Here is a 72,089-nt window from a genome sequence, read left to right as displayed (position 1 = left end):
AATGAAGAACACAACATGGAATATTTTTGTTATAAGGAAGGCTGATTTGTTTAAGGGGAATGCATTTTAAGGGGAAAACTAATATTATTGGGATGTGTATTGGGGAAAAATTTACAGACATTGACTTTCCAAATTTTTTTTTGTATTGTTGGAATACCCACTGACCAAACTTGAGTCGATGACCATGCTCTTCACTGTAACAATGGACAAAATTAGCGTTTCACCGAAAGAGGGAAAACAATCATTATTTTGGATCTTCTTCCCTAAATTATGCTCATGCTTTTTTATGGCTTAAATTTTATTATATTTTATCACTGAATTGATCTTATGTTCTAGCTCATTTTATCTGTTTTATGGCAAGTGTTGCAACTATAACCCTGATCTAATCTACCAGGTGCTAAAATCAATTATGTTTCTTAATTTATTCTAACTTAATCAATCAAAATGTATTTTGAAATTTGATTTGAGTTTAAAGGAAAGGTTAGTTTTGCGAATTTTTATATGTGTGCACGGTGGATGTTCGGTAAAATGCCACACAGAGTGTCATGGGTGAATTTTTGCACGATGGATAAAGTTGATTTAATGAAATAGTAAATGCTTTCATAGACATACTAATAGACCAATTTGAATCATTTGGACACAATTAGATCATAGATTGTCCCTATGAGCGACCTAGTAAGCAACTCTTTTTGATTTTCCCTTAGAATGTCCGTGTATTGCATTTTCTCTGGATTTGGTTATCTAACATGGTAATATCTCATTACAATTTTCCATTTATAGTATATCTTGATTAAGTTTGTAGGTTAAAGGCTATTAACTGATTGGTCCACAAGATGTTTCTTTTACTCGTAGTGATTAGCATTCATTTTGGACGTATGGCACTGGAGTTTCTTTTTGTTCGCTTATCTTTTTCTTGTCTACTACTCTCTATTTATGATACCTTAACAATTTCCTTCTCTCATTGGCTCAATTATACGATTAAGTAAAGTGGAGGACAGAATGGTAAATGTCTGTTTTTTGTTAGGGGGAAAGGCATTTTTTCACTCCTCCCCTTAAATGAATCCAAGTCAAAAATAATATACCACGGTCAAATATTTTTAGCTTTTTCCCTAAACAGATCAGCTTTCCCTATAAAAAAAATCACATCGAAAAATCCACTGAACAAGATATGCTCCTTGAGAAAATAGTTGATGAGGCTGGTGAGGAATCAAGACAACCAAAAAGGATGAGAAACTCGGTCCTTAATAATAAACCATCCATAAACCCTCACAATCTCCATGTTCAGCCACCCAACACTAGTGAAATGACCAATACTACTAATATGGGCAATCAGACTAGGCTGATGATGGATAAAAATGGATTAGGAGCAACCAAAACTGAAACCGTAATTGTTGTTCAATGAGCAACTCAGCAGGTATTTTCTAACTTATCCTGCAAGTTTTCACTGTCTTAATATCTTCTTCTCATTTAATAATTTTCTTAACATTTTCATTAAAATGCGTATCATTTCATGCAATTGTAATGACTATTCTGCCAAGGATACAAAAAATTACTTGTCATATTTAAACAAGATGTTGCATCTTGACATTATATTTTTACAAAAAACCAAAATCAACTTTGATAAAATTATTCAGCATGTTAGGCCACTAGGTTTTCCCGATAATTTTTATATTCCTTCCACTGGTAGAACCAGAGGTATATGTCTTATATGGAATGATGGTTTTCAATTATATATCGTTCACCATGACAAAAATATGATACATTGCTTGGCAAAGAGTGACCCAGCTAAGCCACAATGGCTATTATCTTGCATGTATGGTTCTCCATATCCACAGGAAATGAAACTTCGGTGGAAATTCATTAAGTCAGTATGTGAAACTTTTAATACAAATGCACCATGGATTTTGTTAGGAGATTTAAATTTCACTATGCATATTGAGGAAAGATCTAATAGCTCTGGTACTTCTTCTAGATCATCAAAACTGGTGCAGCTAGAGCATGATTCTGGTTTGACTAATTTAGGGTTTCATGGTAGTCAATTTACTTGGACTAGTGGAGAGAATGGCAATAGTAGGATCAAGTCTAGACTAGACAGATCCCTCGTTAACCCAGATTGATTATTACATTTAATAGACTCTTGCTTAAAGCATTTACCTTTCCTAGGGTCGGATCATTGTCCAATATTTCTAGATTTTTACCCAAATGAACCTATTAGGTCTGGGAACTGGAAATTCTTTGAATGTTGGTTGTGAGAAGATTCTTGTAAGGAACAAATTATAAATTCTTGGTCACAGAATGTCCAAGGGTCTGCTGGTTTTAGGTTGAACACAAAACTAGCAATCACTAGGAGAGAGTTTTCAAAATGGAATAGAGACACATTTGGAAATATTCATGATAATATTAAAATGCTTGCAAGATAAAATAACTTTACTGCAGCAGTCTACTACTAATGAGCACAATACCACTCAAATACAATAAACCGCAAAAGAAATAAATGAATGTCGTGCACGTGAAGAGGATTTCTATAGACAACAGTCCATAGACATTATGTTTTATGAAGTGGATCAGAACACCAAGTACTTCCATCAACAAACTAATAGAAGGAAGACAAGAAATATAATCGAGTCTCTTTTAAAACCAAATGGCAGCTGGTTCACTGGTAGAAAGAATTTAGAAGAACTACTCACATCCCACTTCAAAGGTATCATGAGCACCACAAACCAGTGAATAATGATGAAATCTTCAAATTATTACCAAGATGCATTACAGGGTAAGAGAACGACATGTTGATTAACATCCCTACTAAAGCTGAAATTTTTACGGCACTGAAGAGTATGCAGCCATGAAAAGCACCAGGTACTAGATGGTTCTCCGCCTGTTTTTTTCCAAACACAGTGGGGGTCAACAAAAAATTAAATGATCCAGATGGTGTATTTTTTTTTTTACCAGTGGAAGGATTCTACAGAAAATGAACAACACCAATCTTTGTCTCATCCCAAAGGTCCAACTCCCACAAACTCCAAGTAACTACAAACCAATATCATTGTGCCACACTACACACAAGCTACTAACAAAAATATTACCTTTGAGACTCAAACCTCTAATAAAGAAGCTGATATATCCAATGCAAGCAACGTATGTACCTGAGAGGCAGATTAGTGATAACATCACTCTTGCACATGAGTTGATACACTGCATGAAGAAAAAGAAAACAAAAAAGTGTTTCATGGATTTGAAAATAGATATGTCAAAGGCATTTGATCGAGTTGAGTAGGTCATATTGGACAGGATAATGAAGAAATTTGGTTTTGCTGAGCATTTTTGTAATCTAATTCAAGAGTGTATTAGCACAACAGAGATTCAAGTAGCGCTAAATGAGACACCTTGTAATGCTTTTAAACCCTCAAGAGGGATCTGACAGGGTGATCCCATATTACCCTATCTATTTCTCTTAACAATGGAGCTATTCACAAGATCACTGGCAAGAGATGAATATGAAAAGAAGATTCAACGCATTAAGATAGCGAAGAATGCACCGATGGTCTCCCATCTTTTGTTCGCGGATGACTGCTTAGTTTTTTGTGAAAGCTGATCTACAGAATGTGAATTCTTTACTGCAAATTATCAATGACTTTAGTGTTGTTTCGGGTCAACTGATAGGTGTATAATACACCGTATTTACTATCTACAGTTTATGCTTTCTTTGCTATTTTTCTTATAAATTATGTATTTTACGCGTGTTTTTTAGTTATTAGGTACTCTGGAGTCATGCGGAGGAAAAGAAAAAGAAATCATCTTAAATGGAGTAATAAGGAAAAAAGGTCATTTCATAAGACAATAATATTGGGAGCCGAATCTATGTTAAGGGGTAGTCGATTCTGTTATAAAGGAACCTAAGCAGTTACTCAGGGCATCCATGTATCAGCAGTGGGGTGTACCCATCCAACCCCAAATCACCCTAACCCTAGAATCGAGAGTTTCTCTCATTTATTCCAATAATTCTATCTGTCTGAAATTGAGAAGAAGAAAAACAGCGGCTGCTGCTATTATTGCCGAGACAAGATCGAGACAGAGACAGAAAATTGAGAGAAGAGAAAAGGGGATCTGACGCTGAAGTTCATGAGTTACACTTTGAGTCAAGATTTTTGTGTGTCGATTGATAAAGAATGATTCAAGTAGATGGATTTGTAGTATCAGATAAGGGCTTGAAAATTGAACCTGCTGATTGTTGAATCGAAAATGGGTTAGCTTCTGAATAGGAATCGAGAAGAGACAATGATGTTAGTATTGAGAATGATTGAGTTGGTGATACTCTTTGAGTTCGAGTGGGAAGAAGACTGTTGATGGGTTGGTTTTAGATTCGATTTTGAGAACTAATTGAATAAGAAGAACAACAATTTCTCGAGAAATCTTAAGGGGACCTGAGGAAGATGGTGGTTGTTGTAATGGGTTCAACAACCGTGAATCAAAATAAAGAAGAAGAAGAAGAGGTTCAAATCGAGAATTGAAGATGGATTTGGTAGTTGTGACTGAAATGGTGGTGTTATTGAGGAACTGATGCTATAATTGGGAAGAGATCAAATGGGTTATGAATGAAATTGATGTTGTTGTGAGTTTGAACAGAGAATGGGTGGTAGCAGGTAAATGAAGCTGTTGTTGGTGGTGTGTGGTGCTGAGCTGAGAAGTCCTGCAACAGATGTAAGAGCTGAATGAATGGAACGTGAGAATGAATGAATTGAAATAGATGTATGCTAGCATTTGAGAAGGGGAAGATTGAAGAAAAATAGGTCGGAATATGGCCTGGAACTGCCCTGAAACAGAGGAGACTCTGTCTGAATCTCTCCTCTGATGAGTCGACTCGGCGATCCAGATAACCCGGCAACTCAGACCAGTCAGCCGATGAAGACAGCTAACTCAAGCTAACTGGGTGTGACTGACTCAGACTTTGACCCTTTGACTAGCAGATGACTGTTAGGTCGGCGGTTAACTTTAACGGCACGTAAAAGAATATTCCGTCAGCGGAGAAGCATATTCAGATGACCGGCAGTGAGCTTCCTTGCCAGATTCCGGTGATTCCAGTATTTCTCCGGTGACCCAAAGTTACAGATTTTTGTGTGAGTATTTCTCATGGGTATGAAGACATAGACTTGGAATTGGATGAAGAATTGAGCTTGAATTTGGAAAGAGAAGATGGAAGGATTTGAGAAAGATTTGGACTTGGAAGTTGAATTACCATGGGAAAGAGAGTCTATTCCTAAGAGGACTGCAAGCAAATTGAAGCCTATAAACACAGAAGTTATGTACTTTTCTCTTTACACCTCTACACATACAACACTTATGTTTTTGCTTGTTATTCATATCTTTTCTTCTTTTAATTATTTGTGTGAACTTCAAAATTCTTCTTTTAATTATTGGTATGAATTTAAAAAAACATGAGTAGCTAATTTTCGTATTAATAGGAGATGAATTCCTAGTTCTTAACATATGATTTGAGTTTTGTTTTAAACCTACTTTGAAGTTTTCACATGATTTTCGATTGTTTTTACTAATATTAATGTTTATGCTTGATTGATAGATCGTTTAGGTGGCCAACTAAATTGATTTTTTAATTAATCTATAGCTAGTGGTGGTTAGGAAATACATAATTGTTGAATAATTCACTACACAAGTAGAAAACACAATACCTTGTGGAGGGATTCCGTGGAACAATTGTGTGTGAAAATAACGCTAGAAAGCGGACCGAGCGAACCGAGTCTAACTAATGGTATCAAATTTAAATTCATAAATCTTAATGCGTTCATAAAATTACATTTTGTAAGCGAACCTCAAGGTGGTTCTTTTGAATAGAATCTGATAACCAAGCGAACATGTTATTCAGTGAAATGAGGAATTTTGGGGTTAGCTAAGCGAACCTGTTAGCCTACGGTTGATGAAAATCCGCGACTAATAAAAAGTAGATAAGAACATAACTTGAATTATTGCTTTGAACGAAGAAGGATTCCTTGACCTAACCTCCCTTATTGATTTCAACTTAAACTTTCGATTGCTTTGTTTACTTTCTTTTTGCAAACTTAAAACAAGAAAATCCCCCTTTTTTGTGATAATTTTACAACTAAAAATCTCGTTCTCCCCGTGGGAACGAACTTGACTACACTATATTACTTGTTAATTAGGTGGGAAAATATTAATTAATTTTTTGTGGTTACGACGGACATCATCAAATAAACTTCCAAAAATCAACAGTTTTCTTCTCTAAGCATATACATTCTAGACATTTCAGAATCCTGCTCCGTAGATTAAAGACAAAGAAGATGTCCTTGGACGAAAAGAATTTGGGCAATACTATTGTTCCTCGGTAGAAGAAAAACTACTTCATTCTCAAGTCCAGTGGATGGCATAAAGACCAGGTTGTTAAGATGAAATGGTAAGTTCTTAACACAGTCATGCAGATCAATTATGGTGAAGCATGTTTTGAATGCAATGCCATCACATCAAATGGGGGTTTTTTAAATCCCAAAATAAACAATCAAAGAAATGGACAAAGTACAAAGAAGATTCTGGTGGAAGAAACGTGATGGAAAATTAGTATATCTAGCATTCTGTACCAAGGTTAACAGTCACTTGGAGGAATAGGATTTCAGGATCTTGAGTGCTTCAATCAAGCACTATTGGAAAAAGAGGCATGGCGACTATGTAATAGCTCACAACAGCTGCGGCCAAAATCTTTAAAGTATAGGCATTTCCCATATGCATCACTTCTCCATGCACCAAATAAAAAGGATTCAACATGGGCATGGAAAAGCGTACAAAGTGAAGTTCATTTTATTAGGCAATATAGTTTCTGGCTGCCTGGAGATGGCAAAAAAAATTCTCACATAGAAGGATAACTGGATTACTGGTATGCAAGTACCACCAGTTTCAATTGCAGATTTCGTTGTGGCAGTGAACTACAACACAGTGGCTGATCTCATCGATCCAGTTACAAAAACAAAAAACATTCCTATCATCCAACATACCATTTTCACCTGAAGATGTCAACAAGATCCTTGCAATGACAATGCCAGAATCCTCTCAAGATAGACTGATTGGGATACTCACCATGAATGGACAATTTACATTGAAGTATGCTTATCACAAGTTGGTGTCTCTCAAAAATAACAGCTCCAACAATGTTAATATTGAAGAAGCAAAATTTTGGGAAAGATTGTTGAGTTTGAATACACTACCAAGGGTAAAAACTTTTTTATGGAAATGCATCAACGACAGTATTCCATCCAATGAATATGGCTAGAGTAACATACTATGGAGTAGAATATTATAGTGTGTGTTATCAGGTGATTGAAACTAATAAGCATATATTATGGGATTGTCCTTTTGCAAGGGATGTATGGACTTCTATCCCTGGTGCAAGGCATAGTATGGAGTCATATGATACCACGGTTGATAGTTAATTAAAGAGTTGGTTTAGAAATGATTTTTGTGATCCTGACGAGGATTGGATAGTGAAAATGGCGAATGCATGCTGGGAGATATGAAAAGCAAGGTGCACGACTGTTTTCCAAGGAATGAAGCCAAACCCAGTGACAGTCATCCACAGTATACAATATTTCAACAATGAAGAGAAGTCGGTATTCGAGTGACAACAACACTATGAATTATCCACCTCAAGCTGCATGGACACCTCCTAACCCTTATTCATAATCTATAAGTTGTGATGCGTCTTTTAAAATTGTTTTAACTTAAAATCACACAGGAATGAGACTAATTCTTTGTAACTATATAGGTGTATTTGAGCAAGGAAGATGCATCTACAAGCATGAACACCTATATGCGGAACAAGCAGAGGTAGTGGGATTGTTGCATGCTATACGATGGACGAAAGACTTGAATCTGCAACAAATATGTTTTGAGATAGATGCACAGAATGTAACAGCTGCATCGAATGGAGACTACCAAAAAATTTAAACGGAAATATCAACCACATATCCAAAATGCTATAAACTATTTGAGCAAGCATTCATTATGAACTTGCAAGTTCATTGATAGGAAAATAAATAAGCTAGCTGATAAAATGTCTAGGAACTCTCGTATTCATGAAGTTTGTAGAAGTTGGATTATTAATCCCCCAAACTTTATTGTATCACCAATTCAAGCTGAACTCCATTTCGGGTGACTAATAAAATTTTCTTAGTATAAAAAAACAAAAGAAACAGTAAATTTAAACACCACCCATTAGCATTAAAGAAGGTGGTCACTGAAGCGGATATCTGGTTTGGAGCTCTGAGGATCGGGCGAAAACTGAGCCGACCTGAAATCCTCCCGATTAAATTTTCTTACCAAGATCTCCTACATGTTCATAGATCTATCCTAAAAACGTTAATCAAACTCTTCTTTTTTCTTTAATCATGTTAGAGCATAGCTCGGTTGAACCCACCAAGCGTTAGTATGTCAAGTTTGGTTGTCATATTTTAGTGAACCAAAACTCATTTAAAAAGTCGCTTGATTATTTACTAGAGTCAACTTCGTATAGGTTAGCTAGAAAGTTACTACGATATGAGACTTACAAGTATTACATGAAGACTTGAAGAATGTGAAGAAGTAAAGAGCTACAACGATGACATCATCCTTCCACTTGAGGTTAGCAAACTTGAACAATTTCATTCTTAATGTATCTTTCAAGTCGTGCATATTGAAAACATAACTGCGAAGCTGTGAATGATTATACACTAGTTAGACATAGTATTAAGGAATTACAATACGAAGTATGACGTCTATCTTTTGAACTTCGTATATAAGACTTCGACATAATCGTATGAATGCTATTGTGATCTGTATGGGTATGGGTGAAGATCTCATCCTGGGAAACAATATTTTACATTCTTTTAAAGGAAGTACAATTCATAAACTTGTTTTATGAATCGAAAAGGAAATCGCTAGGCTTATTGGTATTGTTATTCATCGCAAATCTTTGGATTACCAATATGTGTGTTAAGTATAACCGCCCATAACTTGTTTATGTATCTTGGTAAAACTATTCACAATGCTTGAATTTTGTATTGGTATGACTTTTATTAGTGAAACCGATCCTAAGTAATCACGTGAGATGGTATGATTGATATTTGTAATTGGTGTGACCATTCCTAGTCATTGGGTAACCGATCCTAGAACTTGGTTGGGACTAATCACAATATGTGTAATCGATCCTTGTAGTAGGTTAATAAGTTTTAGTAATAGGTGTGACCGATCCTATAACTTTTGCAACCGATCACAATTAAGTACCATAAATAAGTGGTAATCGATCCTGGTACTTAGTTAACAATGTTTTGGAAACTAATGTGGCCGATCTTAGTAGACACTTGGAGGTAGAACCGAAACTTGTTTTGGTAGAACCGTTAAACCCATGAATGGTGATTGAATGTTTTTGATCAATCACATAGTTCTCGGAAATCAGATGAACCAATTCTAAACTCGTTTGGAAGTGTGGAAAATCGGTTCCAAGATTGTAAATATGAAAAAGGATCTACAAAGTAAAGATGTCGACATACTTTAAACATGTGCAATAACTTTTATCTTTTATTGTTCAAAGATATTCCTTAATAACTAAAGGAGAATCCCAGATCAAAATAAACTGAGAATCTTTTAATCAAGGTTTTTAGTTTTATATGATTTTAATTTCCAGCAATTAAAATGCATATCTTTAGAAAATAAAAATTGGTAATGTGCATTTACTAATTGGAGATTTTCTACTGAGATTTCGGTCAATATTTGGACAGAGCATTTCCAGGAATTATGAAAACCGAATTTGGAAATATGTTGCATATCTTGAGAATATTTTTGGTTTTGGAAATTCCTTGGTGTCCAAACGTCCTTGGTCTATAAATATTGAAGTTTTCATTCCAAGCAAACTAATCCTCAAAGCCAGCAAAACTACCTAGTTGTGTTGTTACTAGTGGAGCCATCTATTCGGAGAGGAAAGTACCCTGATTAGGCGAAATCTCTTACGACCGCTCGTTTTAAAGACTTCTCTGGGATTGGGAATCTCTACGAGTAATGTTGGTGGGAAACTAGATAATTGCAGTTTATTATTAGTTTTCTATTGATTTGATTGACTAACGGCCGTTGAAATTTGATTGCACCTAGTTTTTTTATGCTTGAGAATCTTCTCTTCTGATATAAGATTCACTCAAACTAGATCGAAGTTTCGAGGGGGATCTTTAGACTGTTTGTAGATCTAAAGACGTCTTGTGATAATCCATTGTTAACAAACGTCGTTATGTGTGTGATTGATCATAAGAGATTCAATTTGATTGTGTGCAGGTGTTTATTGAAGATCTAAGAAGATTTTAAGACAAAGAAGATTGCTTGTTTGAGTTCTTTGGTGTGCACAAAACTTGATCGGTTGGGGACCCAACTATAATCGTTTTATCTTTGTGATAATCTTGATTGATTAGTTGAGTAGATCGGCATCAATATATTGTCTTTGTGACTAAGAGTATTGATTGCAAAATCTAGACCCAACTACTTTGGTAGTTGTATTTTTAGATAGATCTAAGAACCCGAGAAAGAAGTTTATTGGGATAAACGGAAAAGCCTTTTGTCAAACTCATATCACTTGTTTGAAAAGAGTTGTTACCGAACAAATTTGTTGTTTCTTTACTGTTTGGAATACGAACCAAAGGAATTGTTCCAAGTGCGTGACTTATTGCAAGTTGGAGGCGCATGGATACAAACGGAACTAGGTAAACTATAGGTTTAGTTGTTTGGTCTCAACTATACGAAGTTGATTTATATTTTGTATAGCGGCTTAATCCTGAGAGTATTCAATTTTGGACAAGGTCCCGGGGTTAATCAGCATTTGCGGTTTCCTCGTTAACAAAATTTTGCTGTGTCTTTTACTTTTCTATTTCCGCAATTATAATTGTTTTTATTATAATTAGAAGGGACTGATATTTTCTTCCCTATCTGATAATGATTAGAAAGGTATTTAGTGGATCTCTTACAGTGGAGAAATTTTTGTGTAATCAATTCACCCCTATCTGACTCTGTTTGATAGACTCATCTCATTTTCTTTTGAGTTTGGCGGTTAATTGAGTCTGTCTTCTATCCATTTGGTTCCTTTGAAGGATTTATCCTAAACCCATGACTTGAAATTGGTTTTTTCTTCTTTAATCGTGATAATAGTTATTATTTTAGTTCCGTGGAATCTCTGTTGGATATCTTCTATATTTTGAATATCAATCATTAAGCTTTCTCCTTATAAACTCTGTGAATTTGACTTCAGTTTTTGTGTTGTGCATCTCTTTTTTCTCTGTAATTTTCTAGTACTTTTAAACCTCAAGAAAAACTATCCATATTTGCAGCTTTGCGGATGTGCTCTTATATCACCAGGTATGTTTTTAAGCACGGTGATGTTTATTGATTTTACTTTCAGATTCAAACTCCTTGAACTTGAGTATTGGTTTTAAGTTGGTTTCTAGATGAGATATTTCATATAGCTCACGAGGATAAATTTGTTTTTGTTGTCAGAAATGCTTTTCTTTTATTGAAAGTTCCAAGGGTTTTGTCTTATGTCCTTATCTTCCGTCATGAGGTTTCTGGTTTAAGTTTATGGTTAATTTTGAGATGCATAGGATCCAATCCTCTGGATTAGTAGAGTTTTTTGGAGTTAACTTCTTGTTAAGTGTGGGATTTTTTGATATTCTCTTACTCTGAATTCCATAATCGGAAAAGTTTTCTTTTCTCCTTTATCTTTTTTCTCCTGCCTAATTAAGTTTCCGGTAAGCAAATTTGTCTCATAACCAATTTTCAGTCATTAACATGTAGATTTCTTCTCAATCCCAAGCCAAACTCAGCTTTGGAAGCATTGCAGGTTTTTTTTATCTTTATTGGAAATGTTTTAGGTCATTTTATGGGGTGAATTCTGAATTGTATACCTTGCCTTGGTATTTTTGTGTTTTGTGGTTTGTTTGAGCATAAGATAGCAGGGTACATATACAGCTGAACAGAAGATCGTCGTTATTAATCCTGGTGATAACTCCAACTATTTTCAATTGACATCTCCAGCAGTGGATCAATGAAACTTTGTTGTAAAATGACACCATCAGAGACTATGAGGTTTAATTTTTGGTTTTCTTTCGTTATAGTGTAGTTGGAAGTGATCTTTGGTATTCAGTGACAATTATTGCGTGTTTTTTAACGGTAATAGTATCGTCTGGTAGATTTTAATCTTTTCTTAGCTTGTTCAGGCTCAGTTATTTCAGTTCATTCTATTCCAGCTAGTTACTTCTTAATTTTTCTTGTATCCCATCATCCTAAATAGAGACATATCTTTTCTTTACTTTTTCGCTTCTCTAGTGCTAAAATTCACACTGAATTTAGTAGAGTAGCTTCGTTTAACAAGATGAAACTTTTGTCCTGGAACGTACAAGGTATAGGTACTCCTCTCACTAAGGACCATTTACAATACCTCTACCAATTCTATAACCCTTATATAGTGTTCCTAGCCGATACAAAATCTCCACTGTCTCTGATGGATTTATTCTTTAAAATATCCAAGTTTCATGACTGGTTTATCATTTCGTCTGTGGGTATAGGAAAAGGGTTAGCAATCACCTGGAATAATAATATCGATATGAAATTAGTATCAACAAAATATAACGTGTGTCATTTTGAAGCAAGTCTACGTGACGAGAAGATCTTCATCACTTGTGTTTATGAATCTATTAGTACTAATGAAAAAATCAGGCAATGAAATTATATTTCATAAATGGCCCAGAAAGTGAATAAGCCTTGGGATCTAATTGGCGACTTAAACATCATTCTTGACCCAGAAGAAAAGCAAGGAGGAAATAAGGCTAGCTCTAGTATCAAGAATATCATCATCCAGATAATCGACTCCAGAGGACCACAAGACGCGGGATATGAAGGAGCTCCATTCACATGGTCAAACAACAGAAAAGGATAAGCGAACATTTGCAAAATAATTGACAGAGCATTGACCTCGTTTCTATGGTCTCAAAAATTCCCAGACACGATGGTAATTCTTCTACCTAGAGTTGGATCAGATCATACACCTATCTTATTAAATACAAACCATGAAAAGTTGAAACTTCAGAAACCTTTTAGATGTATTAGATCTTATCTATCACACTCCACTCTATACGAGATAATCAAAGCATCCTGGGAATTACACTCCAATAACACAACAAATGAAAACATCACCTTGAAACTCCAACTCCTATCCTCAGATCTTTCCCAATGGAACTCGGACATCTTTGGAAATATTCATAAAAATATAAGGAAATTAAATAATAAGATTGAGAGCATCCACAAATTCGGAAATATCTCTAGAGACATAGAAAAGCTAAAAAATCTCCAAGCAGAACTACGAAAGTGGTACGAAATTAAAAACGATTTCTACCATCAGCTGTCTAGAGATAAATTCTTCAAGGAATATGACCGAAATACAAAATATTTTCATGCCCCGCCTCCAATAGGAAAAGAATAAATTCCAACAATACCCTTAGAGAACCTTCTGGCCTTTGGCTCTCAGATAGAGATCAAATTTATTCTCTTCTGGTAAACCATTTTACCCACATTGGTACAACCCAAATAAACAATTGTAGATTTGACTTATCCAGCATCATAAAGCCTTGTATATCTGATGAGGAAAATGTATCTCTCCTAGAAATCCCAACCAAAAATGAAACCTGGCTCACATTATCCAATATGAATCAGTGGGGCGCTCCAGGACCCGATGGATTTCAACCGGGTTTTTTCAAGGATAATTGGGAAATATTCGGTCCGAATATTGTTGATGCAGTTCAGGAGTTCTTTAAAACTGGTATTCTTGACACTGATATAAACCACTCCTTCATTACTCTTATCCCAAAAATTTCAACTCCTCAAACTCCGGGTGATTTTAGACCAATAAGTCTAAGTAACACCATCTACAAACTAATCTCGAAAATTCTTGCCAATAGATTAAAGCCTATATTTTTAACAAAATCATTTCTCCCAACCAATCTGCGTTCCTTCCGGGAAGACAAATCAAAAGATAATATTATAATAGCACATGAGCTCATCCATTCTATGAAAACTTCAAAAGCGACAAAAGGGTATCTGAATCTTAAATTAGATCTCTCTAAAGCGTTTGATAGAGTGGGGTGGAATTTGATTGAAAGAGCCCTTCTTAGCTTTAGATTTGATAAAAAGTGGATAGATCTCATATTACAATGCATTTCTACTACTTCTTACTCAATCCTCCTCAACGGATCACTGGGGAAAAAATTTAAATCCTCGAGAGGTTTAAGACAAGGGGACCCCCTTTCTCCGTACCTTTTTCTAATCTGCATGGAAATTCTGTCTAGGCTTCTAGAAAATGAGATAATGGAGAAGAAAATTTCCGGCCTCCGAATCAATAAAAATGCTCCAAATATTTCCCACCTCCTTTTCACAGACGACTGTTTCCTTTTCACAAAAGCTGATCTGGGGGAAGTAAAAAAAATTCTAGACGTTCTATCCCTATTCGGGGATATAACGGGACAAATGATAAACCTACAAAAATCTAGTGTCTATTTCAGTCCAAAAATGCATCCTAAACATGGAAAGAAAATAGCCAGAATTCTTAAAGTCCCCTTAATGACAAAAAATGATAGATATCTCGGAACTCCTCTATTTTTTGATAAAAATAGGAAACCGAACTTCGAGCCGCATCTAAAAAATATTACTCCACTCTGCAAGGCTAGAAATCCAAACTCCTATCTCAAGAGGGGAGGACAGTTCTGATAAAATCTATCCTTCAAGCTTTCCCAACGTACCAAATGCAGGTGCTTGCTCTACCGAAAGAAACCTTGAATCAATTAGATCGTATCCAAAGAAATTTCTACTGGAATAAAGAAGGCCAAAAAAGACAAGGAGGATTCATCAGAGCCTGGAAGTACATATGCAAGCCTATTGCTCAAGGTGGTTTAGGTATTAAAAACCCTCATCAATTTAATATAGCGCTTCTCACTAAACTAGCCAGCAGATTAATTTTAGAAAAAGACCAACTATGGGCAAAAATTCTCAAAGCGAAATATTCCCCAAATTCTCATCCTCTGGAAGCTTCTAAAGTTTCTAAATTATCATGGATTTGGACAAGCATCCGAAAAGGTTTAGATTTAATTAAAGGAAACTTTGTCTGGCAAGTTAAAAATAAAAACTCGGTTAAAATATTGGAAAACAGATGGATTCCAAATTCAGAAATAATACCGCAACCACAAGACTCGCAGGACACAGCTCCAAAAAGAGTTCAAGAGCTCATAACTGTAGAGAATAAATGGGATCAAGGAAAACTAGACAGTTATTTTAGTCCGGAGGTTATACAGAAAATTCAAACCTTAACCCCGAGAAAGAAGAAGAAGACAAAATCCAATGGTTACACCATCATTCAGGACTCTTCTCGGCAAAAAACATTTATAATTTCTTGGCAAACCAAGCTCAATAAGATGGTTATTAGTTAATAGATTTCCCATGGAAAAGTATATGGAAAATTCAAGCAAATTCCAAGAATTAAACCTTTTGTGTGGAAGCTAGGTGGAAAAGCTTTGCCTACATCTTCGAGATTAGGGGCACATTACCCGAAAATTGACCCAAACTGCCAACTATGCAATTCTCAAGTTCAGGAGACCGACAATCACCTATTCGGATCTTGCCCTTTCGCCAGAGCTATTTGGTTCATATTTTCGCTTGGAAATTTAACTTCTTCAGCTAATACGGATCCGATTACATCATGGGTTAAAGGGTGGCTTTCAAACCCAGATTTGGATAATTTGGTAGGAAAAATCTCGACCGTATTATGGTTCATATGGAAATACAGATGCCCGGTGGTTTTTGAAAAGATAATCCCAAACCCGATGTAACTAATTGATCAGATCAAAAGATTTTTGCATTCCATCCCTTAAAAGAATAAAACAGGGACTGGATAACAACAAGTTATTGATGATGAATACCAAATGGTCAGATATAAATACAGACTGGATAATATTTATTGATGCTTCTTTCACGGAAGAAGACCTTTCAATGGGATACGCTCACATCGTTTATTCAGTAAATCACCAGACATTTATGCACATTTCAGCGGGTTCAGAGACAACTACTTCGGCTTTTCATGCGGAAGCGAAATCTTTACAAAAAGCGGTCATCTGACTAAGAGACAATGTCTTGTCTAGCGTTTCAATAGTAACTGATTGTAAAGTCTTGGCAGACAGCATCAATAAGGACAACACAAATCTCTCGTGGACAGCCGAAAACACCGTTCAAGAAGCCAAAACAATTTTAAAAGATCTTCCTCAAGCTCAGGTAAAGTTTACAAATAAAAAATACAATTCAGCAGCGGATCGAATTGCCAAGAAAGCAAGTATAAAGAGCCTTCAACATGTGTCTACGAAATTAGAACAAAAAATTAAACAATCAAGCATTATCTCTAATATATTTGATAGAAACGAAATTGTAAATCGTCCGTACTATATTTGTTAGTTAATATAATTGATTTTCCCATAAACAAAAAGAAAAAAAAAAGAAAAAAAGAAGAAAAAAAAAAACCATCAAATCTCACCCCGAAAAAATGAAAAACATCCCAGGAGAAGAGAAACATCGGCCCACCTGCATTAAAAAAGAGTAAGAAAATCAACGGTCAAGATCTTATCCATTTGTAGTTTAAGATCAGGAATCAGGATTCGGAACATGGTGTGCAAAAAAAATAATAATCCAAGCACTCCTCTCTCCGTCTCCCTCTTCTTTGCACAGATACTTCACCATGAACTCACTCTCCATATCCACACTCCTCACACCTCCTTCTTCTCTACTGCCCAACATCACATACTCTTCTACATCTCTTATATTACGAAACCCTAGTATTCAAAAATCTCTAATTTCTCCAATCAAATCTCATTTATCTTCTTCTTTATCTACAACCCCTCAAAATTTTAACTCGGAAACCCTAAAAACTGTTGAAAATTTTGTGTTGGGGTTTGATGAAATAGAATCATCCTACAATCCAATTTTTTCATCTTCATCTTCAATTACTATGTCTCAAGCTCCAGCTAGTCCTCCTAGAGGAGCAGAAGCAGACCCAATGGGTTTATTATTGAGAGAAAGAATTGTGTTTTTGGGTAATCAAATTGATGATTTCGTTGCTGATGCCATTATCAGTCAGTTGTTATTGTTGGATGCTCAAGATCCTACTAAAGATATCCGTCTTTTCATTAACTCGCCTGGTGGGTCTTTAAGGTATGTATAAGTGTTAGTAGGGTTTATTCATTGTAGATGTTGTACAATGAACCATCTAACAATTATAGTGAGGTTTACATCTGTGGCTGCATAAAGAAACTTGAATTGTCTGAGGATATACTACGGAACCAATTTGAGTTTCTTTTTCTTTCGTTTCATTAATAGAAACTTGGTAGCAATTGGTTTAGGAATTGGATTTGAAGGAATAAAATCAGTGTTTAATGTAAAAGAGTGTTTACTTTGTTAGTACATAGTATTTTGTTTCGTGCACGAATTGTATGTTGCCATCACTGATTGAATATAGCATCCATTTGTTTTGTCAATGGTATCAAAGAAAGAGTACTGGGTAATCGATGTGCTAAAACATTTGTTGCTTTGTGTCATATCAGTTTCTTTATTCGTTTTCCTCCGAAAATGTAAGCTAGTCTTTTGATTTCACTAGGCTTATACTAACAAAGTAGCAAGAAAGAACTGTGTGAATGTTCAGGAGTTGTGTTTTTAGTTGTATTCTCATGTTGAATCTCCCCTTTTAGCTCAACTAGGTCTTAGATAACACAATCATCTTTGCATTTGGGAACTATTGAGGACACTATATGGTTGAGACTTGAGAGGTAGATTAGACTCCTAGGTTTGAATGGTCAAACTGTACTCTTTGTATGACACCACATACTTGTGGAATTAACATGATCCTATGCTTTTGCTTCCACTCCTACGATACTTCATTCAAATGGTCAAGCTAATAAGCAACAGTCTCATCTTATCTTCTTTCCCCATAGTTGTGTAATGTTGATTACATGTCTGCTAAGTGGTGGATATGATTTGGCTGAAATTTGTGAGACCATGTGATGTTCTTATCATGTATTCATACATAATCTTGCGCTCTTAATCATACCCTACCCCACTGTAGGGGTATTTTGCAATGACATTTCCCTGTCATTCTTCAGAGTGGTTACTTTGCATATTCTCTTTAATGGTTCCCCAGAAAGGTCTTGTAAAGTGACATCTGAAATAAAAACAAAGTTGAGGTTACATTTAGAAAACGCCATTTATACACTAAGTATTTGGTGTTGACTGTTGTAGTGCTAGACAAACATCTTTGCTCACAGCAAAGCCGTAATTTTGGGCCTGAAGCTTGTATAAGAATTGGTTATGAATAGGGCATACAAGGGGCTCGATCGAAGAGAGACACTGGTGACTCGCCAAGAAAGATTTGAGAAGTGCTACCTGGCTATAGTCGGTTAATTTTAGAGAGTCCCCCATTATAGAATGGTTCTAAGCAGCACGCTATTAATGACTGTACGAAACCAAGAAATAACCCCTCACGTGCAAAATCAGGTTGTTGGTTTACACTTGTTTGCATTAAAAATATAAGGGAAAGATACATGCCTTTTGAACCTGAGATTTCTGCTACCCAGTTGACTTTTCATGTCCACTTCTTTGTTTTCTGATTTAGTTATTATAATAACCACGACTGTATTTGCAATCTCCAGTGCTACCATGGCCATATATGATGTGCTACAACTTGTACGGGCTGATGTCTCCACTGTTGCACTTGGAATTGCTGCATCAACAGCTGCAATCATTCTTGGTGGTGGCACCAAAGGGAAACGTTTTGCGATGCCTAACACACGGATAATGCTTCATCAACCTCTTGGTGGTGCTAGTGGACAAGCAATTGATGTGGAAATCCAGGCCAAAGAAATTATGCACAACAAAAATAACGTCACTAGAATCATCTCCGGTTTCACTGGTCGAACTTTTGAACAAGTTCAGAAAGATATTGATAGGGATCGCTACATGTCTCCAATGGAAGCAGTCGAATTTGGAATTATCGATGGGTGTATCGACAGTGAGAACATTCTCCCACTTATGCCAGTGCCCGATAAGGTGCAATCAAGGTTCAGCTATGCAGAAGTAATGAAAGATCCGAAGAAATTCTTGACACCAGAAATTCCCGATGATGAGATATACTAATAGGATTACATTGTCTTATGCAGGCAGCTATATCATCTCCAGTTGATCACTAATAGAAATGTGTTTTTAATGTTAACCATGTTGGAGAAAGAATTTCTTTTGTGTTTCAGAGCTTTAGCTGATTAATTATGAATGAATTGTTTCAGCATTATTACCTAGTTTTGGGGCCGAAGCTTTAGTGATCATAATCTGGTTGCTATTACATTATTATAGTCGGCTTTTAAACTTTCAGAGTTTTGGTACATTTTGACAAATATTGTTCCTGTATTGGACTGTAAATTCATCTTGATGTTTTAGCCGGTCGAAATTGACATACTTTTTTTTTTGATAGGAAAAATAAATTTATTAATAAATCAATTGATTCTACAGTAGTCCATCTTCAAATCCTGGTTAATGAAATGGGGAGGAGTCATAAGCCATTTATCTGATAAGTTTTTTTTTTTTTTTGAAGCATGAAATTTATTAGATTAGACTGAAATTACACGGGATACGTAATACCCATAGAGTCTGCTATTACAATAGAACTGATAGATTGCGGAATTGTATGTTCCCATATTGCTGTCGTGAATCTCCTATAGAGCAATCATCTGTTGCTCGGTTTGCTAAACCATCTGCCGCTTGATTTGCTTCTCTGTAGACGTGGCTAACAGTATATTGTTGGATTTGGGCGAGACTTTGTTTGATCTCTGCAACCAGGTCAGATATATACCAAGGGAGCTCTGTATCTGAGGTTATAAATCTCATTAAATTTTCCGAATCCGTTTCAAATTGTACTTTTGACCATCCTCGTCCCGTCGCCGTTTTAGAGGCTATGTGCATGGCCCAGGTCTCCGCCGCAAGTGTTGTGGTGATGCCTAGAGGTTGTGCTACTGCTAGGATAGTGTTGGTTTCCTCATTTCTACAAATAATACTTGCTTCCGCTATTCCGGGGTTTCCTCTTGTTGCGCCGTCCGTGTTGATTTTGATCCAATCTGATTGAGGCTTGAGCCATCTTACAAAGATGGTTGAAGTTGTTACTGTTCTTTGTGCTAGGTTTGGATATGGCTGCATCCCAGGGAGCACTGGTGGGAGGTGTGTCCGGGCGCAAGAATATTCCTGCTGGAGCTTGATGGTCATTTGCACTACATTTATCGGATTTTGTTGTTGTTGGCGATACATCACACCGTTCCTGGTTAACCATAAGGACCAAAAAAGGAAGCAGAAGGTTGTGGTTTCGCGTCCAATCGGCAATTACTCGTCGGGTCTTAACTTGTTAATGGGTCTAATTTAAGACCCGGAACCGATGGGTACCCGGGATTTTTAACTGGTCCGATTCTGGGTCCAAAAATTTAGGAACTGGACCTGGAACCGTTAAGAACCGAACCCGACTTTTATAAGTAGGGTCCGGGTCTAGTGGTACCCGGGAGGACCCGGACCCATTGACAGCCTTAGATCAAGGGAGAGAATTGTTAAATCGACAAGTGGAGAACCAAGTTTTCTGAAGAGAAAAGACTAACCCAGATCAAGAAGGAACTATATATACTACTTACAATTTCCTATAGTAATATTGTGGCGACATACATATTGCCAATCATAAAAGACAGCTCATTGGGCACCGATGGAGAACAACGAATTCCTGTGATTCTGAAGGATTATAATGTAATTTTTTCTTTTTAGGTAATTTTAATTTTGTCATATTTTTTGGACGGTTGTATTATTTTCTTGGTCATGGTTTTACCACAATGAGTTTTCCTTGTCAAGGTTTTAATGAGGCAACATGTGTAAGTCCAATTTTTTTCCGAAGTCTTTACATTTTCTGTTGTGCATTTGAAGTTGGTGATTTGGGAGCTTATCGGAGACCATCCCTGCCCGGTGCAAATTCGAATGAGCTTTTAGTCATCTAGCTGTTTTTTTATTAATACTAGTAAGGCCACATGTGCAATGCACATGTTTGAATTGGATTCTTTTAACAACACCAAATTTGATAATAATGAAGAAAAAAATTCTTAAAATAAAAATTTAATATCCTTGTTTGTACTCATTATGTAGAAAATTTAAAGACCTTTCCAAATATATTAATTTTGCAAAAATCCGATGTGTATTTTTAAAGATATCTAAGTTTTAGTTTTTCTGATCTATTTTAAAACAATGGCATTCCTGTAAATATACAAATTGATTAAAAGCTTAGTTAATGGGGGTATTATTGTCATGTGAAAAAACTTCACCAAACAATTACCTCTTTTCTTTATATTAGTATAAGATAATTTAAAGAGCTTTCCAAATATATTAATTTTACAAAAATACGATGTGTATTTTTAAAGATATCTAAGTTTTAGTTTTTCTGATCTATTTTAAAACAATGGTATTCCTATAAATATATAAATATTAATTACAATTTTAGTTAATGGAGGTATTATTGTCCTGTGAAAATGCTTCACCAAACAATTATTCAAGAAAAAGGGTAGGATTTTCTCTCTCTAGACATTATTTTCTTTATATAAGTAAGATAAATCAACCAATTCTCAGAAGAAAAAAAAATCCAACGAACTGGTCAATATTCCGTCCACGTCCAGCCCATAAAAACTACGGGTTTTAAAAATTCACCCGCATCCAAGACGGATCGGGTGTGCACATGCGAAAATACGGATTGGGTAAAGTTCATGGATTGGGTGTTTTGCTCACCCGACGTTCAGAGACTCCTGTAAACTGCGAAGGTTAAGAGAAGAAAAATCTAACTAAAAACGAGGCTAAAAGAGGCAATTAAAATAAAATAAAACCCTAGACTGAAAATCTTAACTCCTGAGCCTGTCCACCCCTATTATAAACCCTAGCTTTCTCTCTCTTCCGCGTTCTTCATCACTCGGACGTATCTCGATCAACCCAGAGGTAATCTCCATACTCCCAACCCTACATATTAGTATTTTTTTGTATTCATGTTTGCATCATTTTCCATGAAAAATGAATACTCTACAGTGATTGTTAAATGCTTCCTGAGACCTGCGAATCTGCGATATCAATCTATCTAATGTGTTTTTACAGGAGCCTTTACTCTTAATTTCGTTTATCTCTTCGCGAATCCTCTGCTGTCTAGATTTAATATATTGGTTAGGGCTTCTTGAGTTTTAGGGGTTTTGTTAGTTTGGACAGGTGATTTAGTGTAAAGAAAAAGGACTTGGTTAGGTTCTATAGTTAAGTTACATCTCAAATATGATTACAGAGGTAGATTTTGAGACGTTTCAGTCTTCAAATTTTACCAATTAGCTGGAGGTTAGGGCTTCTAGTTTCAATTGTTGTTAATTTTAGGCCATAATTTGTGTTTCTTTGTAAAATTTATTATTTGTTAAATACCTTTACAGTTACTTTAATTGTCAATCCTTGCCACACAAGAAACAGTATGCTACACTTATTTAGTGTTCAACAAGGGAATTTCACTTTTTCTGTTTTCAATTTATTGTTAATTTAGTTTTCCATCCGTTTGGTTGCTATGTTTCTTATGGCTGAACACTACGTGGGTTGTAGGTAAATCATGGTTAAGCACAACAATGTTATCCCTAATGGGCACTTTAAGAAGCACTGGCAGAATTATGTCAAGACATGGTTTAACCAGCCTGCCCGCAAGACCAGAAGACGTGTTGGTACGTAGTTTTCTTTCATTCATTTATCATAATAGCAAAGCTTAAGTTTACCATTGATGAACTGTTCTTCACATTAGCAAAGCTTAAGTTTACTGTTGATGAACTGTTTTTCACATTGTGCGTTATAATTTCCAGCAAGACAAAAGAAGGCGGTGAAGATCTTTCCACGACCTACATCTGGTCCACTTCGTCCCGTTGTTCATGGTCAAACCTTGAAATACAACATGAAGGTTAGGGCTGGCAGGGGATTCTCTCTTGTAGAGCTCAAGGTTTGTTAAGAATCTTTATTGCTTTTGACAGATCATTCAGCAGGCTAAAGTAAATTTACATAATTTTTATTTATTTATTTATCAGTATTGATTCTAAACCTGTACATACAGTCAGCTGGTATCCCAGAGAAGCTTGCCCCAACCATTGGTATCTCAGTTGATCATCGTCGCAGGAACAGTTCCTTGGAGGGTCTCCAAACTAACGTTCAAAGATTGAAGACATACAAGGCTAAGCTTGTAGTCTTCCCAAGACGTGCTGGTAAAATCAAGGTAAATGTCCACAACCTTTTTTGAATTCCATAGAATTTAACATTGCATGCTATTAAGTGAACCCTGTCAGCCTAAGCTGCGTTGATTAATGTTTTTGCTTGAAAAAACTTAACAGGCCGGTGATTCTACACCCGAGGAGCTAGCGACTGCAACCCAGGTCACAGGATCTTTCATGCCCATCGTTCGTGAGAGGCCAGCATTTGATCTTGTGAAGGTTACCGACGAGATGAAATCAGTAAAAGGTTATGCCAAACTTCGATTAGAGAGGATGAATGCCAAACATGTTGGTGTTAGAGCAAAGAGGGCTGCTGAGGCTGAGAAGGAAGAGAAGAAATAAGGTAATCAATCAAAGGTTCGGCATTTTGGACCATGTAAGGGTATAGTTTAACTTGTGAGGATGTGATTCTGAGGCTGCGTTTATATTTTCCAATAGAGAATGTTTTTTTAACTTTTGAGGCAAATTTTAGTCCCATCTTTTTTGTTGCGTATCCGAATTAACGTGGAACAAATGCCCATGAATGACACTTGTTTTTCCTTTGAGAGTTTCTCAGGCACATCATGTAGTGTACTTTTTGTTTACATCGTAGTCTCTTCTTTCCCTGTGTGCTTGTGCTGCATTTCATTCTTTTTCATGTGTTTTCCTTTCGTAGTGTACACTGGTTTTTTGCATTTTGGAATCTTAAGTCAGTCTGAATGTGCTTCTTTACCCCTTAGAAACTTTAAAGCATATTTGATGAATTGCCGTTGCCACATTTAATAAGAAACTTGATTTATTTGTTTTTTTGGGGATGGTATTTAGAGGAAATGGGGACACATGTTCACTGTTTAAAAGGCCTATCAGTTTGGTTGTCACGATAAGATGAAATGATGAATAAGACCCATGTGGACACATGTTCACTGTTTTCTCTATTTAATATATATATTGATTTCTATATTGTCCGTTCACCTGCACATCCATTCTGAAATTTATTGAGGACTAGTTGGTTAGCTAATTAAAGAAGCGTGGATAGCTAATTAAAGAAGCGTGGATACATTGTCCTTCAGTTTTCTTTTTTGTCATTCCACTGGATGGTGTCTGGACTGCCATGCAAATGTATAGGCTGTGTGCGTGTCTAGGCAGATTATTTTAAATCGGCTATTGTTCTTTTGGATTTCTAGCAGTGTTAGCGTTGCATTCACTTTGATATTTTTCTTTTAGGATGTGTTTGAGAGGGGTTAATTCCATATAATTAACCATCTTTCTATGCCATCTTTCTATGATAATATTTCCGTTGTTTGAATGCAGATTTATTTCCATGAAATCATTGGTCCATTACTCCTTTGTTTAATCAAAAAGTTTCTTTTCGCGCAACAGCTCGAAATAGAAATTTGATACCGAACCTAGAGGATTTACCACCTTGTCAAGATGCAAGAGTTATCTCATTATCTGATGGATTTTGTGAAATAAATAAATAGGAAATTGATGGATTTTGTGAAATAAATAAATAGGAAATATATGATGGATTTACCACCTTGTCAAGATGCAAGAGTTATCTCATTATCTGATGGATTTTGTGAAATAAATAAATAGGAAATACAATATAGTCCTGGGAATAATATATTAGAGAGAGTCTAGTCCAGTTGACTTAGTCATGTGTCTGTTTAGTCATGCATTATTTGACGCGATGAATCTTCATTTGGGCAGGGCCTCTGCAAGATTGCGGCCTCGGGAGTTGGTGAATGGTAATTACCTCCCTAATTCTAATTTGTAGAAATGCAAATAAGACATATATAAGGAAGGGACGTTGGTTGAGAACAAAATGCGAACATTCTTTGCATTTCAAAATATATTATAGTTTGGTCCTAGAAATTATGATTTGGTCCTAAGGTGATGTCATGGATGATGTAATTGTCATTGTGGGGTGACAGAAATATCCTTTTGGGACCACATATATAGAAAAAAGTTCTAGAAAATAAATTCATTTATCAGATTTACTTTCTCTCTCCTCTGTTTTTTCTTTTCTCTGCTACTGTAAAGAAGATGAAGAAGAAATAAACTGACGTTGTTGATTAAATGGTGAAGACGACGTTTTGATGTTGATGTTGCTGCGATTAGAGATGATGATGAAGACGGTGATCACACGAAGAAGATGATGAACGACGGAGCTTTGATGTTGATGATGATAATGAAGATGATGAAAATGAAGACGAACTCATCTTCTGCTACTATTGTTGCTGTGAAAGATAAATCTGTTGTTGTTGAAGATTTAATTAGGTTTTTGTTTTCTTGATGCCGCAATTGGAGATGATGATGAAGATGAATACGAACTCAAAGATAGATCTGTTGCTGTTGAAGATTTAATTAGGTTTTTGTTTTCTTGATGTTGCTGCCATTGGAGATGATGATGAAGATGAAGACGACCTCAAAGATAGATCTGCTTCTGTTGAAGATTTAGTTAGGTTTTGGTTTTCTTGAAGTTGCTGCGATTGGAGATGATGATGAAGATGAAGACGAACTCATCTTCATCTTGCTGTTGATGATTGATGTTGTTGTTGTTGCTGCTGCTGTTGAAGACGTCGAAGAAGATGGAGATGAAGATGTTGTTCATTTTTACAAATGAACTCTGTTTTTTATCAGGAGTTCATTTCTGGAATGAACTCTGGTTTATATGTTTTTATCAGGAGTTTATTTCTGGAATGAACTCTGGTTTATATAGGTTTTTATCAGGAGTTCATTTCTGGAATGAACTCTGGTTTCATATAGGTTTTCTGAAAAATTAAGTAGAAATTAACAGGAGTCCATTTTGACGAATGATATTACAAAAAATAAGTTGGAATTAACACGGAAGGGTACTTTGGACCATTTAATATTTTTAAATAATTATGGACCAAACAGTAAAAGCCTTTTTCTCAAAGGACTAAACATACATGTGACCACCTAAAAAAGGACCAAACGATTATTTTCCCATAAATAAAAGGTAAAACGTGATGTGCTGCGCCCCGCGTATAATTTTCATTAATCTCTTGATGATGATAATTTGACGCTCCTACCTTGTGCAGAAATTTCTAATTTATTGTCTTGCTGGTTATCAGAGCGCTGCTTAAAAAGTGACCGAAACAAAACATATAGCCGTGCGTCTTGCGACCCCTCTGGTCACTTGGATTACAGAGCAACAACGCTATTCGCTATTCTATAACAATACTGGCTATTCGATAACAACGCTGGCTGCGGGGATCATAAAGATAGTGGCAAAATACGTAATAACACTTCGATAGCAAGGGTAATTAATCAACATTGTTAATATAAATATCGAGGGGATGTTAGTGTTTTACGCAGGTGAGCATAGCATCGAATCTATCTAAAATTGCGTGAGAGTAAAGCTTTGAGAGAAAAACAAGGAGAAGTTGATCAATGGCTTTGAAGGTTTGCACCATCTCTTCTCTGTTTCGCTTTCTATAGATTTGATCATCCCTTAATCTTTTATATCATCATTCGTAATTTTTGATTATTTTTTTTTCTTAAAATACCCAATCACCCGTGTTTGATTACACCCTCTTTTGTTTAGATCTTGAAGAAAATTGTCTGTCAATAGCTTTAATTATTATAAATCTTTCTTCAGAATTCAAAATTGAGTAACTTATTCACATGCATTTGGCTTTGGTCTTTGGTTATCCTATATTAGATCCTATAATATGGATATATTAGGTTGTAATTGTAGTAGACAACATGAAACTAGGTTTAGTTATTTGATCACTGAGAAATAGTTGGTCTCCTTTTATACTAGGATCGAGTCATAGAAGATGAAAGAAAATACTAAGGGTAGAACATGTCTAACCTCTCAAAGAGGATAGGCAAAGCTCAGTTATGTTTTGCGGATTAGATTTCAATTAGTTACCGCGGATAAGTTAGATTGTTAAGGTTTTTGTTGTTTTTCGTGGCTATTGGATCCAGATTTTTGCTCCATCACTTTACAAGTTTGACAATTCGGTGCCTCGCTATTTGAAAGTTAGATGGAAAATAAAAGTCATAGAGCAGTCCAATCCCTGTTGTTACCATTTATGAAACTTGCATGGTCTATTTGGTTATCAAGTTTCCAGTCAGATTATGTTAAGGTTCTAATTCAAGCATACTCAAGCAGACCTCTTCACACTTAGATTATTAAATATACTATAAAGTCCAAGAGCATTTCGGTCAGATTATGTTAAGGGTTCTAATGCAAGCATGCTCGAGCAGACCTCTACACATACATAGATTATTAAATATACAATATACTATTGATCTATAATTTTTGCTAATGATGTAAATATCTGAAGATCTTGCTAAGCTAGACTTTTTTCGGTGAATCTTATCACTCACCACCAACCATCAGTGTATAACTGTTCCATACACTGGAGGGATGCAACAATCCAATCAGTAGTTTTTAATTATCTATGGTTGACCAGATTGAGGTGGTCGGATATAAATTAGATCGTAATTTTAATTGACCAAGGCAAACATAAAACAAGCTTTGAAGAAGAAGATGATGCATTACATGTTGATCTGTAGGGGTAAAGAGGTTATAATTGCTAATGAGTATATGCATTGTTTCCATTGCAGGAAGAGTTTGAAGAGTATGCTGCGAAGGCAAAGACTCTACCTGACTGCTCAAATGAAAATCTGCTTATTATTTACAGTCTTTACAAGCAAGCAACCATTGGAGATGTCAACACTGGTACGTAATACCATATTGCTAGAAACCATCAGTTACTAATTTATCAAATTGTTTATTGATAAGTAGATAATGGTCTCATATGTTTTGAATCGATTCTCGTGTTTAAATGAGTTTCTTATTTTCTTTTGCAGCCCGCCCTGGAATGTTCAGTCCCAAGGAAAGAGCCAAATGGGATGCATGGAAATCGGTTGAAGGTAAAAATCTCCAGTGACACTTGGTTACTATAGAATAGGTTTTTCTTGTTCTGTTGTGAAATTCATATTGTATGCCCCCCATTTTTGTAACCATGGTGATAGCTTCTGGCTGATCTAAGATGAATACACTTTTTTGTTATCTTACTCAGGAAAATCAACTGAAGAAGCAATGAACGATTACATCACTAAAGTGAAGCAGTTGTTGGAAGAAGCTGGTGTTTCTGCTTAATTTACTCCTAAATCTTATTATCTGCAACTGAAAAATGAAAAACATTTCGCTTTATTGTATGTGGTTAACTAAAAATTACTCGTGAGTACATCTGCATCTTATTGAATGCGTAAGATATTTAAAATGCCATTTCTAATTGCACTCTCAGTAGATTATTAAGTATTTTTGTGTTAGGCGTTGTTCAGTTAACAACCCAGTTTTTTTGATCCATCTAAAAAGAAGGTTCTAGGATGCCAACTGGGATCCCTTCTGCTTCGACAATATCACAATGATGGTATTCTTTGGAGAGATGCAAGACAGCACACGGTTCTGATAGACCAATTTATTGTTTTGTTGGTCGGTCGAAAACCCCAACCATACGTCTATATGAGGTCGTATGAAATTCAAACGGACCCCTGAAACTGCCATTCAAACTGAATTAACTTGATGCTGCTGGGACTCTATCTTCGTGATTGTACCGTATCACTAACCTAGAGGTCCTAGACATTCTCGACTCTATCTTCGTGATTGTACCGTACCACTAACCTAGAGGTCATAGACATTCTCTCCTGGACTATTGTTGAACTATTCTTGATTGTGCGCATTAGTTACCCTTCTAAATCGTTTATCTTGATGCTTCAAAAAAAAAAAAAAATCGTTTATCTTGATGCATTAGTTCAACAGTTCCCACATGATGCGTATGCTGATACACCCACTACTTTCCCATTTGAAAAAGTACTACTTCCCCAGTCATTTTTTTTAAACACACTTTGGCGAATAATGTGTGCCAGGGCTATCCAAATAGCTGTTTTCAGAAATCCTGGTAGCTGACCAAAAAGTAACAATTAAGAACCAAAATGGCTTACAGGATACATTTTTCCTTCGATTTACTTTCATTTTAGACATTTTTTTACCGCATATACAAAATAAACATCGACATTCTTACATATAGCTTTGATCTTTTTTGGGACACAAGATCAACAAAAGCAGAAGCTCTAAATTTCTGTTAAAAGTAGTTGCATCTGTTATGCAGAAATAGCCGATGCAATTACCGAACATATGATGGAAATTTAGACAAGAAATATTCCTTAGCGGCTGAAGCACCTTCTCTAGACAATACACCTTCTAGCTCACCCATAATTCTTGCCAACCATACCTCCAAATTCCTCTGTATTTCTTTAAAATTGTTTTTAATCAAGTCTAATGATTTTCTGATGCTAAGTTTTGCATGGGCATCAAGGTCTTCTCCCAGATGGGTGTTGGTGGTTTCACTTTGCAACGTTGTTAGCTTTTGTCTCGTCTGGATTGCTCGCTGCTGAAGACGATATGCTTCAAGCAAGAATTCTGTTTGCCGGCGAGTACCAAATTCTGCATTTAGGGCCTGCTCAGAAGGGTCATTTGCCTGCTGAAAAATCAAAACACTGATAAGTGACTACAACTTAACCAATAGTGGCAGAGAAATATAAATATATTTATCAAAAATGAAAATCATGCAACTGAAGTGACATGTCAATAGGTCAACTGGCAACATCACCCACAGCAGTGCATAATAGTTGGACCACAATGGAGAACCTTTACGTACAGAAAACAATCTTAGAAACGTATGGTTTGCAATGAAAATTTGCAATCTTCACCATGATCTTTATAAAATATGAAAATAACAGTAACACAAAAGCAAGATTAAAGAATTCACTTTCTGACAGAAAGCATTTTGTCATAATACCAACCAGGGAAAAGTAATTGCATTCAAGTAGATTTGCAACCATGAAGAAAGATTCCCCATCAATAAGAAAATTTAATATTTGCCAGAAAGCCACAAATTTATTTCCATTCAGTACATAAAATTTGCTAATGAGAAACTTTCAAAGAAATTCTAAATAAATTGCATGTTAGCCAGGGACCAGAGGTCCAGAACTAAGATTCCTGAAGGACAATTATTTTAATATTTCCTCTAAAGGTACTAAATGTCTGAACCCCTTGTAGGTCCTAAACTTTGTCTAGCGTTGTGAAACTTTGATTTATAATACAACAGTTGATTGAGTGGTGTTTGTACATGTGCCACACTGCCACAAATTATCTAACATGTGACAGGATTTGACTGGTGTTGTCATACACTGCGATGAGGTAGCAAAAACTTTAGCACACACAGATAAGAAAGACTACCCTAACCTAAGTGAACTAAAGGCTTAGTAGTCAGAAAAGCTCATTCAATATAAATCTTGAGGTTCAAATGCAACCAATAATGAATGGTTGGTGGGTGGTAGTTGTGTGTTTGTAATGAAGCCATTGCAAATTTCCTTTAATAAAGACAAAGGGATTGGTTAGAATTATTGATATGATGGAAAACTACAAAGAACAACTATTTTTTTGCTTCAAATCAACTTGTTTCGTTTTCAAATAAATACTCCAAATTATTGTGTTCTTTAGTTTGGTTTTGATATCGCACTAAAATGTTAATAAGACAACCATAATTTGCATTTATTTGCCTGATACAGTTCTAATAGGGAGCAGAGTGGTATCGACACAGTATACAATGACCAAGTGCCATAATTCACATTTTACCAATGTGTACATGTCAAACTACTCAATACTCTAATCATCCTGTTCCTGAATTTGCCCAAAACACTTTTTTTTTCAAAATTCAAAAAACCTTAAATTATATTAATAATAACCCGAATTGAACAGGATCGGTTAAAAGTTAAAACACAATTAATCCAATGTCACAAATATGCTTGAAGTATGACCCCATGAAATTAAAGACATCATTAACTTCCATATTAAATTTGATCTGGTTTGGAAGACCATAACTGTTTACGGTTTAACAAAAAATATTAAAAAGGTATTGTATGTACAGTATTCTGTGGTGCTTAATTTAAGCAAAGAAAACTTAGGTTTTATCTAAAATCTTGTACACAGGGCTTTCACTGCTAGTAACCGAAATATCAGATACCCGCATCACATAATTATGAATATTGAGAAAGTAAAGCAGAATGACATGAAAAGCATATGAAAAAAATGGAGTTGTTGTAGCTTACCATTCTTCTGCATAGATCATCAATCTTTCCAGAGAGAGCATGATATCTCTTAGCTTGCTTCCTAATTGATGTGGAGACTTTCAGTGGCTCACACTTGTCAATTCTTTCCAAATTGGGCAGTTCCTGCTCAACCAATTTCAACTTGGCAGGAACTCCAGTGAATTCACCGTCTGCTTTCCAGGGAGACTCCCTTCTGGACAAGAAAAGGTTATTATTCTCAAAATAAATTGTAAAATTATGATAAAAGTTAACTCAATAACAGTAATGTACAGCTTACCTTGATACAACGTGCTTCATATGGTACAAAGGCTCAGGGGAATCATACTTCACATCCTGCAACAGAACATTAAAATGACTATAATCAGAACACAACCATTATTTTTTGATATTATGGTTATCATACGCTAATATGTCAGTCAAGAACTATTAAAAAGATATTTAGGAAAACTGAGAGGAGTTTGAGTATAATAAGCAGAAGAACTTGAGCAAAATATGATACTTCCAAACATGATCTTCCTGTTACAGCCAGTTGCAGGCTCCAAACAACATTGATTGGAATCTACATAGGAAAACATTATCCCCCAGAGATGACAACTTTTCCTATGAATCGTCATATATTACAAGGGTGGACCGTCACTTCAAATTTTCCATGTAGAAATTGTCAGGAAATAAAGAGTGAATAAATGTCACAAACTAGAACATCAACGAAATTCTATTACAGCTTCTGGATTATAATAAAATTCTGGGGCGTTTTAACATTTAAAGGGACTAACAAGGGTTTTCTTCCTGGGGTTTTAGCACTACTGTTGCCTGTTTCTCACATTCTTCATAATCACTCAACATAATGATCCTTTCATGTAAAACCACTGGTACTGGCCGAATTTTGGTGAATTATGCAATTCGTATTTCCGACCTTCATCTTTTCATGGCACTTAAACTAGGTGTAGACCAAAACAAATATAACCAAAAATCGGCACACAGACATCATGTTCAGAGAAGAAACAACCATCCAATATGCTTGGTCTCTTTTGCTATTGTAGACTATCTCTATTTTTCTTTCTCAAAATGTATAAACAACTAAAATTTTAAACATAAATTCTCCTAATAGACAGTGTTTTTGCAAATTCCAACTAATGAAAAGGACTTCTTTCTAAAGATTAATTCCAACTGAATTTATGGATAACACCAATGTTTCCAGAGAGTTGAGAAAACTGCCAAACCTGCCATCCACCATCTCTATCAGCACAAACTTTGCGAGGAGGGGCATTGATAAAACCATTTTGTTTCCCATAAACAAAACCCATTTCACCACGGCCATCATTATCTCTCTGATCAAAATGCTCTTCTGAGTTTGGATCTAAACCCTCAGAAGAAACCCTAATTTTACCAAACCTTGAGTAATTCAAACACTGTAATTCACTAAATTCTCCGTTAATTACTTCCTCCTCAAAGCTTCTACCATAAATTCCACTTCCACCAACTTCATCATCTTCCTTCTCATCATCCTCGTCATCAACATAAACATCTTCATCTTCATCATCATGAATAGTTTGTCTAGACATGAAATTAATCATTTCATCCCTTTCATAAATTTCCCTCTCTAATTTCTCTACAAAACTCTTCAACTCGGCTTCAGATTTTTCAAACTCATCAATTCTTTCTCTTAAACTTGATATTTCATCAGAAGAGTTTTCAATTTGTTGCAACAATTTTCTTTCTTCCTGTTGCCATCCATTTCTATGACTAGCAAAGATTTCAACAACTCTAGCATTTGCTTTTGAATCTTCTTTTCTTCTTGATTTCATCTGTTTAAGTTGTTCTTCAGCTTGATATAGTTTCAATGACAGGAATTTATTACGAGATTGTAAGGATAAGATTAATGAGATTGATGATTTTGGTAGTAAACCTAGAAATACACTGAAACTTAAACCTAAATATGTCGACAGAGAAAGTGCTTTCTTGGTGTTTTCATTCTTGACGAAGGAAAGATTAGTAATATCTTTTTTTAGGGTTTCTTCTTCTTCTTCTGGAACTACTTCTACTGTTTCTGCCGCCATTAATGGTGCGAAAAACTTGAGAAAGTGAGCTTGAAATTTAGGAAAGTTTGAGTTTGATTTTGTTTGCTGCACTTTTTTTACTCCAAAATTTTATATATGTATTCTTTTGATAAGTTAGAGTTACCGAATTATCCCTATTATCTGTATATTTGTCAGAGTTGGGTAGGTCTGGCGTAAGGGGTAAATACTAAATAATCTCCAAATTATCATATTATCCGTAAAGATCTACCGTATAACTAATTGGAAAGTAGCATATTTGATAAGCTAAGGGCAATTCCTATGGTAGTGTTCAAATGAAATTTTTTGTTGAGCCCGGTGGATGGCCAAACAGGTTTCCCCATTATAGGAATAGCACTGCGCGGTTGATCATCGAACGTCTAGGCTAGGGACACATGTTGGTGTGTAGCTTAAACGCGGCGTTGGAAGAAAACATACTGGCGCTCAAGACAAAAACGCTGGCGTTGGTCACATCAACGCGGGCATGTGAAACAAAAACGCCAACGGTCGATTTTCCAACATCCATATTCTCAACGTTATAGTTTTCTAAACTATAATTCCTTTAACTAAATTCATTTTCTGTCACACCACTACTGTTTTCTTCTTCTAAATCAAATTTTTTTGATACAATATGAGCAACATTTTAATAAAAACGGTCAATAGTGTAAAGAAGAGAAGAGATCGAAGAAATGAACCGGCATCGCAGCCTGCCATAAGTGTAGATTTTTCTCAAAATCGGGAAGTAGAGTTTGCTTCGTCGAGTGTCGTTGCTGCTTCATCATTAGTCCAAGGTCATGTGTCGGGGCATCAAGATCGGTCTGAGGGTTATTATAGAATGAGAGGTGATTTTCAAACTTAAAGGCTGTTTATGAAGTTCTACCCCCTCGAATCCGAGAAAGGGTTGACAGATATCCCTAACGTACGCTTTATAGTGTGAAGCCTAGAAGACACAACAACAAAATTACGACAACAGTGTTAGAAAGGTGATGGCCGACGACGCAGACATTCCATTTTATGGATTTTGAAATTGGTAAGCTTGTTTAACTTAACTTAAATTGTATTTTTTAAATAATTATCAAATAATCAAAAGAATTAATCATAGTTGATATTATACTTGTAATAGGAATCATGCCCATTGATTTGTATTTCATTTGTGGGATCCCAAGTGGAGTGGGAGAGCCAGCACCATTCAACCAAAACGAATGGATATCAAATAGTAAACGAGAAACGCTTTTTTCCTCGTTTATGGAATCAGAAATACGTGAAGATTATAAAGAATTGAAAAGAGGTGGGATTAAATGTTCAGTGTTGAAATCATTTCTTACCCAAAGCAGAAACCCAGAAGATGTAGATGACTATCCTGAACTCAAAAGAGCGTTCATCTTATGGGTACTGAGTCAGAAATTCTTTCCAAACTCAACTTCGGTTGCTCGTGTTGGTTAGCTTCAAGCGTTAGAAGGTCTTGACAAAGCACCATATTATGACTGGGGATCTGCAATTTTAGCAAAATTGTATTGTGGCCTGGATCAAGCGTCCATGGGTATGCCTAATTTCACTGGTTTCTGGGGCATCATAGAGGTAAATATCAAAATTATTATTTTCAAATTTAAATAATTTTTATGAACAAATGTATATTAAGTCAAAATATTAAAATTATGGAGTAATTTGCAGTATTGGTGGTATACCTACTTCCGTATTGGTAATTTTTTAACCAATCCTTAAAGACGATACCCTTAGATTTCCAATATTGGACGTGTACATCTCGACCAACTTAGCGAAGGACACTTGCAGCAACGTCTCAGGTTCCAGTTTTGTTCAGAGGTTTCATCGGATGACTCGGAGCCACAAAAACGCAGTTGTTCACCTTTACATTGATTTTTCTCATTATGGTGTTAATGATGGACAATGTATTCTTGATTATTCTCTATGTAGAGTTGTTTTTTACACTCCAGAAACAGAAAGCGGGATTTGGTACCTGGGAGAAAGACTGCAGTACCAAATACAAGGTATATATGCAATTGCAATTAACCTTCCACAACAAATGCAAACCTCTGAATCATATTTTGGTCGGCTGAGAAGAACCAATTGGGATAAGTATGAACTAAATACAAAGAGGGATATTGGTGAAGCGCAATATGTCAACTGGTACAAGTCGATTGCGAAGGTTGTAATTGGGACACACAACATGCACATCTATGGGTTTGATTTTCCAGGGTTATCACACTTGTCCCATGATGCAAATATCGTTCCTGGCCAGCCACCTCCAAAAGAGCCATGCTTTATGACTTACCCCACCATGGATGCAAGTTCTTCATCATCTTCGTCAAATATGCCCGAAATTCGTTGGGAGATGCCAAGTATTACTTCACAAGGTGAGCCAACCATGATCCCCATTGTTTCCTAATATATGGAACGTGATTATCCTTACTACAATGTGACTTCCAGTAACGAAGAGTTGCGGAGCCAACTGAACTATTTGTATTGGATGAATCGGAAAATGAAGGCTATACACTTGAATGTGTGTCGAAAATGGTACTAGGACACAATGTTTGCATTAAGCCTAACTGTAAATGATGATGGTCGTTCATCGTCTACCGATTCCACCAGGAACAACTGATTATTGCACGACAGTGATAATATAATGGTGGGAGAAATACAAGTACGACAGAGTTCTTCACCACATGTACGACACGGTACTTCACCACAAACTGTGCATGTATATCAACCTCAAGTATCTCGGCTAAATCCTAGGCGCATTTCATCATCGTTCTCTCCCTACAACCCAAATGATTTCTACAATGTTACACCACCACCACAACAACAACAAACATCTTATATGCTTGGAGGACCGAGTGCTTTCCAATTTCCTAGTGCTTTCCAATCGCCTAATGTTGTTCAACCAGCTTTATCCCCTTATGGAAATTTATTTAATATGTTAGAAAGTGGGGATATCCCAGGTCTATATCCATGTCTTGGAGAATTCTTGACTCCAGAAGATAACAATGGCAGAGCTAGCGATGAGCGACATTAGAGAGATTGTAATTTTTAATTCTGCTACATTTGTAATTTTAGTTTTCAAAATACGACGATCTGAATTAAATGAAATTACATATGTTTAAAATTAAGTATTTTACATTAGCTTGACTGAATTACGACGGACTACACTAGCTTCACTGGTGAGAAGTACTAGGTGGAACAACAACTACAAAGAAGGGGTTGAACTGTTCAACACCTTAAGAATTTTGAATCATTTTTCGAAAGGAAAAGCCTCATTTTTCCATCTTCGCCATTCAGCCAAAGATCTTGTTACCATCTCAGCATCAGTTTCACCTCTCAGTCTATATCGATTGGCATGCATCGTTAAAGATACAAACTCACTTACTTCTTTCTTAATTATACGAAGAAGATTTTATATTTCACTTATAGCACGACGACTTAAATTACGAGTGTCACTGCAGAAACCGTCGTGAATAACTGCCTAGAAATTCACCCATGGATAGTTTGCTGAAGCAAACTGAGTAAATAAAAAAACATAGTTTCCGCAAATAGATTCATATTATTCTTTAGTATACGGAGATCGCCGAATTAACAAGGGCCAAGACATTTTCAAGAATTGAAAAATTTGTTGAAGTTGAAGAATTTTTTTTAAGCTCAGAGAAGAAGAGTAAAGAAGACTAGATGTGTGAATTTGGAGTTGAAATGGAGAGTATTTATAGAACTTAAAATTCTAACCGTTGGATGACAATGATTTACAGCCCTCCAGATGTACCCGTTGGCGCTTTTGTGTCAAACGCTGGAGATTTTAATACAAACGCTGGCGTGTGAAATACCAACGGGTGGTTTTGCCACAAGGGCCAGCGTTTTTGGCTCATCCGCCAGCGTCTGTGCCAATCTCGCTCGGTCCTAAATCATGCGCGACTACGTGTTCCATCTAACTCAAGAAACCAACAAATTTGTTGATTTATACATCCATTTTTCATGTTTGTTGAGTCCATAATGAGATCAAAATCAACAAATTCTTGTTTTGTTGAGTCCATAGGAACTGCTCTTACAGATTAATTCGTTAATGGTTGAGACGATTTCCCATGTCCATGATCGACATGGTCGTCCATGGTTGGCATGGTCATCTCAGGTTTAGCCGATGCTCGGTTCAAGCTGAGTCGTTCATCGATTAAATTAAAGGCGATTGTCCTTGGATTGGTCGTTAACGGCTACATTTTTAATCGATGTACTCCTTATATCTTTATATAAATCTCCATTATTCACCAATTAACACAAAACTTCTATTTATTTTCTATTTTCACAAAAATTTATCCGATTTTTTCAATATATTCAGTCATTTCAAGGTCAGTATAAGGGCCACTGCTCAAAACCAGTTGATTGCATGTATTCGGTGTGGCATGGATGTCCTTATGCTTGGTAAGGTCAATAAAAGGCCCACTACTCAAAACCAAATGTTGTTCTGTAAGCGGAGGCTTCTTATGATTGTTGGTTATGGCAATTCCTTTTTTGACATCCGGTTTCATATAATGACATCGATATTTTGCATAAATCGCCTTTATTTTAAGAACTGAAGTATGGAACTGCTCCAACTGCAAATTTCACCATCAAAGACAATAACTATAACATGGGGTATTTTCTGGCGGGCGAAATTTATCCAGCGTGATCAACCTTAGTTCAAGCTTAAGTTGAAGTACCCAAACACGAAGAGAACCATGATAGAAGGTATTTTAACAAAAATCATATGGGGTGTGGGAAGGATATCGAACGAGCCTTATTGTTCGTTTAAACCAATATAAATGATTAGGGTTATGCTCACCTGCATCGTTTTTTATAATATTTGGTATTTGAGGAAAGTCGACGGGATATCAGTTGGACAAGTTATCTAGAAAAAGATTTGAGGAAAAAAGTTCAACCCGCCATGGTGTGACTGCAAGAAGATATAGAATGGTAGAAGAGATAACTCAAAACAGAAGTTTATATTTAAGACTAAGGGAGGATCTCAATACGCACAATTGGGCTGAATTTGGAAGAAGAAGAAACAATCACAAACATTGAATTTATTACAATCATTTAACTAAATCAATGTAATTTGATTTGTGTAATTTGAAAACAAACATTGAAATTCAAACTAAGGATTATATTGAATTTAAAACTAAGGATTACATTGAAATTTGAACTAATTATTACATCTAGAATTTAAAACTAATAACTAAACCAGTGTAATGACATTATTCTTATTCTCATCCAAGGTGTCAACCTCATCACAATCAATGTCAACTGTTGTTGGGCGTAGTCGTGCCTTTTGTGTTTGAATTTCATCAAATTCATCTTGCTAGAGTCGTAGTTAAGCTAACTCATGGTTAAATTTATGAATAACTTTGTAGTTCAGAAAGAAGTGTGTATTCACGTCACGAATTACACAAGTAAAAAAATGGAAATTTCGTGCTTATGAAAGAGTTTATGGCACCAAATGTGAGTAGCGGAAGAGGAGTGATCGAGGCACAAATCAAGGCTAGCACTAACATCGCTTTCGGCTTCCTCATCATGGGCTAGCGCCCAACTCCTCCACAGTGCTGGGATCACCCCAGAGTTATATTACTGTATGGTATTAACCCATGCTAGTGCCAAACTTCTTTACGGGGGTGGAATTTTCCCAACGCTATATTACTATACGCACTAACCGGTGTTGGGATTTCCCTAGCGTTGTACTACCTTACGGTGCTAGTCTATGCTAGCGCCAAACTTCTCCACGACCCTGTGATTACCCAACGTTGTACTATCCTTCGGTGTTATCCTAATGTTAGCGCCACTATGCCTTACGACGTTGGCCAGCGCCAAGCCACATTCTCAAATGCGCTGCCCTAATGTTAGTGCCCCGTTAGAGAAATGCTCGGTTGAACCCTCAGGTTTTGCTATCTCAAGTTTATTGTCGATGTTAGATAATCAAAACTATATAATGATTTCTAGTATACTAAATCAAGTCTCGGACTAAGTTAGAATTTGGTAGTTGAGTATCAGACATCACCTTCGAAGACTGAAGATCGACGAAGACATTTGAAAAACATCATTAATCAGGTATGCGAAGACTGAATCATTCGATTTTACTCACTATTTAACCATTATATCTTATGAGACTATGTTTTATGACTTCTAGTAGATTTACAAAGAAGATATTTTGAGTCAAGCTTGTCTTGTTAAAAATTTTGAAATATGATTCAAGCATAGACGTTTAAAGATAGATAACAAGTTTATTACTTGGCAGAATTCCGATATGATTATTTGGATACAATTAGATTGATCTTGGACATCGATTTTTTAGATCGTCCAAGTACTCTTTTTAACAATCAGGTTTAGTGACTCCTTTGTGTATACATACTAATTGAGAAGAAATAGAGATATAAACTTTACATACATATTTTCAAGGATCATTAAGTTGGTATTCTTGCAATTGTATTAGGTTTTGTCCATACTGGTTGCCGAACGAAAAATTTAGTGGTGTACTTGGTACCCTCTCCTTTTCAATTGATATCATAGAAAGCGAACACTTTTAGACCTTAAAATTTTGTTTGTATTTTTATCCCTAAAAGAATATCCTGATGAGAAATTGCTTCGGACGGTTTCTTTCGTTCACCTGTAACGTACAACAGAGTTCCTCAAAGATTCTTCAGAAATTCTTGTTTAGAGAATCATTTTCGATTTCTCTAGAAAGTTAAATACTGCAAAGACCTCCGATCTCATGATAGAGAATGAAAAATCCAAAGAAAAATAATTGTTCCCTTGGGAAGAACAAAAGTCAAGAAAACACCTGAAAATGCGGGGGTCTAACAACCACACCCAATAATCCGCTTGGCAATCCGAGAGTACTTACTCCAATATACTTTCTAGAGAATCAATTAGGCAGTCAGACTCAATCTAGAGTAAAGTATATCAAAGAGCTTAATATCTCTAACTCTTAATTCAATCCGCAATCAACACATAGAAATATGCGAGCCCGATTGAATATAAGAGGGGTTACTTGAATGGTACCAAAGACCAATGTTCAAGTGTCAATCAATGTAAATCAACAACCAAAGGTTGGATATTCTAATTGATTGATCTTAACGCAGAACCTGTGATATTTCAATTATATAACAAAATATAATGCGGAAAAGAAATAACACAACACCAGAATTTTGTTAACGAGGAAACCGCAAATGCAGAAAAACCCTGGGACCTAGTCCAGATTGAACACCACACTGTATTAAGCCGCTACAAACACTAGCCTACTACCAATTAACTTCAGACTGGATTGTAGTTGAACCCTAATCAATCTCACACTGATTCAAGGTACAGTTGCGCTCTTTCATCTCTGATCCCAGCAGGATACTACGCACTTGATTCCCTTAGTTGATCTCACCCACAACCAAGAGTTTCTATGACCCAAAGTCGAAGACTTTATAAACAAATCTGTCTCAGACAAAAAAGTCAATAGGATTGAATAAATCTGTCTCCCACAGAAATACCCAAGAGTTTTTGTTCCGTCTTTTGATAAATCAAGGTGAACATGAAACAATTGATAAACCAGACTTATATTCCCGAAGAACAGCCTAGTATTATCAATCATCTCACAGTAATCTAAATCATATGATGCGAAACTAGATATTGTGGAATCACAAACGATGAGACGAAGATGTTTGTGATTACTTTTTATCTTGACTGTAGGAGAAATTAATCTCGAGTCAATTATTTCAATTGTATTCAATACGATAGAATCGGGAAAGATCAGAACACGCAACTACAAGAGAAATAGTTGGGTCTGGCTTCAAAATCCCAATGACGTCTTTGAAGTCGTTAAGCTACAGGGCCTCGATAGAAACCTAAGGTTAAAGGAGAATCGACTCTAGATGTGCAACTAGTAACACACATGAGGTGTGGGGATTAGGTTTCTCAGTTGCTAGAGTTCTCCTTTATATAGTTTTCAAATCAGGGTTTGCAATCTAAGTTACATTGGTAACAAAGCATTCAATATTCACCGTTAGATGAAAAACCTGATTCGACCAAGCTAATATCTTTCAATCGTTAGATCGAACTTAGCTTGTTACGCACAAATGAAATGTACCCTCATTTAGGTTTATGTAACCGTACCTAAACGTGTACACCATGTTGGTTCACAAATAGTTAACCGAGGTTAGCCATATGATTACTCTCATATCAACCTTATTCATCTTAACCGTAACCATTTCAAATGACTCAAATGAAACTAGTTAAACAGCCGTTCAATTGCTATATTCTCATAGAAGTATACAAAAACACAATTGAAGCAAAATCGATTTGATTCACTCGAATCAACACATGAACATTATAGCCACGGTTTGCAAAGATTGCATTCCTTATATTTATAAATTTTTAGGTTCATGTACAACCGATTTTAGAAAGCAACCACTTAAGTACGCGTACGGGTATGCGTACTTAAGTAACCGTATTTGAGTTTGTTTTATTTTTCAAACTCAGCATAAATTCACGGACGTGAACTTTACGCCAGTATGCGTACGGGTACGCATACTTTGGTATCTGGTTTGAGCTGGTTTTGATTTCCAAACTCAGCATAAATTCACGGACGTGAACTTTCGCCAGTATGCGTACGGGTACGCATACTTAGCCAGTCTCCATCAACCGTTTAGTAAACATACAAGTATGTATACATTTGGTTCCCGGTTTTGGACTTATACACAAATGTGTGAACACACTATATGCTTATATCCAAATATGGTTACATGATTCTAAACTCTTTATTTCAATCATTGAAACATTCTTAGAGGATGACAATAGCCGTTTTCACACACTATTAGTATCAAAGCAATTTTCAAGATATTGAAATAATCAATCGAAACATTCCAAGTCTATACCAAATGATTGTATCACACAAACCATGTAACATGTTACTAGGCAATTTTCTCATGATATAAAATGAACTTAATCGAAGCGAAATCTTGCCAACACATATTTCGAGAAATATGTAAGCGAGATAAACTCAGCTCGAAAGCTCAAATGTATATATAGAAAACTATATCGTAATACGACTTATGTCTCAATATAGGAGATGGAGTAAAAATAGACTTTTCAAGTAATAGATGAGTTCAAGTCTCCACATACATTTTGTCGATGAAGTTCCACAAGCTCCCCTTAGTAGTTCTTCGTCTTCAAATGATGAACGCCGAGAAAACTAAGCTCAACTACACAATCTATGTCCTAGTCCGAGACATCTATAGATAGGCTACAAATCAAGACTTATAGTTTTGATCACTAATATTGACAAACATGCTTGAGATAGCAACGCATGAGAGTTCAACCGAGTAGTGCTCTAACAATCTCCCCCTTTGTCAATTTTAGTGACAAAACTATCAATACATATGAAATACAAAAATAGATAAATAAACTGTTGTAGCTTCTCTTCCACGTGCCTGATATTCTTGGTTCTTCAACATTACTCGAAATCTTCGTCACTTCCAATTACTCCAATGATTCCAAAGGTTGTAAGTTCAGTATCATCGTTGTTGAAAATCCGTGGTCATAACAATGAGAAAACAAGAATTCTCAATCATTGTTATACAGTATCATAGTATATTATACAACATTAAAGTTCAATTGTATCACAACTTCGACAACAATACTATGGTGATATGTATCGCTCCCCCTTAGTCAATACTCCATCTCACATGGAAACCACTCCCCCTTACATAATGATCCGAAAACCATATGTATTTGTTGTGTGAACTACACATTAATTCTCCTCCTTTTTGTCAATAAAATTGGCAAAGGTACGAAAACTAGTGGGATCCTAATGAAATTTCCATAGAGACATTTCATGACCAAAAGCAAGTACATATCAACTTTTTAGATGCAATCATATATTCGAAGCTAAATTCTTTCATCAAGGAGTTTATAAAGATACAAGATAACTCCTATAATATTCCACAGCCGCACTCCCCACAAATATTTGGCAATTAAGCACAAGTTCAATTAAGAACTCTCCCCCATTAAATGTCATTCCCGAAAGAACAACAAAAGCGACCTTACTTTCATAAGAAAAGAAGGATTTCTTTGGATATAACAAATCACATGCGAATATGAATTTGAATCCAAAAATACTCAATTAAATTAACCACAAGAAAACCCATGATTAATTTAATCGGAATACACAACTAAATTACCACAAGAGTGTGATCAATTCAATTGGTTATGCTCGACATAAGAGAACTTACGGAGCCGCACAATATATACATAAAATATGGATCAGGTAAAATCAATATTGCGGAATAGACAAGGACTCATTCTATTTTCCATCACTATTTGCACAATGATATATAATAGACATAATCCTCGTAAACAAAAGTTCATCCTATCTTCCATCAATACTTGCATAATGACATAATAGGCTTAAAACTTGTGTAATGTCAAAGGTTCATTCATTCTTTTATCAATGCATGCATATCGACATATGAAAGACTTAACTTTTGACAAAGTATGGACAATCATAGTTCACGGACGCAAACACACATATCCCATAACAAATTTGCAATATATTGCAAAAATCCTTTTCCAAATAATTTTTTAGAATTTAAACAAATAAACCTAAAAACATGAAGATGAAAATGTTGGACATAGCTATGTGTAATCACAATAATGACTATTCCAAACTCTAGTTATTCTTCTAAATAAAACATGAAAAGAAGATTTACTAGACAAATAACTCTTTAGAGAACATGATCTGGAACACGCTAAACCCAGTCAGCAACTAGAGATTGAACATGGACGAGCTCATCAGTTGATTTCTTCAGTTCGTTTTTCAGAAAATTAAGATTCCTTGTTACAATTCCGAGTTGTTCACGTACGACCTCAAAATCTCAAAGAAGATTTCCTACCAGTTGTGATGACATCTGAACTGGTAGTTTGTTTTCATGATCAACAACATGATAGCAGGTAATGAAAACAGGGTTCTCGTGAAACTCGATAGGCTTCCCCTTCTCATCATTATCTTCCTTGTTGCATTCATCCATTGTGTACACAGAAAACAGATGAACCTTTTGACGATACGGAACGTATATGTACCAAAGCTGAGTATGATAAGTAGGAATTACCTATAGGTACAATTTTAGTGTTCTTAGTTAGTGGCAGGTCCACCCACTAAATCCCAGTAACCAGAGGTCCATAATTAAAAGAAAGGAGAAAAATGGACCCAATTTTTTATGCCCAGGTCCTGCACACGTGTGGGATGTATTATGCGCATTTTTAAAATTATCAAAACACCCTTATGTATATAAAAGCGGCGTTACTAAATTTTCATTTCATTTTTCTATTTTCATTTCAACTTCTCAGATCCAAATCGGGAGAGCTGCTAGAAGAGATTTTTTTTCTTGGGTTTTTATCGATGAACGGGAGATTAGTTATTTCGATTTTGTTTGTTTAACCGAGATTTGGTTAGTTTTAATGTTGTCTTATTTTATTTGAAGCTATTTAGATCTTTATTTTTAATGTAATGGAGAAATTCAACTGAGATACGTATTTGAAGTTATTGTTACCTACAGATGAAGACAATCAACAAAGAATCAATCAAGTTATGTGGTTTATATTTGATTCTTAGGTTGATTTTTCAATTCGTCCAAATTTGTGTTTGGAGGTCTTATAGTTAGTTCAGATCTACATAAATAATCATGTTTTATGTACATTTTGTTACTAGATCTGATATTTTAGCTTCATTTGGTTGTTTTTGATATGCTTTTGAGTTTATTTTTGTGTATTAATCATCGGTACGTATGTGATATACTGGTGGATTTTGATGAAACAAGTTCAGATCTAAATAAAGAATCATGTTTTATGTTTATTTCATTAGTAGATCTGATATTTTTATGGTTTTTGGTTTGTTTTTCAGTTTTCTTTTGTGTATTAACTATCAGTACATGTATGACGTACTGTTTTCTTTTTGTGTTTACTATGAATCTATAGGTTTTCTCTTATTTTTTTTGGTTTGATCCAGGAGTACATATATGGAATACTTAAATATGTGCTTTGATTCAGTTATATTTTATGGATTCATCACTTCTTCCTGACATGCAATTGAGTTTTTAGTTTATGAATCTGCAGTACGTATATGTCGTACTGATAAAAACTTCTTTTGCTTTTGTTTTATTCATAGTTTCGCAGTTTAGTTTTCTATTGTGTATTAATCATCGGTACGTATATGATATACTAGTGGATTTTGATGAAACAAGTTCAGATTTAAATAAAAATCATGTTTTATTTTTATTTCATCAGTAGATCTGATATTTTTATGGTTTTTGCTTTGTTTTTCAGTTTTCTTTTGTGTATCAACTATCAGTACATATATGACGTACTGTTTTCTTTTTGTGTTTACTATGAATCTATAAGGTATCTCTTATTTTTTTTGGTTTGATCCAGGAGTACATATATGGAATACTTAAATATGTGCTTTGATTTGGTTATATTTTATGGATTCATCACTTCTTGACATGCAATTGAGTTTTTAGTTTATGAATCAGCAGTACGTATATGTCGTACTGATAAAAACTTCTTTTTATTCTGTTTTATTCATAGTTTTGCCACTTTATTTTGGTTTGATCCATGAGTACGTATGTGAAATACTGAAATAGATGCTAGTTTTGTTGCTATGTTTTAATATTGTTATATTCTGGTCACATTTACAGGTTCAATATGTCCAACGGATACATACTCTATGTGTAAGCAGTGCGGCAGATATATACCCAGATTTGCAAGTAGTATAGCAGATATGTACTCAGATTTGTAAGCAGTTTAGCAGATATGTACTCAAATTTGTAAGCAGTATGGCAGATATGTACTCAAATTTGTAAACAGTGTAGCAGATATGTACTCAAATTTTGTGGTCTTTTATATGTTTTAATTAAATTTGGACCTCCAGATAAATAAAATCCCGATTTGGTAGAAGTATTTTATTTCACACGTATTTAAACAATATGGTATATTAGTCATTTTCATGTTTTCAAAGAATTTTGGACCCTAGGATAAGGATAAAATCCGGTTGGACCCTAGTATAAATAACCTTATGGGCTTAGGATCAAACAAGAAATTTTCCTACATGTATATATATATATATATATATATATATATATATATATATATATATATATATATATATATATATATGAGTGTTTCTTAGGAAACCCTAGGGATACTCGTATACGTTCCGTGTGGGTCAAGTGACCGTGCACTTATGGTTGCAACCTTGATATGAGACCAAAGGTATGATGGAGCAAAATTTAGAAGGGATCTTGACACTCAAAAATCATTCTAAACGAGGGATGCCTTTCTTAGTTCAAGGGAAAATAAGAGAATCGTTTGAAGGCAAACAACAAGAACTTATTCTCAAGAGTAAATGATCAACTTACATCATGTAAAGTACTGGAGCAAGGCTCAACAGTTTAATGATCATTGTTTTGTAAATGAAAATATAACAAATACTTTCTCAAGACGTACAGGATTCTCGAGAAGTATAAGCATCCTTCCATATTTCAAGAAGGATGTTATATATAGAGTAGTCATGTTGTATTTTGATGAGCTTTTTGCTCATCAAGGATACTGACTTCTTCTATCTTTCCTTCTTGAAGATTTTTAGAAAAATCATTAGGATTAGTAGAAAAATATTTAACCAGAGGGGAACAAGGAATACCTGAACTTCATGCTTTCCTTGTCTTTTTGATGCTCCGCTTGAGTCTGTTTATACTGATTTTGAGTTCCGAGACTCGATTATTGATATGAATGAAATATGGAGCAGACACCTCAGGTTTACTGTCTTCTTTAGAAGGGGATAAGGAATTGGCTTTTCTTTCTTCCTCCTATGTCTTGTTCTTTTCTCATAGTTATTCAAGAAGCCAGTTGTCCTTCTGCCGTTCTTCCTTCTACTAATGTAGGCGTTTTTAGTCTCAAAATCACAATCACCAAATGTCTTATCACAGTATTTCTCTATTGCCGACAATGCCTTCTACTCCACCAAGATGAGAAACAGGTTTAATAACTTCTTTAGACATCCATACAAAAATGTTGTGAAGTTTTTCATTCCTTAATCGAAAACGACATCTTCGTTCAGGATGTCCTTTATTTCCGCAATAATAGCAGTTAAAGGACTTGGTCTTCACTGTTCTCGTGTGAGTATATTTTGAAGAAGCAGAGTCCTTGTTTCTAGGACTGTCGGATGCTTGAAAGGTTTTTTCATATGAAGAATTTCATTATCATGAACAAAATTAATCTTACCAATACTTGGAGCGTTTATTCCCTTATAGCCCAGACCACGTGTATATCGATGTTCTTTACATGCTCCAAGCATAGAAGATAATTTTGTAGAACTAGAATTAAACCTTTTCAAATTTTCTTCCAGTGATTTCACCTTATTAAGAGCAGCAGCGAGATCAGTCTCTAACGATTTTTCTCTGGAAAGGAGACTGAGTTCTTTGTCATTAAAACATTTTTTGTTGAGAGCCATATCTTGCTTCAGATTCCGCAAGTCTTTCTTTCGACACAAAGAGATTTTGAAAAAGTTTGTCACACTCGGACCTTTTTGATCGAACTTCTTCTTCTCGATCTTTAACGATAGATTGTAAAAGTTTATATCCACATTCATACCCTTTAAAGAGCTTTCACAGTTTTCTATTTTCTCGACAGAGAGGTGCCATGTATTTACTCAAGCAAGTAGTTGACTCTTTTCTTTCAAAGCATGGTCAAAAAGCTTGATATATTGAGAGACTTCCTCATCAATACTTTGTCCTCCTTCTGAATCACTGTCATCTGAAAGATCATCCAACTGTTCATCAAGAGATTTTTCCTAGTTAAATGCAGATTCAGTCAAAGGACCAGAAACAGAGTTTTTCTTAGAAGCTTCAGGAGTTTGAAGTTCACAAGGATGACTCTGAGCTGATTTTGCATTATCTGAGATGTTCTTATCGTCCATAGAGTCAGATTGCTACAAACACAGACTTGTAAGGTCTTTAAACGTGTTTGCCTGTTCTGATTCCAATTGGAAAAACGGGGGTCTAACAACCACACCCAATATTTCGATTAACAATCTGTATGGACTAACTCCAATATACTTTTAAGAGAATCAACTAGACAGTCAGACTCAATCTTAATAAAAGTATATCAAAGAGTTATATCTCTCTTTCTCGATTCAATACTTACTCAAGCAAATAGAAATCTGCGAGTCTAATTGAATACAAGAGAAATCACATGAACGGTACCAAAGACCAATATTCAAGGATCAATCAATTTCAATCAACAACCAAAGGTTGGATTTCCCAATTGATCGATTCAACGCACAACCTGTGATATTTCAATTATATAACAAAATATAATGCAGAAAAGAAATAACACAGACACCAGAAGTTTTGTTAACAAGGAAATCGCAAATGCAGAAAAACCCCGGGACCTAGTCCAGATTGAATACACATTGTATTAAGCCGCTACAGACACTAGCCTACTACAAACTAACTTCGTTCTGTACTGTATTTGAACCCCAATCAATCTCACACTGATCCAAGGTACAGTTGCGCTCCTTACGTCTCTGATCCTAGCAGGATACTACACACTTGATTCCCTTAGCTGATCTCACCCATAACTAAGATTTGCTACGACCCAAAGTCGAAGACTTTAATAAACAAATCTGTATCGCACAGAAAAGTCTACGACAATAGATAAATCTGTCTCCCACAGAAATACCTAGGAGTTTTTGTTCCGTTTTTTGATAAATCAAGGTGAACATGAACCAATTGATAAACCAGACATCCTAGTATTATCAGTCACCTCACAATAATCTTAATCGACTAGCGAAAGAAGATATTGTGGAATCACAAACGATGAGACGAAGATTTTTGTGAATTCTTTTATATCTTGCCTATCGGATAAATCAATCTCAAGCCAATCCTTATGATTGTACCTAGTACGATAGAAACAACAAGATCAGATCACACAACTACGAGAAAGTAGTATCGGTCTGGCTTCACAATCCCAATGAAGTCTTCAAGTCGTTAACCTACATGGTCCCGATAGAAACCTAAGGTTAAAGAAAAATCGACTCTAGCTAATATAACTAGTATCACACAAGAGGTGTGGGGATAAGGTTTCCCAGTTGCTAGAGTTCTCCCTTATATAGTCTTTCAAAACAGGGTTTGCAATCAATGTTAGCTTAGTAACAAAGCATTCAATATTCATCATTAGATGAAAGCCTGATTAGATTCAAGCTAATATCTTTCAACCGTTAGATCGAAACTTAGCTTATTACACACAAATGAAATGCACGTTTATCTAGGTTTGTGTAACCGTACCCAAACATGTACATCTAGTTGGTTCAACAGTAGTTAACCAAATGGTTAGCCATATGAGCACTTTCATATCAACCATATCCTTCTTTACCACAACTAGTTCAAATGACTCAAATGAACTAGTTAGAGAGTTTTTCAACTGCTTATATCTTTATAATAGACACAATTGAAACAAAAACGATTTGATTCACTTGAATCGATTCATGAACTTTATAGCCACGGTTTGCAAACTTGCATTCCTTAGTTTATATAAGTTTAAGTTCACGAATAATCGTTTTTAGAAAATAACTAACTTAAGTACGCGCACTGGTACGTGGACTTAAGTACCCGAAATAAGTTTGTTTTAAATTCAAAAACTCCAGCAGAAATTCTCGGGATGAGAACCTCCGACAGTACGCGGACTGGGTACGTGGACTCTAGTTCCGGTTTTCCTGAGCAGCAAAGTACGCATACTTAGGTTCAAGGAATAAGGACTTATACATGTATGAGTTACCACACAATGCTTATATCCAACAATGGTTATATAATCTAAAATATCATTTCAATCATTGAAACATTCTTAGAGGACGTTATATAGTTGTTATTCACAAACCATTTTTCCTCAAAGCCATTTTCAAGTGATTGAAACTTAACATGACTTTCGTCACTAGTAAAGATGAACTTGGCCAAAGCGAAAGCTTACCAAAACATATTTCGATAAATAGGTAAGCGAGATAAACTCGGCTCGAAATAACAAATGTGTATAATCAAAGTCTATATAGCAAAACGCCTTTTGTCTCAATATAGGAGATAGAGTAGATAGACTTTTTAGTAATAGATAAGTTAAATTCTCCACATACCTTTTAGTTAATGAAGTTCCACCAGGTCCTTGAGTAGTTCTTCATCTTTGTATGATAATCGCCATGGAGTCTCGAGCACAACTATACTTTTTATTCTAGTCCGAGACTTAGCTAATAGTAGACTAGAAATCAAGATTTATAGTTTTGATCACTAACATTGACAAACATGCTTGAGATAGCAACGCATGCGAGTTCGACCGAGCAGTGCTCTAACAGGTCTAACATTTGTCCAACTTAGTGGTTGGCACTACTTCACGTTGACTATAATTGACTCCGTTTGAATTAGATTTATATATATAAATTAGTGATTTTATCAACCTAGCCTTAACTTTCACCTAATTTTAAACATTTTTGAAACAAGTCTTCTCTCGAGAATTGTATCACTGCCAACGAAGGTCAAATACAGGTGGGTTTCTGTTCATTACAGATTTCTGTTGAGTATCTAACGAAGGTTTCGGTAGTTAATCGCTTAAATTTAGCAAATTTAGCACTAGGATAGAAGAACTAAAGCACTACCAATACATACTAATTACTATCATCATAAACCGGTCCTAGAGTACTAATTTCAGTTGATAGACCTAATCCATTAGTGTATTAACTTCAAAGTTCCACTGAAAACATCAACAAAAATGGCTGCCGCCACTACTGGACCACTATCGTCAACTCCAATACCGATTCAATCAATGACACTACCAGAAAACCTCGCTGCAAACTCCATTTTCGTCAGAATCATATCATGGGTCTAATACAGACTGTGGTGTATCAATAGGAAACCAAATCAAATAATTTGATCATATTTCAAACTTAACCTAAACCCATGATGATACAAATTTCTTAATTCTCATTTCCTTTTCTCTGATTTGTTTGAAGAAAACAACGACCTCCATTAACAAAAATATTTTCAGAATAAGGCAAACTTAATAATTTTACTGTTGCAACCATATCATTATCCACTTCACTACTTCAGTCAAGCCAATGGATCCATTATTCTCTTATTTCTCAACAACAAAACCCTAATTTTCTGAATCAAATCAAAACCCCAATTTCTAAATCAAACAAAACCCCAAATTTCTGAATCAAATCAAAACCCCAATTTCTGACTCAAAATTCCAATTTACTGAATTAATTCGAAACCCCGGTATCACTAAATCGAAACCCAAATTTATGATATAAACAAGACATATTTTTCTGAATCAAATAAAAAAACCCATATTTCTGAATCGAAACCCAATAGTTGTTGTTAACTATTCGAACTTGTAGTGCTGATCGAGGTCGAGTGGTGTTACAGGGGTGATGGGAAGAAAGAGACAAATAAAGTAAGAAGGTGGTTCTGATGGTAGTTGCATTGGTGATGGAAGATAGAGAAATGGCTAAAATAGTGGTGGCCGGATGAGAAGATGAAATTATTCTGTAAGAGCAAGTCTTATGGTGGAAGAGTTCCATCTTCCATCTTCTACGCCACCTCAGTATTTGGAATTGTGGATGGAAGCACAAGTGTAGTGGTGGAACAACAAAAATGCTGATCATAACATCGTTGAGCGCTAATCCGAATAGCACTGAAAAACGCTATTCAGAATAGCGCTCAAAGCTATTCAGAATGACACAAAAAGATATTAAGATTAGCGCTTTTTTCTCGGCCATTAGATTTTCAATGGCTCGTTTTAAATCTACGGATAAAAAAAAAATGTTATTCTGAATAGCGTTTTGTGCTATTCAGATTAGTGTTGAGCGCTATTCTGATTGGCGTTTTCTGTCTTCTAGTGCGCTATTATGAATAGCATTTTACGCTAATCTGATTAGCTCTCAAATGGATTCCACGGTACCTTCTGCAAAACCATGGAACTCTGTTTGGATATTTCATGGAAAACACCAATTTGGAAGCCATTAGACTTGACATTCCACAATTTTTCCACACTTGGAATGGGATGGATTCCCCCATAAGACTTGCTCTAAGCGTAGAAAATGAAGGTTATAATGGTACTCTCGTGTAATTAAATTTTTTTTTTTTTTTTTTAATTTTATCTATTTATTAAATAGTTTCTTAACGGAAGTCAATTAGGTAGGCCCCGGATCAACCTTTATTTTTGTGTATTTGTTTTATTGAGGTTTGATCATACGAAAGTTTATTAAACGTTTTTCAGCTAAATTCAGTATCATTTTATTTTATTCTATGATAAAAGGAAAAGATGGTTAACAATGATACATGATATTACCTATGAATTAATTGCGTTGTTCAATTTAATTTCAAGTTTCAGTAAACTCATAATTTCAGGGGCAACAGAAATGAATGCACTTACATGGCGGTGTTAAAATTTTTCTTATTTTCTAAGACCTCTTCTCGATCCACAATGCACATATGCCTTGATTTATATATATATCCATACTTTGGCGAGTCTAAATTTCATTGACTATTGTTTACCAATCAGTAAGCTAGTTAAGTAACACTGTCAAAAAAGAGAAAAAGAAAAAAGCTAGTTATGTAATCTGTCGTTCGAACAAATTACTTAATTCAATGGTGGGAAATATGGGGGTTAGTACGGGTTACTCTTACAACCATTTACAGTTTACTTAATGCTTGTGTTGGTATTTGAGACAAATAAATGATCTCTTGAACTTAAGCCATGTTAGTACTGAACTAAATATTGTTCCGGCGACATCTATATCACTAATTGCAGTTTTGACCATCCTGATCAACAAAACATTGTTATGTCATGTCAGTAGTGAACTCAATGTTAATAAGAGAAATAAATTACTTTACGTGGGTTTGGTAAAAGGACCGCTGCATGCAAAGGTGAGAAGGTGTTGAAAATGCATGTTGAGAAGGGAATCAAGAATGGACAGAAGATTATCTTCCCTAGAGAGACCGCTGAAGCTGTACACGGTTTGTTTATTGGATGCATCAACTTTTGTGGATGTCTTTAGGAAATTATTGTGTTGGACATACGAATGGTAATCCGAATAAAATATATTGATCTTCCAGAAAAAACACAAACCATATCCAGTTTACCTACAAATTGCTATAGAGGGGAAACATATAAAGGCAAAATTGCGAATAGTAGCTGAAATTATTGTACAAAATAATATAATGTTGCAACTACAAAGAGCTGTATCATTGTATACACATGATTCATCTTCCGTCACGTGTCGAAGGAAGTACACGTGGAACACATGCATCAGTAGGTCATCAAGATACGATGCCACGTCCCAACACCCAGGAAACCTCTATCGCCTATATCTGTTCATCTTCACGATGATCCAATGGCTCAGGATCAGGAAGCACTGAAGGAACAAGCCACCGCGAAGTACTGAAGAGCACCCAAAGATCTGCTTTATCCCATCTCAAGGCAGATCCAAGACCAACGGTGGAGATAAACTCCACTAACGAAGATGTGACAGGGGCATCGGACATCTGTCTGACGCGTGCGGACCATCCCAACCACCAACATTAAATACCATAGGTATAGGGTACGTGTCAATCGGTCCGTGGATGAGAAAGAAGTGACCCAGCGTCATCTGGCATAGCCGCTGGGGGCATCAGTTCAGAACGAGGATACCAGCGGCATCGGTACAAAGAACGAGAAGATAAGGTTGCAACTATCTCTGACAGTGAGCCCCATGTATAAACCCTATAAATATCCCTCTCCATTTCCCTTTTTAGATTCGTATTTTAGACAGAGTCATTCGACTATCTTTGTAATTCCCAAATACGTAGTGAAACACCAACCCCCGTGGACGTAGGCCTTAGTGCCGAACTACGTAAATCGTTGTCTCATTTATATTTCAACACTTTACTTATTTTACTTCTTTTATTATTATACTCAGTGGTATGTGCTTCGCAGATATGAAATGGCACGGAATCACACTCTTTGGACTAGACAATGACGAGTCCGAAGACTCTGAGTCGATGAGTCATCGTATTTGCATCATTTCATATCTGATTTATTCACCTAAACGTTTTTATCCTCAAATGCGATATTGTTTGTGTACACGTGGACCTCATCGTGATTTATGTGTTCACAATCTGGCACTAGAAACAGGGACTCTGTCCCGGTAAAAGATTTATCTTATCCTGTGACTTTACGCACTCTTTTCTGTTCCAAGCACCGTTCTTTGAAAATAACAGTGCCTGAAACAGCTTCAACACGCATCTATTTCTTTCAACAATCAAATTTATGGGTAGATCCACTTTCATTTTTATGGGATCTACACTTTCATTTTTATGGGATCTACACTTTCATTTTTATGGGATCTACACTTTCAAAATATTCTCAAGTGTTTATCTTTGAAAATCAAATCCATGCGTAGATCTACCTTCATTTCTATGGGATCTACATTTTCAAAATATTTTCAAGTTTTTATCCTTGAAAATCAAATCTATGGGTAGATCCTCTTTCATTTTTATGGGATCTACGCTTTCAAAATATTTTTCAAGATTTTATCTTTGAAAATCAAATTCATGCATAGATCTACCTTCATTCTTGTAGGATCTTCGTTTTCAAACTGTTATCTTTGTTATGGGATTTTCCTCACTTCCTGTAAATGCTCGGCTTAGACTAACTCTAACCCAACCCACGCGGATGTCGTTTCTTCGATGGTGATTTATTTGTGCAGAAAAAAAAGAAGAGGGAATCGAAGATGGAAAAAACGAAGGATATAGGAAAAACCAAAGCATCGTCAAAAGAAACACCAAGAACGACACCAGTTATGACACGCAGTAAAAAAAAGGTGAAAAGACGAAGGCTCCAAACCAGAAGCCAGATACAGAGGAAATCACCTCACCAATAGACACCAATACAATAGCAGCAGCATCGGTCAAAGCTCTGGCGACCAAAGCCGATGCGACAAAGAAAGCAGCAGCATCTCGTCCCCATGAACGACATGAAGGATTTGCGAACTCAACAATGCAACAACCAGACTTCGGAATGCCACCAACAAATGAGATGAACCAAACTCTACCAGTTATCCATCCCCCGCTGTCAGAAAACCAACTAGCGCTCCCTCGTGTCGAACTCCCTGTAAAAACCACCGATCTGCCTAATCCTTTGATCCAAACGTTTGATGAAGATCATACTGTGGCCATTAGAGGACAAAGGCAGGTCGGAACTCCGAACCAAGGATCGAATCATTCCCCCCAACTGATGACGGAGCTTGAGGAATTAAAGAAAAACCAAAAGGTGTACGCGGATTCCATAGCATTGCTAGCTCGAGAAAACCAAGAACTCAAAGACAAGATTTCCCAGAGCTTAGAAGCGTCCCCCCAGCATGACGAAGCAAATTATAAAGCTCCTGAGCCTAATCACGATCGACGAATCATCTTGACAAATGCCAATAATCCCGAACCATGAACCGAAAATCTGCTAGAGGAAATGGATCATCCGACCCAGATTAAGATCCCGATGATTCAGACTACTTCGATAGTGAGAACCGAAGACCGGGACGATCCAGGATCCAAGAAGATCATCAGCGGGCAATGGAAGATCTTCGTACGGAGATGATGGATGAAATCAAACAGTTGAAAGCTATACAACGGGTAGGAAGACTAGAATAGGTGATGAGAGAAGCTAGCACCACACCTCTGACCCACCAGCTGGACAAAGCGCTCATCCCTCAAAAGTGTCCCGTCCCAGTATTTGAATGTTACGACGGATCTAGCGACCTTGCAGCTCATCTTCGGTACTATAATCGCGTCTTAGCCCGATGGGAACAAAACAATGCAGTCCTTTGCAGATACTTTCCTTCAAGTCTAAAGGGGTCGGCACTATCTTTGTTTGACAACTTACCGCCCAATTCCATCGATTCTTACAGCCAGCTCTGTGAGAGATTCTTAAGAACGTACATGTACAACAAGGATGTCAACGCCGGGATGGACAAGCTCTTTTCGCTGGCAATCGCTTACAAAGAGATCAGGGAATATACAGACATGTGGCACAAGATTTGTCAAGCTATAGGGAACGCAGATCCAGTGGTTAGCATAAATTGTTACAAGTGGGGTTTGGATAGAATGAGCCCTCTATTCTTTGAGATCCATGGAAGTGTGCCAACAACCGAAGGAGATCTTCGAATCATCATCGAGAAGCATGCCCATTTGGAAGAAATTCAGCGAGAAAATCCAAGGGCTCAAATGCAGAGATCGCATCGGACCAACTCAGCCGAACAAGTCAGCGGATCCAAAAGGGGTAACTCAGCAGAACGTCCACGCGAAGATAGCAGAGGACGAAGAGATGATCGTCGGCGTGACGAACGGAAATTCGAAGACCAAGTCTTCACAAAATTGAATACCAACTACACTCGCGTCCTACGAGAAATCAAGGATCTAGAAGGTCTGGAATGGCCTTGGTCCAAAGGGAAGCAACCCCCTAGCACCGAGAAATCAAGAGATTACTGCGAATATCACTGTTTCAATGGCCACCAGACCGAGAAATGCAAGAATCTCAAAATAATGATCCAAACGTTGACTGATGCAGGCGACCTCAAGCAGTATATACAAAAGGCAGATAACGAAGATAAGACCAAACGAAGCAAGCAAGTTCAACTGCCAGAGGGAAATCGAACACTCAACACCATCTCATGTTCCGAAGCTACAAGACCCTCATCAACAACACAAATAGGGAAAAGGTTAAGGAAACAATTCGAAGACTACTGTGAATTATACAAGATCGATGGGGTGGAAGTGGACGAACACGATCAATGGATGAACGCGCCTATGACCTTCGATGTAGGAGACATCGATGACGATATGGAAGATCACAACGACCCCTTGGTCCTCACCTTACCAGTGGAAGGATGCAACATCAAGAAGATCCTCATTGATGGAGGGAGTTCAGTAAACGTTTTATTCTACGACACATTCAAGCGAATGGAGCTTAACGACGAACAACTGATGTCTTCGTATTATACCATCTAGGGGTTCAATGGGGCACCTACCAAGCCATTAGGATACATTGGTTTGCAAGTAGACGCAGGACCAATGAAAGTTGATACTCGATTCAGTGTAGTGGACGCTCCTTCCCCCTATAACGCCATCATTGGACGAAGATGGATGCACAAGCTCAAAGGAGTGGCAGCGACCTATCACCAGTACCTTGGATTTCCGATACCCGAAGGGGTAATGAAAATAAAGGGAGATCAGATCACCGCTCGGGAACGGAAGGCTCTACAAAATCAAATCAACAATGAACAAGATGAGCAGCGGAAATCCCGAAGAGCCCGAAACAAAGAGGCTGCGAAAGAGAAAGCAATTGATCTTTATCTCGAAGAAATTTCTGGAAGGAGTCTGACAAAGGAGAGCATCGTTCTAAACGCTAAGGAAGTACTTCGACAGTAAAGGAGGCTGAAGAGCCTACCAAATAGCAATTAAAGAATGTCCCTCACCTAGGGGAACCAAAGCCTACGTTCACACCCGTAGAACCCGTGAAGGAGATCAATATAGGGACCAAAGAAAAACTGAAGGTGATCAAGATAGGGACCTTAATGGACAAAAAAAGAGAGATATCCCTGATCAAGATGCTCAAGGAATACACAAATATCTTTGCATGGAAATTAAGATACATGCCAGGGATTGATCCGAGGATAATTCGGAATGAGCTTCGTATAAAGCCAGGCACCCCACCCTTCAGGCAGAAGGTACAAAAATTAGCACCAGAGTATCATAAAGCTATTGATAAGGAACTCCACAAGCTGTTAGAAGCAGGATTCATCAAGGAAGTCAAATACCCAACGTGGATCTCTAATATAGTCATAGTGCCGAAAAAGAATGGAGGAGTCAGAATATGCATCGATTTCACCAACCTCAATAAAGCATGTCCGAAGGATAGTTACCTACTCCCAAGCATTGATCAATTGGTAGAGGTTGTCGAAGGATACAAAGAGTTATTGTTCATGGATGGATATTCTGGTTACAACCAAGTGGCATTGGCAGAAGAAGATCAACAACATACATCATTCTACACCCCGCACGACCGCTATTGTTACACAAGGATGCCCTCCGGACTTCGAAATGCAGGGGAAACATACCAGAGGATGGTTGATACTGTCTTCAAACGATGGATTGGGAACACCTTAGAAGTCTACGTTGACGATATGCTCGTCAAAAGCAAGTTATGTAAGGATCACCATCAGGACCTGAGAGACATCTTCGAAGCAATGGGGAAGCACAACATGAAAGTGAACCCAGAAAAATGCACGTTCGACGTCACCTCAGGGAAATTCCTTGGGTATCTAGTAACAAAGAGGGGCATCGAAGTAGATCTTGCGAAGATCCAAGATATCGTAGAAATGTCGTCCCCAAAGAACTTTAAAGAAGTTCAGAAGCTCAATGGATCCTTAACAGCTCTGGGAAGATTCATCGCCAGGTCATCGGACAAATGCAAACATTTCTCCAACATCCTCAAAAAAGGGAGCAAGTTTGAATGGACCGCTGAATGCGAAGAAGCTTTTCAAAAGATCAAAGAATATCTAGCCACGATCCCAATCCTACAAAATCCCGATCCCGACGAAGTACTGGCCCTTTACATAGTGGCAACCGAAGATGTAGTCAGCGCAGTATTGGTCAAGACGAATACAAAGATAGAGAAACCTATTTATTACGTCAGCAAAACTCTCAACACGGCAGAAAGAAACTATACGAAGATCGAGCAGCTCATCTTGGCGCTAGTGTGGGATACCCAAAAGCTAAGGACTTATTTTTTGACTCACTATGTTCGGGTTCCATGCAAAGCACCGTTGGAAGCGGTTCTCAAGAGCAATGGGAAAGTAGGAAGGATAACAAAGTGGAACACTCACCTTGATCAGTTCAACATTATCCATGAAATCCAACACTCCCAAAAATCACAAGTCTTGGCGGATGTCCTCGCAGACCTACCTCTGGACAATAATGAGGAAGTAAGGGGCATACCATAAATAGACGAAGGCAAAGACCCATTTGAAATCCTCGAGCCCTCAAACCAAAGGCGATGGGAGGTTTTCGTTGATGGATCGAAGAATAGGGAAGGTGCGGGCATATGCATCGTAATCACCACTTTTACCGGAGAAAGGATCGTGCACGCATTAAGGTTGGAATTCAGAGGGCACACCAATAACATCGTCGAATATGAAGCTGTAGTGCACGCTCTTCGTTTGATAATAGAAATGGGAATAACCGAAGTACGCCTTACAAGTGATTCACAACTGGTTATACGACAGATAGGGCTAGAGTATAATGTCTACGACGAGACTCTTTCAGCATACATGGCCTTGGTCCAGACTCTGGCATCCCAAATACCAAATATTAAATTTCGGCATTTGTGCAGAAAAGAACTTAGGAATGCCGATGATTTAGGTTATATATCATCCATGCTGAAAGATGAAAGCATTCAGGCAATCAAGATAACAAGAGTACACGAGCCCTCGGTCTTCCCTCAGGAATCCTTCGCTATAAATCGTGAAGACGACGTAGGGGAGGATATCGCTGACGATGATGTAGGGGAAAAAATCGATGATGAATTTCAGGAAGATGATACCATGACAAGATATAACGAGGACGAAGACTTCAAAAACGAAAAAGATTGGAGAATCGAAGTTCATCTCTTCCCTAAAGAAGGAACGCTACATACATACCTGAAGCAGGCTAGAAAAGTGAAGTCAAAGGCGGGAAGGTATGACCCCAGGGACGGAATTTTATACAAGAAGTATTTCCTCGGACCATTATTACGCTGCCTATCAAGAGAAGAAGGACACCGGGTTTTTAAGGACATACACTATGGGGACGCGGGTAACCACAGTGGAATGAGATCCTTAGCAGACAAGGCAAAAATGCAGCGGTATTACTGGCCAACAATGATACGTGATGTTGCGAGAATGTCGAGGAGATGTGAGGAATGACAACGCTTTTCCAAAAGAATCCATGCACCGGAAACAAAGCTGAATTCGGTGGATAGCCCATGACCTTTCTCGAAGTGGGGCATAGACATCGTGGGACCCCTGATCGAAGGATCGGTGAAAAGAAGATTCTTGATAGTAGCCACGAATTATTTTAGTAAGTGGGTAGAATCCAAGTCCCTAGCAAGAATACGCGACTCAGATGTATTCATGTTCATCTTCCAAAACATTATTTGCAGGTTTGGCATCCCAGCAGAAATTGTCTCCGACAATGGCAAGCAGCTGCAAGGGAAGAACATTGACATGCTCTTCGATACCTTCAAGATCAGGAAGAACAAATAAATCCCCATATATCCTCAAAGCAACGGCCAAGCAGAAGCCACAAACAAGACCCTTCCCTTATTCTCAAGAAGCAGTTGGACGAACACAAGGGATGATGGTGTGAGCAATTACACAACGTGTTGTGGGCATACCGAACAACGCGAAGGTACGCCACAGAAAAATCGCCGTTCCTCCTCACCTATGAAGCCTAAGCCGTCATCCCAACAGAAATCATCATGCCAACCACGAAGACCGAAGCATGGGAGAAGAACCTTACAGCGGATATGATGCTAGAAAGGCTCGATGATTTGGAAGAAAGAAGGGAAACAACGCTACAAAGGATGGATAATTACCAACGAAGAATGGCGAGGGAATACAATAAGAAGGTTAGGCTTAGAAACTTTGTAGAAGGACAGTATGTGCTGAGAACTTACCCCAATACCAGCGAGAGAAGAAGTGGGGCAATCTAGCACCAACATGGGGGAGGACCTTTTGTTATACATGATATTGCAGGAAATGGATCCTACTACCTGCGTAACCTAAAAGGAGAAGTCCTCAGACCCTCGTGGAATGCGAAGTATCTCAAGCCATACTATCCATAAAAGCAACGCAGTTCTACATCTGCGTGAAGAGCACCAGAAGAAGAAGACAGCGTACCCGCTTGACATGTTTCTATCTCTGGACGAGGAATAACAGACCTCAACTCATCAATCGAACGAGCTTTTTGAATTCTATTGGGGAAAGTAACTATTTACAATATCTTGGGACTCCCCTATCAACGTCTATAAGTGTAGGACCATGGGGAAGGCTTCCAACAGAAAGAGATACCCAACCAACTAATAAGACAACGTCTCAGCGGGATGAATGCATGTAAATACTTTAATAACGCATTACATATCCGGGAACGCTGCATCAACCCCCACCGCTCGGTGATCCTCTGAACAAGGATTAGCCAACGCGGTGATATGTCCAAAGTCAATAACGAAGGTGCATACCTTCATTACTTCCAACAAACACTTTTATTATCTACTTAATTTTCAATGTCTATTTACTCGCTGCCTAAAAATCAAATAAACTAATGATGCAGTTAAAGCAGAGTTGTACATATCCAAATAAAGGATGATTTATTCCATAAAAGTTGATTACAAGTTCGGATAAATAAGCAAGAAAAGAAAGTTACAACAAAAAATGTCCCGGAGCAAAGTAATCAACAAAGATCAACTTTCTATGACATATGCAGAAATATACTTCTACTTGGAAGACTCCACATGATCAGCAGGATTCTTCGATTGAGACGAAGGAACACTTCCTCCTGAAGAAGGATCAGAGGAATAGGTCATCGTATCGGGTACAGGATGACGAAGATATTTCTTGGTAATACCATGGTCCCTTAGAAGGCCTTTCTTAATCTTGGTCAACGTCTTGTTGATCTCCTCTGCAAGCTGACTACGAGCCTTATGCGCAATCATAGTGGCCTTGAGCTCAGACTTCGACAACGAAGACTTCATCTTAGATACCTCCTTAACCGCCTCCTTTGCGGCTTCGTCCCGAGATCCAGCCAGCCCTTCATAATACCTAGCCTGACCCTGCTGGTGTACTAGGTCAGATTGAGCCTTTTCAAGCTTCTCATTTGCAAGGCTAATCTGTCCCTCGAGCTCTGAAAAAGAAAACACAAATACGTGAGAAGATCAGAGTAAAGGAAGTGCTCACGACCATACAAATATATACCATCGACATTAGCCGAAGCTATTTCATATTCATTTACTACCGCATCTCGGGCATCGTCGAGGAAATCATACTCTTACGGAAATTTTCTTATAATCCAATTGAAGATTCGTGAGAGCAAACTGACACCCATCCAACTCTACCTGCTTCATGGAATCTAAATGTCGATGGTGGTTGACTTCGTTATTCATCTCTTTTATCCCTTTATTAAGCCTGTACATATTAATCTCAAGACTTTTCTCGGAATCCACTAAACGAGCGACATCGTCCCGAGAAGCCGCTAAAGCATTGCTGAGTGCATAAGCCTCAGCCCTGGCTTCGTCCTGAACCTCAGGGTCAAGAGATGAACGAGCTTGACGCAGCTACTCTTCTAAGTTCTCTATCTGGGTTTCTAGACGAGAAATACTCTCACGCGCTTCGTCTAGACCTTTTTGGGTCCTCTCTAGAGTCTCGTTAAACTGTTGGCGATCAGCATTATAACGATTTTGCATGTCAACCGCCAGTTGCCGTTGCTGTCGATAATGAGCCATAAATTTATTATGCTCATCTGCCCGAGCGTTCCACTTGTCTGCCTCTTTTTTGATCTTCTCCACTAATTCCTTAATCCTAGAATCTTGACGAGTCCTCTCATTCCGAAGCCATGTCAACTCTCGGATATCAACCACTGAAGATAGGGCTGGAGACTCAGACAACACACTAAGAAGACAAAAGAGGAATATGAAGGGAAGAAAAGAAACAAAGACAAACCTTTAGAAGACGAAGCATCTTTACGGTCTTTCTCCAACTCACTACGAACTAATGCAAGCTCAACACGAAGCTTCTCCTTCTCGGCTCCGATCTGATCCTTCCCCTTCAGACGGTTCTTCAGTTCCAATATCTCATTTTCCTTAGCAGCAATAAGCACTTCAGCAGCGTTCAACTCTTCTTCCCTATGACGAAGCTTTTCCTCAAGCTTGAGGGCCTTCGCCTTGAAGGATTGGTATAGAGTATTGTTGCAATGTTCACTTCTCATTATCTACGATAATCATGAACACACCATAACTATTAATAAAAAGGTATGCCAGCAATAAAAGATGGGACCTACGATAACTTACTTCAAGAACACGTTGTTGGGGATAACCGTACCGGTACCCATCAGGGATAACCATCATTTTAGCAACATAATAAGGGGGATCGACCAATAAGCTGGTAGAGGTAGTTCCCAAATTCTTTTCCCAACTTTCGGCAACGTCATCAGGAGACGACAGTTGCATCCTTTGACGGGTAAAGGCATCAGAGTTTTTCTCACCAGGTATCACTGGGGCAGGGTTCGGCACAAACATCAGACTTTTCTTCATCAGCCAATCCAGTATAGCATCATCACCATCCTGCATCAGGGCTCTATCAAAATCCTCCGAAGGTGAACCAGGGGAAGTTCCAATATCAGTCGCGTCCTCTTCACCAGTGGAACACCTCTTGGCCCAGGCCTCCTCATTAACACGAGTCTCATCGCCCTCTTTACCAGCTGCCCTTTCGCCACCGGTCCTAGCAACCTCTTCATCACCGGTACCAGTAGCCTCTTCATCACCGGTTCCAGCTGCCTTTTCGCCGCTAGCCTCAGTTACTACCACACCAGCGGTTTTCTCACCTTCATTCCCAAGAACATCCCATTCATCATTCGGTGAAACCAAAGAAAACTCCTCAGCTAGTCTCATCGCAACGTTAATATCCATCAGACCATCAGTGGAGTGAATCTTACCAAAAGAAAATTCTGCGGGTTTTTTTTCTTGGCTGAGGCTCAGCATCCCCATTCCCCTGGGCTTGGGCCGATCCAATAGGGGGATCGTTCATCGGAATGTCAGACATAACTCTCTCTTCGTGGGTACCACCATCGTTGCTTGCATCCTTCTCATGATTAGGAGGGGAAGTATCTATTCGTTCCTTATCATCAGTAACCTCCTCTTCGTCCTCAACATCTTCATCATTCACAGGGCTGTTAACCTCGTCCTGAATGTCCGCCTCCTCTGCAGGGGCAGTAGAAGACTGAACCGCACCAATCTTCTTTTTCTTCTTTTCCTCAGGATATAACACTCAACGCATCAAAACGACGACTATTTACCTTAAACTAAGAAGAAAAGGGGCAACATAAGAGACCATACCTTGGCAGCGGCTTTACCCTTCAGAGGAAGGTTAGCATCGGAGCTTTCGTTTTCATCAGCAACATCAAAGGCATAATCGAAACTCATGCCATCGAAGTTCAACCGCCAGGTACAGAAGTCACCATAGCGAGATGGAGCACTATCACGAGGTTGACTACCAGCGGTAGGATGCCAACCCCGTGGACCAGGTACCCAACCATAAGACCAAGGACCGACAACTTCAATAACGGTGACATGCCACTCATAGTCATGATCACGCTTGAGCTTTTCACGACTAGGAAAGAGTTTCTACTGAGAAGTCCCTTCGGTACCAGGAACGTAGCGAAGCTTTGAATCACTCACCTCGCTTAAGAGACGACTTCACCACGAGAAGCAGGAATTGAATGAAGACTTACACTCCAAGGCTTGCGGTTCCTACGGTTGATATAATCCCCAAAATAGGCATTAAAGCTTGCAGGAGTATACAAGTCTCTTTCGATGGGATCGGGAGTATAGCAGGTCATCGTCGTTTCACCATGACTACGAAGATAACACTCCCTCAAGTTCCGAAGATAGTTCCCACTTAGCTGCACAACTGAACGACAATGAGTGTTTTGAGTGGAACCTTCGCGATTGGCCAGAACGTCATAATAGAAAGAATCACCCGACCTATACAAGGGTAGCATCAAACCCGCCTCGAAGGCTCCCATAGTAGTCAACAAATGAAATTCATCATACTTATAATTCACGATCATATCATAGGTAAGATCATCATCTGGCGCAAAGAACTTAACATCAAAAGTTTCGAAGCCACGCTTCTTCTTGAACGCTTCGAGATCCATATGCTTGAAAGTGACTTTCTTCTTCCCCACCGAAATGCTTCGTATCATCGGAACAACATCAGAGTCATCGGGCTCATTCAACAATGGCTTCTTCGCTTTTGGTGGATTTAAATCAGAGACTTTCCTTTTAACCGATGGATTCCTCGGAGGGTCCGCTGGGGGAATTGTAGATTTTGAAGAAGACTCCTTCACCAAAGGAATGGATTGCGAAGCCATAGGTATCGACTGCATCGACTCCTGAGGAGGTAGGGACTGAAGAGGACGAAAATTTGATGGTTCAGTGTGCCGGGGAGAAGGTTGCTGCACACCCTTAGGATCAACACGCTGAGAAGAGGGGTTAGCCACTGGACGATTAACCGCATATCGAGACCCTTTCGGTGGATCTCCTTTCTTCGTAATAGAGACCCTTGGACCCGAAGATGATGGAACTTTCTGGGCTCGTGGATCCGGCGGCGAAGGCCTTGGCGGACCACCTTTTGGCGGAGAAATATCAGGACTTCTATGTGGAGATCTGTAGGGGCTCGATGGCGGAGTCTGATAAGGAACCCGATGGGGACCAGCCATATCTGCGAAGGGGCACAGAAACAAGGTAAAGGCTAAAACAAAGAAGCTAACAGATCAAAAGATTAGGGTTTGACAACTTTCGCAGTTCATCAGAAACATCGACAGGGGAACAGAGACAAACAGACTTATCGACACGAGAAACCCTAATTCAGTCATAAATACCAAAAATAAGCTTCGATGACTAACAGAGAAGTCTTAAGTTTTTGTGAAAAAGAACAGGAGAAAGTATATATACATTTGTATATTTTGTTCTTTATCGCAAAAACCTAGATACAGCAGCAGCAAAAAAATGAATATCAACTAAAATCTAGAACAAGATGATGAACACCATACCTGGAGGTTGAGCGTTTTAGACGATCAAAGGTGAACAAGGTAGAAGCTATTGGAGAACAGTAACGAAGGCTTAACTCAGAGAATATTGTCAGAGTAAGTCGAAGTTGTAAGGAGAATCAGGAGCAGCCGCAGCAACAATTAAGAACTAAAAAACAAAGAAGAACTAGAAAAAAGAATGAAGAGTCAGGAAGAATAAACCGACAAGGAGTGAAGAAGGATAAAATTTATTATGTTAGCAACTTCTCTCATATTTATAGCAAGAATAACCGCCCATCAATCAAGGGGAAGTTAATGCCAATAGTGGGAAACGTGCGCCAAGGATACAGAGAAGTTAATAGGGAGAGATGAATGTGGAGACGGTTTTTTCTCCAAACTTGGACCAGCTTCAAGCTTAGAGAAAAGGGGCAAATTGTATACACATGATTCATCTTCCGCCACGTGTTGAAGTAAGTACACGTGGAAGACATGCAGCAGTAGATCATCAAGATACGATGCCACGTCCCAACACCCAGGAAACCTCTATTGCCTATATCTGTTCATCTTCACGATGATCCATTGGCTCAGGATGAGGGAGCACTGAAGGAACAAGCCACCACGAAGTACTGAAGACCACCCAAAGATCTGCTTTATCCCATCTCAAGGCAGACCAAAGACCAACGGTGGAGATTAACTCCACTGACGAAGATGTGACAGGGGAATCAGACATCTGTCTGACGCGTGCGGACCATCCCAACCACCAGCATTAAATACCATAGGCATAGGGTACGTGTCAATCGATCTGTGGATGAGAAAGAAGTGACCCATCGTCATCTGGTATAGCCGACGGGGGCATCGGTTCAGAACGAGGATACCAGCGGCATCGGTACAAAGAACGAGAAGATAAGGTTGCAACTATCTCTGACAGTGGGCCCCCTGTATCAACCCTATAAATACCCCTCTCCACTAAGAGAGAGAGGGGGGAGGAATTCTTAGAAAACATAGGAGAGAGAAATATGAAGAGTAAGTATGAGCTCCATTTCCCCTTTTAACTTCGTATTTTAGACAGAGTCATTCGACTATCTTTGTAATTCCCAGATACATAGTGAAACACCAACCCTCGTGGACGTAGGCCTTAGTGCTGAACCACGTAAATCGTTGTCTCATTTATATTTCAGCACTTTACTCATTTTACTGCTTTTATTATTATACTCAGTGATATGTGCTTCGTAGATATGAAATGCCACGGAATCACACTCTTTGGACTAGCCAATGACGAGTCCAAAGACTCTGAGTCGATGAGTCATCTTATTTGCATCATTTTATATCTGATTTATTCACCTTAACGTTTTTATCCTCAAATGCGATATTGTTTGTGTATACGTGGACCTCATCGTGATTTATGTGTTCACGATCATAGTTGGGAGCAAGTCAAAATCGGCAGGAAAACATTACTGTCATTGTATAAACGAAATTTGTGACTACAAAACTGATAATCTACTAAAACCCACATAATGTAATTAAATATGCAAAGTTGTACCTTCGTATCTCTTATTCTTCTTCTTAGTGTTCTAAATTGAATGAGTACCTTTATAAGAAAGCAACTACTTTTCAGGCTAGCAGCTATAGCCAAAGAAAGAATTTGGTCAAACACCTCACGTACAATGTCAGTGTACATCTTTAATGCTTGAAGAGAGTGGGAAACCATATAAATATAGAGTTCAAATTTAACGGATGCCGATACGTTTCTACATAGATGATTCGTGTATATGCATATACAGGCATCCATATAGATCCGTCCGCTAGTTCATTCTTGATAGTATCAGGAATGTCTTTAGATTATTAATGGAATTCGTATACCGCGAAACTTATTTTTCGTTCCAGAGAATCCATACTTAACCCAAACTTTGTATCAGTTCATTCCTATCTTCTCGGCATCACACTCTGTCCAAAATAAACTTCCAACAAAACCCAACAGAACATGGTTTTCCGCCGTTGAGAACGTGGAGGGGACTGGCCGCCTTTATGTTATGGTTAGCTTGTAGTGGGCCGCAATTTAATCTCTACCGTTGAACTTAGAGAACATCTTGACCGTCTTTTGTCCATTATAGACACCATCTTTCCTTAGAACATTGATACTCCCTCCGTCCCACTCCTAAGTGACCTATTTGATTTTAGATTTTGTCCCAATGATAAGTGACCTATATCACTAAACAATGAGATATTCCGGAATTATCCTTTTAGTTAATTATAAATAATATATGAAATACGTATAATTTGATAGGCATGTTTATATTCGTTACGTAGGTGTTTTAAAATGCTTTTCAATTGTATGAAATTTGCGAACATCCGTGGAGTATTTTGAGAAATAAACCATTTTTAAATTTCACTAGTTATTATTCATAAGGGTATAATTGTAAAAAATGATTAAAAATACTATTTTCCTTGCTTGCCTTAAAAATTGTGCAAATTTCAAATAGGTCACTTAGGAGTGGGACGGAGGGAGTATTTAACAGAGTCAAAGGTTGTCAACGTGAAGTCCAGTACTAATCACTAAATTGGACAAATGTTAGACCAAACATTAAAATTGGTCAAAATGTAAGTATCAAAAGCCAATTATCCCCTTTTCAAGTCCAAAATAAGGCTACATTTCATTATTATGATTTAGATAGTAAATGAGTGAACAAAATGTTCACATCTTGTGTCACAAGGTGACATTTCAAGGTTTGTTGAGTAAACGGACTTACCTCGTCTACCTCTGATTTTTTTGGGTTTCTTCTTGTACCCAGATGTCTCTGATTGCTTCTCCAGAGTCAGATTTATCTTCTGCATGTCATTTTGAAGTTTGGTAATTCTTTTACAGTTCCTCTTGAATCTCCAACAGTTACTCTGGACATGACTTGTACTTCCACAAAAGGAGCAAAGCAAAGAGGATTTGCTTTGTAGATATGACTCCTTTTTTCACAGCATGCAGACTTGAATTGTCCAAAACCGGCTGGAACATGAGAGTTTATCGTGCTAACAGTCTTACTTTTGAACCCTAACCCACTTGTGCTTCCAAAAGCCTTTTGACCAAATAACATTGCTGAAATTTTGTCTGAGCTTCCAGACAACCTTTGCAGGTCACTTTTAAGAGAATTGATCTCCTTTTCTTTTAGGGAAAGGGTTCTGGTGAATTCATCATTAAGACAGTCAATCTCAAGAGTTTTCACCTGGAGTGATGATTCAAGTTTATTCAACATTCCTTCAGTTGAATATTTTCCTGGTGAATTTCTTCAAACTTATCCATAAATTCTAGGATGTCAGTTTCAGATTCGCATTCCAAACTGGAATTTGAAATACATGAAACTTCTGCCGAGAAGGATGAACTTTCCGTACATACTACAGCCGTATGTAAGATGTTAAGGGACTGAGATTTTTCTTGACTTGAATCATTAAAAGCAATAGAGAGAGAAGATGATCTCTCGGATCTTTTGCTTTCCTTGATATTTTGTGTCATTGGAGATCTATTAGAATCAACACAATTAGAACAACATTGATCAACCCATGACAAGCTAGAAGCTTCACTTGGAATGGACACAACATTGAATGTAGAAGTTCTGACTGTATTATGATCAAGATCAAGTAATTTAATCTTTCCCACAAGAGTATTTATGGAAATAGTTTCAAGGTTATTTGATAGGCACATTTTTGTGTCTTATATAATCTCAATTGTATATATTATTAGTGCTCGATTTTATATTTATTATGGCTTTTTATGTCCCTGTAGGTATTTTTGGAGAAATAAGCTTTTGCGGAGAAATTGGCTAAAAAAGTGGTTTTTGCGCTCGTGGGAGAAAATTACTATACGGACTCTCACTTTGGATAAGGGGTAACCTAATTACTAAGGGTGACCCATTTCCAGGCAGCTGCTAAAGGGAGAACAGCACATGATAGGGGGAATTTCTTCTTCACGTTTCAAATTACAAAATTGGCGGGAAAAGCCATGCATACGTCTGCATGATTTTGGACGTGAATTTTGGACCAGTTTTAAAGAGATTCAACACCGAAAATTGATTGGGCTGGACTTCTCATGGCTAGAAAAGTTTACTAGAAGCAATTGGATCGATTGAATTGGGCTGGAATGGCCGGAAAAGGGAAACAGAGGTGAATAAGGAAACACGGTCCTGTTGGGTTTGTTTTTGAATATTCAGAGAGATCAAAGGCAATAAATTCGTTCCAAAGGTACATATTCTATCTAAGGAAGAGTTTGAGATAAGTTTGGAATCCAAGAAACGCGTAAAACAATTTCTGGAAGGAATTATTGCCGTGACTGCCAAGGAAGGAAAGAAGAGATTTCGAAGCGATTTGGGAGAGATTTAATCGTCATGTGGTGTATAAATAGATTTTTTGGGTCATAGGGGTGTCGAGAGTTTGGGGTCGAAAGGAGAGCTCAGGAGGCGAGAATCAGAGATTACAGGAAGCCTGTCGCTGCTGCTGCTGCTGGTGCTGAAGAACAACGTTGCAAATAACAACAACGTCTCGAATTCGCAACACTGCTTCAGTATTCTCTCTGTAACAGCTGAACAACCACATTTATCTTCAGTTAGCCACACTTCCTGTAACAGTGAAATCTGTAACGCCATTACGTCGTTGCATATTCACTGAATCATATCATCTCTTCAATAAAAACAACTTTTGAGCCATGATTTATTCTTTTGAGCCTGTTTTTGATATGATAAGCTAAACCCTAACACTAGGATGACGTCGGAAGCCCTATTTCACGCATGTGGTAATTATAATAATTCTTTTATGACTATGTGCATTGATTTTTAATCGATTTATGATTTTTATTGAATGGGTGTGATTTCGTTTGATGGTGTATGCTTGGTCTATGTATTTTTGATACATCATGCTTGTGATTTACAGTCATTGTTTTTCAAAAATCTATTTTTGGCAAATAACAAGAGTCCATATTTGAACTATAATTGATTGGAATTATTATTTGAGTCACATGAATGGAATTTGGTGGAATCCTGAGTCTCAGTCTCTCTCGATATTGTGACAAACCTTTTGTATATATATTTTCTTTATTTTTAGTGTTTTCTATATTTTAAGTCTAGAACCCAATCTTATCGAGTCCAAGTTGAACGAACTTTACTACCACTTTTAAAACTACATCAATTTTTGGCGCCGCCGACGCGGATTTGTATTAGGTTTTAGGTTTTAGATTTATTTTATTTCTTTTAGAATTTTTGTTCTCTTTTACGCCTTTGGTATTTTTTGATTCTTTTCAGATTTCGAGCGAAGCTACAAGGAAAGAAAAAGTGCTATAAAAGGAAAGCATCGCCAAAGAAGGAAAGAAAAGAGGAATCCGGAAGGAGTGAAGAAGAAGATTTTGTATATAGTTATTTTGTTTTATTTTTAGAAACTGTAAATAGGGTATTATTTTTGTAATTTTTCTTTTCCTTTTTGGGACATTTTTATTTTTGGACTTTTTGGACATTCTTGGACATTATTTTTAAACCCCAAGGAAGGGTCAAAATTAAATATCAATTGTTTTCAGGAAAGGACGACAGTTAAGATACTATCTCGGCCCCTCGGGTTCGTAC

General features: G+C 37.2%; 5 protein-coding genes across 7 annotated transcripts; 4 read left to right on the top strand and 1 right to left on the bottom strand.

Moving 5' to 3' along the window:
- The first annotated feature begins 16,733 nt into the window (after nucleotides 1–16,733).
- On the top strand, nucleotides 16,734–19,560 carry LOC113301803 (ATP-dependent Clp protease proteolytic subunit 4, chloroplastic-like). Its single transcript, XM_026550633.1, has 2 exons — nucleotides 16,734–17,271; nucleotides 18,762–19,560. Exons 1-2 carry the CDS (start codon nucleotides 16,799–16,801, stop codon nucleotides 19,243–19,245), a joined length of 957 nt encoding a protein of 318 aa, XP_026406418.1. The 5' UTR covers nucleotides 16,734–16,798; the 3' UTR covers nucleotides 19,246–19,560.
- A 2,415-nt stretch (nucleotides 19,561–21,975) lies between these two features.
- LOC113301802 (60S ribosomal protein L13-1-like) lies at nucleotides 21,976–23,998 on the top strand. The gene is made up of 5 exons (XM_026550632.1): nucleotides 21,976–22,110; nucleotides 22,744–22,859; nucleotides 22,995–23,128; nucleotides 23,240–23,398; nucleotides 23,514–23,998. The coding sequence occupies exons 2-5, from the start codon at nucleotides 22,751–22,753 to the stop codon at nucleotides 23,733–23,735; spliced, it is 624 nt and encodes a 207-aa protein (XP_026406417.1). The 5' UTR covers nucleotides 21,976–22,110; nucleotides 22,744–22,750; the 3' UTR covers nucleotides 23,736–23,998.
- A 2,692-nt stretch (nucleotides 23,999–26,690) lies between these two features.
- LOC113301801 (acyl-CoA-binding protein-like) lies at nucleotides 26,691–28,656 on the top strand. The gene is made up of 4 exons (XM_026550630.1): nucleotides 26,691–26,801; nucleotides 27,975–28,089; nucleotides 28,221–28,283; nucleotides 28,433–28,656. Exons 1-4 carry the CDS (start codon nucleotides 26,790–26,792, stop codon nucleotides 28,510–28,512), a joined length of 270 nt encoding a protein of 89 aa, XP_026406415.1. The 5' UTR covers nucleotides 26,691–26,789; the 3' UTR covers nucleotides 28,513–28,656.
- A 668-nt stretch (nucleotides 28,657–29,324) lies between these two features.
- LOC113301800 lies at nucleotides 29,325–33,655 on the bottom strand. Of its 3 annotated transcripts, none has more exons than XM_026550627.1 (4): nucleotides 32,747–33,655; nucleotides 31,804–31,859; nucleotides 31,527–31,719; nucleotides 29,325–29,896 (listed from the first exon to the last, which is right to left on the bottom strand). In XM_026550627.1, the coding sequence occupies exons 1-4, from the start codon at nucleotides 33,581–33,583 to the stop codon at nucleotides 29,540–29,542; spliced, it is 1,443 nt and encodes a 480-aa protein (XP_026406412.1). In that variant the 5' UTR covers nucleotides 33,584–33,655; the 3' UTR covers nucleotides 29,325–29,539. The 3 variants fall into 3 exon arrangements, with proteins under 3 accessions (XP_026406412.1, XP_026406413.1, XP_026406414.1); XM_026550628.1 differs by having other exon boundaries at nucleotides 29,325–29,893; XM_026550629.1 differs by having other exon boundaries at nucleotides 31,527–31,716.
- Nucleotides 33,656–56,316: 22,661 nt separating this feature from the next.
- LOC113305712 lies at nucleotides 56,317–58,089 on the top strand. Its single transcript, XM_026554725.1, has 3 exons — nucleotides 56,317–57,085; nucleotides 57,230–57,588; nucleotides 57,670–58,089. Exons 1-3 carry the CDS (start codon nucleotides 56,317–56,319, stop codon nucleotides 58,087–58,089), a joined length of 1,548 nt encoding a protein of 515 aa, XP_026410510.1.
- Nucleotides 58,090–72,089: the final 14,000 nt, after the last annotated feature.

The sequence above is a fragment of the Papaver somniferum genome, chromosome 8 (genome assembly GCF_003573695.1).
Source record: "Papaver somniferum cultivar HN1 chromosome 8, ASM357369v1, whole genome shotgun sequence".
Classification (NCBI taxonomy): domain Eukaryota; kingdom Viridiplantae; phylum Streptophyta; class Magnoliopsida; order Ranunculales; family Papaveraceae; genus Papaver; species Papaver somniferum.
The sequence above is the reverse complement of the archived record's forward strand: the minus strand, read 5'-3'. Positions and strand labels throughout refer to the sequence as shown.

Coding starts and splice junctions, on each gene's coding strand:
- LOC113301803 (XM_026550633.1), top strand. CDS start 16,799: ATGAACTCACTCTCCATATCCACACTCCTCACACCTCCTTCTTCTCTA. Junction 17,272..18,761: donor TCGCCTGGTGGGTCTTTAAG/GTATGTATAAGT, acceptor TGCAATCTCCAG/TGCTACCATGGCCATATATG.
- LOC113301802 (XM_026550632.1), top strand. CDS start 22,751: ATGGTTAAGCACAACAATGTTATCCCTAATGGGCACTTTAAGAAGCAC. Junction 23,129..23,239: donor TCTCTCTTGTAGAGCTCAAG/GTTTGTTAAGAA, acceptor CTGTACATACAG/TCAGCTGGTATCCCAGAGAA. Junction 23,399..23,513: donor GACGTGCTGGTAAAATCAAG/GTAAATGTCCAC, acceptor AAAACTTAACAG/GCCGGTGATTCTACACCCGA.
- LOC113301801 (XM_026550630.1), top strand. Junction 28,090..28,220: donor CATTGGAGATGTCAACACTG/GTACGTAATACC, acceptor TTTCTTTTGCAG/CCCGCCCTGGAATGTTCAGT. Junction 28,284..28,432: donor TGCATGGAAATCGGTTGAAG/GTAAAAATCTCC, acceptor TATCTTACTCAG/GAAAATCAACTGAAGAAGCA.
- LOC113301800 (XM_026550627.1), bottom strand. CDS start 33,583: ATGGCGGCAGAAACAGTAGAAGTAGTTCCAGAAGAAGAAGAAGAAACC. Junction 31,860..32,746: donor ATAGAGATGGTGGATGGCAG/GTTTGGCAGTTT, acceptor GTTCTGTTGCAG/GATGTGAAGTATGATTCCCC. Junction 29,897..31,526: donor ATGATCTATGCAGAAGAATG/GTAAGCTACAAC, acceptor TTGATTTTTCAG/CAGGCAAATGACCCTTCTGA.
- LOC113305712 (XM_026554725.1), top strand. CDS start 56,317: ATGAGAGAAGCTAGCACCACACCTCTGACCCACCAGCTGGACAAAGCG. Junction 57,086..57,229: donor AGAAATCAAGGATCTAGAAG/GTCTGGAATGGC, acceptor TGACTGATGCAG/GCGACCTCAAGCAGTATATA. Junction 57,589..57,669: donor TCATTGATGGAGGGAGTTCA/GTAAACGTTTTA, acceptor TATACCATCTAG/GGGTTCAATGGGGCACCTAC.